The sequence below is a fragment of the Melospiza melodia genome, chromosome 2 (assembly GCF_035770615.1).
Source record: "Melospiza melodia melodia isolate bMelMel2 chromosome 2, bMelMel2.pri, whole genome shotgun sequence".
NCBI classification, from domain to species: Eukaryota; Metazoa; Chordata; class Aves; order Passeriformes; family Passerellidae; genus Melospiza; species Melospiza melodia.
The window spans coordinates 59,030,640-59,102,275 of NC_086195.1; the positions used below are offsets into that span (position 1 = coordinate 59,030,640).

The following is a 71,636-nucleotide window of genomic DNA, read 5'->3' on the forward strand; positions in this document are numbered from 1 at the left end:
CCTCCGTGTGTGAACACGCACAGCTGCCTCGCAACGGTTCACAGCAATTTGCAGGCAGAGATCAATAGGTGTAGAAATTACTTCGGCATGGAAATTAATTGAGATCTATACGGAAGGAAGAGGGATGATTTCTGTGGGTTTGGAAGCTATTCTGTTTGGGGGGAAAAAAAATGTATTGGAGGAGTATCGTTTTCTGTGCCTGTGGAAGGTCTGTGGGATGGAGCAAGGGAACAAGGGAGAAAATTGTCCCGTTCAGTGGTGCAGGACATCACTGTTCAGGGTTTATGCCTGCACACAGGGAGAAGGCAGCACGTGCATATATGTTTGCGGGTGTGCTGGGGAGAGGGATTTTTAACAGCCATTTTCACATATTTACCAGTTCCCGTTCAGCTCGCAGCTCCCACCTACGGTACGGTACATCACCTGTGCACGGCATATACTGCCTGCTGTGGCAGTACCTCCATTCCCTCTTTTCCCTTCCGTGCCCATCCCACGCCACCCCACCCAAGCAAAGATTTATGCTTTCTTCACTCATAAATCCCCCTCCTGGCCGTGGCCAGGGGGCTTCGGCTGCTGCGGCGGGAGTAGGGCTGGGGGCTCCCCAGCCGCCCGGTGCCTCCCAGACACACCCCAGCCCACCCCACCCCTGCGCAGCCCGCAGTGTCCCCTCTCCCCTGTCGCCTCTGTACAGTGGGAAAGTCGTTGGGTAATTGGGTCCAGATTGAAGATTTTAATTATTCATGAGGCTGGCGAGGGACTTGGAGGGGTGGGGGTGGCTGCCGGGGTGGGGGTGGGGTGGGGAGGTGACGAGTCAGGGAGAGCTGGCGAACAATTCTGGGAAGGGTAGGGAGGGAGGCAGGGAGAGGCAGCGTGTGCATGTGTGATGAGCAGTAGCTGTGGACCTTCCAGTTGCTGCTAACTGCCCTGGTGTGTGTGTGCGCGCGTGTGCTCGTGTGTGTATGTGTGTGTGAGCGAGAGAGAGAGGGAGAGAGAGAGGGAGGGAGGGAGGGAGGGAGTGGAGAGGGTGGGGGGAGAGATAAGAGAGAGAAGAGGAAAAGGAGAGAGGAGAAGGAAGGAAGAAGAAGGAAGGAAGGGGACAATACGATCATGCTGTGCTGTATGAGAAGAACAAAACAGGTAGAGCTTAAGATTTTTATATTTCTTTCTGTTAAGAAGCCTCCCAGGCTGCTGGATGTCCGTATGTCCGTGGGGTGCGTGTCTGCCTGAGTGCGTGAGGGGCTGGGGTAGAGGTTGGGGTGAGGGGGGAGGAAATTTCAGCTGCTTTCAGCAGACGTCTATTTTGCAATTCTTTAGCATCTTGCGACTGAAGGTTCTTTTCACACCCTGCAACGTGACTGTTTTGCCTTTCCGGGGCTGGTGATGTGGGGAAGGGGGGTGGCCTACATCCACATTTGGGGGAGCTACCAGAATCCCCCCTCTATTCTTTTTTTTTTTTTTTTTTTTTTTTTTTTTTTTTTTTTTTTAATAGGGGCAGTTATATTGCCTAGGTTTTCTGTCTGTGGTTCTGAGGGTGTGGATAGGGCGGGGGGGGGGGGGGAAGTGGAGGGGTGTGTTGCGGCTGGCAGGAAACGTGATGAGCTCTGGCTCTACCTTGGAGATAAAGGAAGCAATTCTTCATCTTATGCCAAAAAGGAACGGATGCCCAGTGAGCCTTGATCCCTGGTCAGAATGCTCTCAATTGCTCCTGCTTCTGATGAATGGGAGATGCTTTATGTGCCCGTGCTGTGAGGTGGCGCGGAGGACAGGTGTATTCATTTTATTTTTGTGTTGCAACAATCTGAGCAAGAATTAACCTAAAGGAATTTTTTTTTAAACCTACGCTACAGTGAGAAATCCAATTAAATAATAACAAAAGCATTAGCCTTAGGATGGGGAGAGTCCCCCTCTTTGCAATACCCTTCATAGTACAACCAGTTAGACAACTGTGCACCAGCTGGGAAAGACACAGAGGACCACGCCTCTGTTAGCTCCGAACTCGGGTGGGATAAGAGAAGCTCACGGTGTGAACCTGTTGGAAACCCACTCATTTTCTATGCTGGTACCGCCTGGCTTTTGCTGTAAGAGAATTGAGATGATGGAAGGTTTGGGTGGGGGCTCGTTTCAGTGTCAAAATTGTTGTGTCCAAAATGATAATGAAATTAGGAAAAAAAAAGCTACTTAGATCATTTACCCCTCACCCTTCCCCCTTTTATTTTGTGTGAAAGCCCAAACCTACTCCTGATTAAGAAAGCCTTTTTGGCTGAACCTCTTGGACTTCCTCGGGAGGATGCTGGATTTATGCAGTTGGAACTTTGAGGCAGGAACTGACCCTAGATACCTTTGCAAAGCATTTTAGAAACTTCCAAGAATTACGGATTTGTAGGTAGCGACAAGGAGCTTTGGTCCTTGTTCTGAGCACAAAACTCAACTCAGGCACAGCACCATACTGGTTACTTTCTTTATATATGCATAAATTGCAGTGTCTTTTACAGCACAGCACTGCAGTATTCTGTTCACACGCTGATGTGAGTAACTACGGTTCCTGTGAACAGCACAGTGTTGCAAGAAGATTCAGGTTAAAGTGTGTTTCTGAATGGAGATGTGTGTTAGCAAATGAAGGAGAAATTTGTAGAATAATGGGGAGGGGCAAGTGATTGGGATAGAAAGAGACCCTGCGTCATCCTGGGTTTTTTATGCAGGTTTTTCAATGCTCCGAAATTAATTATATGCTCACCAAAATCTGGGAGGAGGGGGTGAAGGCTGGGGAGGGGGGGTACACGTTGCAGTCAGCCAGCAGAGCACGTTCTGATGGCAAATACGGGATGAAAAGAGCAGAGGAGGAGAAGGAAGGCAGACAGGGAGGCAAAGTGACAGAACAGTGGGCGGAGGTGCACGGCAAATTTTAAAATAAAGTAGGAGCTCTGGGGTTCTTTGGAGTCAGAAGAGAGCTACGGGGGAATAGGGATCATTCTGCCCGTACCATCGCAGGTTGGGCATTGAAGCTCCCGAATGATGTTCCGATGTATCTGTTCTTTACACCCTTCCGGGCTTACTCGTGTCTTTTTGTGTTCCGTGGCGCTCAGGAACGCGCGGCATGCAGGTGCCCCGCTGGCACACACCCCCCGTGCCCGTGCCCGTGCCCGTGCCCGCTCCCGCCCGGACGCACGCGGGCACACACCCCTGTCTGTGCGCGTGCCCGCGGCGCTCGGCCCCGCTCGGCGGGCGCTCCCCTCGCTCCGGGCACACGCGCGGGCTCGCCGTGCGCTCGCTCCGCACGCCCCGTGCCCGAGCCTCCCTCCGCAGCCGCGCCGTGAGCAGGGCGGGATCCCAGCGCGGCTGCTGCTGCTCTACCTGAACGCACACCGCTATTGCCAAACTGGCAATACCGCTGCTCGCTCGGGAAAGCTGAAGATACACGAGAGAAAGCTCTGACTGGGAGGAGAAAAAGATCTCGGTGTTCAGCATGTGCTCTGTCCCCACCCAGACCTTTCACTGAGAGAAAAAGATGGAATGGGTTCTTCAGCACTGGCAGGAGTTTCCTTCCCAAAATAAAAGCAGCTCTCCTCAAATTATTTTTCAGGGGAAGTCCCTGGTGTCCCGCCTTTTTGGCAGCTAAGGAGCAAAATGTTGAAATTACAGGCTTGGGCGTGGAAGAAATCTCTTCACATTTGTGTCTAGGTGTGCCTGTGTGTGTCTGTCCTCCCACCCCTCAGAGACAAATTTATTCACACGCTCATACCTTGCAGATTATTCTTTCTTGTGGGTGTGATGCCAGTGTGAAGAGTGAAGTATTTGACTGACTGACTGACTGTGCCCGCCCATGAGAGATGTAGATATCTAAGTGTTGTCATTTCTGCCTACAGCTGACTGCACCTCTGAATCTGAGCCCACAAAATTATCAGCTGAGAGGTAGCATAACATGTCTGAAAACCTGAACTGAGCCTTTCCTGCCAGCGAGAGATGCAGTCAGTAACACGCAGGGCTGGGCAGTGAGATAAGTGGCTAGAAATGCAAGTGTTGCATGCACTGCATACTAGAACAGATGGACATTATGGGGGTATGTGCTCACTATTGGATTGCATGAGTGATTAAACAATAACCTGCAAGCAGGTTTCTCACTTGTGGGTGAGATGAGTCCCATTCATCACCAGCCACAGACGACACTTCCCTCGTGTTCCATCCTCTCCTCCTCACCCCAGCGCTGGAGAGCCAGCGGCTGCAAAGGTTTAAACCTGCCACACCCATCAAATCAAAGGAGGGAGAGGGGAGAAGAGGCAGTCTGCATTTCTTCCCCCTTCCACACGAGCAGCATGAATAAACAGGGCTGTACCTCTAAAGATGCAGTTTAATGCAATTGGAGAAGGGAAAAGCATTAGGGAACAGTTCCAGCAATTACAGCCAGCCGGTGAGGTGGCTTGTCATTCCAGGAACTGCAGAGATGTACAAGAAGGAAGAAATGGAGAAAAAGAGAGAGAGGAAGATGCCTGCAGAGTGAAGGTTTTCTTGCTTCAGGGTATTAAAATGTCTCAGGCTTCATTTAGGGTAATTATACTGCACAATCCAGATGCTTCAATACTTGCAAGGCGTGGTCCTACCTTTAAACACCACTGTGGACAGTGGAAAAGGGGTATTTTAAAGGAAAGGTGTCTATCCACACCCCTTCTCCCACCACTTGCCTTTCACCATTTGTGGTGTAAATCACCACAAATTGCTGACTACAGGGCAGAGGCACTTCATTGCACCTAGGAAGAGTCTAGCCACTGCCTCTGCCTTTCTGAGAGACACTGAGCAGCTTCTATGCTTCTTCCAGTAAACAATTGCTCCATGGAAGTTTAATTACTGTCCTCACTATTTCTTTTCCTGGGCCAATACCCCTGGGATTTCTACTGAGAAGGGTGTCTCCAGAGAAACAGCCCTCCCATCACCCTCTCCTCCACTGCCTTTGCTGACTATTAGAGACATTGATTTCTCCTAGATCATATAATGTAACTGTTCTTAATGGCACAGACAAGCCCCCTCCTAGGGAACTAATTGCAGGCAGAGATTCCAGAGGGAGAAGGACAGCAATAGTGCTTAGTGGGAAAGAAATCAGTCTGTGGATCCAAAGTGTCTTTGGCCACTTGCTCCTGAATCGAAGGCCCAGCAAAAGCCAGTCAGGCAGTACCTGCTGGTATGCACAGGCATCCTTGCCTAGAGAGCTGCACTGAATCTCCAGTGTGACCATGCCAGTCTGGGAACATGTGTGCAGCCCAAGGAACCAACAAGTACTGTCTGAGAACTTGTCCTGGCCTAATGCTGAGGCTGCCTGAATGATCTCAGAGCTGCTCCTGCCATTGGATAAGGAAATGAGCTGTAGTTCCAGGCTCTGTCCATGCTATGCTGAAAGGGTGGGCATTCCTTGGGGATGGAGATGAGAGGGACTTCTGCTTTGGTCATGTGGCTTTGACTGACTAGAAGGAGAATGTGCAAAGAGTTTTCACGTCAAATCGACTCTCCTTGCAGGCCAGCTGTATTGGACCCTGAGATTACCTCAGCTGGTTAGAGCATGGTGCTATTAACACCAAGGTTGGGATCAATACCTGAGTGGGACATTCACTTAAGTGCTGGACTTGATGATCCTTGTGGATCCCTTTGAACTCAGAACATTATCTGATTTGGATTTTGTGATGCCATCCCAGGATCCTCTCGCACAGACATTATATTTCCCTCTCCCCATTTCCCAGAGAGCAGGAATTTCTCACTGCTAGGAGCTGCCAAGTTGCAATGTCTTCTGTGCTGGTGGGAAGGAGAATGAGGCCCATTGGCCCTTGAAAGATGAAAGCAGGCTGATAGTCTTGCATGATGCAAATGAAGGATGTGTATTCCTGCTTGGATTTGCTGTGCCTGTGCTGTGAGACGTGCTCCTCATAGTGACTCGTGTGCTTCATGTGCTGTCCATGGCAGAGGACATGGGGCAGAATTGGGTTCTGCCTAATCTTTACCCAGCAGACAGGTATCTGCTGAGGGATTGGTGTATTACCAGGTAAAACAGCAGCCATAGCCTGAAGGTTGCTTCAGGCTTGGCTTTTGGCTGAGATAATCTGAAGCAAAAGCACCAGAATCACAGAATATTCTTAGTTGGAAGAGACTCACAAAGATCACTGAGTCCAGCTTTTAAATGAAGGGTGCATATGGGATGAAACCCATAGCTGTGGTGTTTTTAGCACCATGCTCTATAAGCTGAGACCTCTGCATGGTTGTGGAAGGCTGGTGGTGCATTGGTGACTGCCATTTGCTCAGTGCATGCACTGCTGGCCCATGTATCCTTCCTTCTGTACAACCCTCCTGTTGTCCTCTTCCTGAACATAAACAACTTGTGATTCCTTTGTTGCTTTGGGCTTCCTCCTTACACTGGGAAGGCTCTTTTTGGATTTGAGCATGAACAAAAGCTCTGATGACAGTGCTCTAAAGACACCTGAGGATGAGAAACCTTTTGATGGCAGCTCTCTGTTTTGATACTCTTTGTAAGTCACTGTGTGATGCCCCTGTTTGCTGTGAGTCTGACAGGTCTCGGGGTAGATTTTGCAGCAGTCCTTACCTGTCTGCATCTAAGTTTTGAAATCCCAGTGTTCAGTGTTGTAAAGAAACAACTGTGGCCCAGTAGCTCTACACAGAGGAATATTGGACTGGTAAGAGGAGTTTGGTCATCCAGAAAGGCATAGTGGAGGGTGCAAATGTTTGCTGGTAGAATATCTTGCTGTGAGAGTACCAGAGCAGGTACCCTGATGAAACACCTTTCAACATCTGAAGTCCAAAATCAAAGTCAGGAATCCATGCACACTCATTTAATCTATAATTCCAAGATCCTCCTGAGCACACCAGGAGGTGACATGTAACCTCGGAGCTCTGATGGCCTCAAGTGGAGAAGGTGTTTATATTTCCTTTGGGCTCTTTCTGTCACCTGCTGAGTGCATGTGTAAAACTCGATGGCTTTTCATGGTTGTGAGCACCACAGGGCAGTAGAGAGGAATTGGTTTAGGGAGAGCTGGTTTCCCTTTCTGGCAGTGCTATTAACCTGCTTTCTGACTGATCTAAGCATACATTCTCTGACTGTTATGGCCAGCTCTGCAAGGTGCTTCTTTAATTGGGAAACTAAACAATTAGAGTGGAAAAAAAAAAAAAAAAAGGGAAGCCCTGAACTGAGAGATGCTTTAGATCGGCAAATCTCTGCTTTATCCATCCTCAGTCACTCCTGCAGTGCTAGGATGTTTATTAGCCCCTTGAGCTCCTTCAACACAAACCATTGATTTTCTTCTCAGACCAAGGCTTTATTACAATTGACCGGAGCCTGAGAGCAGGGCTAAAAACTTCGTTTTCTCCTTGCTATTCACCAGAGCAGTAGCTCCTCCCCAACCACCACAGTGATCCAGCCCACAATATGTGTATGGGGTGAAGGAATAGTGTAATGAAAATAGTGATTTGTTTTTAATACAGCAAAAGGAATTTGTGCTTTTGGAGTTACACTGCTCCTGCTGTCTCCGCCTGTTACTCATTCTGTCTCCTTTCCCCATCTGTTCTGCTCCTTGCCTTCCCCCTGCTCCCTTGACCATGCAGTATTCCTGCTGGCAGCATCAGCCATTACCACCAGGGTCTGGCTCCCTTCACCTTTCCTGGCACTGGTATTTGAAGGGTTCCTTCTTTGTGCTCCAGTTGCTTTTGTATCTGCTCCAGTTCTCCACTTGGGCAGAGTTGCAGCTGACACAAATGAGCATTCTTAGAGACAGCAAGTGGTGCATCTTCACTTCTCACCTTGCTGTTGGCTTAGGTAAAAGGTTCCCCAGACACAGCAGCAGCTGGGAAGGGTGTGGCTGCAACAGGAGCAATGCATGCAGTACAAACTGGTGTCAGCATTCCTGCTTTCCTGATGGTTCATGCTCCTTCCAGGCTTGTCCCTTGGCCTCTAATGCTGCTGTTGGGTGGCAGGCTGTGCTACAGCTGTCTTGTTGGCCCGAGACAGGATGTCCTGAACCTGGCAACCAGGGATGGTTGGCATTTATGTCTCAAAAGGGGAGCCAGGATGTACTTACAGTCTCTTAAATTATGGCAAATAAATGTCAGTCCCATTCATTACTCATCTTGCAGCTGAAGTTTCTTGAATTAATTCCAGCCATAATCACAGTATATCCCTATTTATAGAAGCTGGGACATCTCACAATATTTAGGCATTCTCTCTGGAGGATACACCTTTCTGTAAGAGCTGGTAATTAGTAAAGCTAAAGGACTCCCAAAGAATCTCATTTACTTGGTTTTAATGCCCCTAAAATTCAGGAGTGCAGGGGAGTGTGTTTTGATCTGAACCCCACTCTGAAGCTAGTTTTATTCCACCCTTCTCATAATTGCCTAGAAGTGCTACTGTGTTTTCAGGAACTTTAGGTTATTTATGAATTGGGATGATTGCTAATAACTGGTAATGTACAGAATAATTTACAGTTCCAATTATTCTTATAACTGTTAAGACTTATCAATTAGCATTCAGTTCATCAGAATATTGAGTGGAGTCTAATCCATTTATTTTATTAACAGCATCCAATGACCTTATAAATCTGCAATGTTAAGTACTCCAGGGTGTGCACGTTGGGCACCATGGTACTATGCTATGCTCTTTTGCAGAAGAGGCCAGTCATTTATATTAATTCAGATTGAAACCAGCAAGATGTAAACCACAATGGTTTTGGGCTGACCATTGTTCGCCTTCTGTCATTTCACCTTCTGCCTGCCCACAGCTTTAGGAGTAAAGCATTCAGTGGTGGATTTATAAATAATTTAGCAAAAAGTCATCTAGGTTTGGAAGGGTAGGCATAAAGAAACAGGTGTCAGTTGCTGATTTGCTGACAGTAAAATTGCAGCCCTTTGGTTTCATGTAAGAGTGAAATCCAGTGCTGGAAATCACCCACTGAGCAAATGCAAGGAGGGCATCACCTGCTCAGCTGTGCCTGAGAGGAGTGGTGAAGCTGGGAGGCAGTACTGGAATGATAGGGAACTGAGGCAGAGCAGCTTTTAGAAGCTGGACCAAAAGTTTACCCCCTGCAGGGACACTTCACTGTGTTCCTTAGAACTGTGAACTTTCACTTTACCTAGTCTAAACATTTTAATTCTTTGCAAAAACCTGGATTGCACAGGCTGAGATGATTCTGTCAGAATGGAGATTTTGCCTGATAAAAGATGTAATGCTGTGGTTTTAGCCCTTCCTATTTACATTTCCTGTGGAAAACGCAAAAGAATTTCAAGTCCTACATAGAATTCTGAGGACTGACAACTGCAGCAGAAAATTGATGCTTAATGTTGACTGTTAAAATTGATAGATATGCAACCAGTCCTGCCTAAAGCACAGCACTGGCAAATGGCCTTTCCCTTGTATCCTAAATTCCACTCATAATACCAGCTAGAAGAGATGAAACCCTAAGGAAAGGACAAATGGAGCAAGGAAAGAAAATATCTCCTTCCAAAATAACAGAAGAACTGAAGCCAGCTGAAATCTCCATGAAGTAAACAGAAGTTGGATAAGTTCCAGAGAAAAGTTAGCAAAGTTAAGATGTGAGACAATACTTGAAGCTGACTATTATATGGTAAAACTGGATATGCAGCAAAAAGAACCCTCCTCCATTATTATGCCAGTGTACAAGATTTGGTAGAAGATGAAGAAAAAAAAAAAAAAAAAGACAAATTAGTGGAAAATTACCCAAATGGCTCATAGGAACTCTTACAGTTAATTCTTACTTATATTCATTGTCTTCTTGCTTTGAGTAGTATGATTCCACAAATCAGAAAGAGATACCATGAGACAATGCCTTATCTTGTAGAATTTAATTACTTTTTAATCAGGGTGTGACTGCCAAGAGGAGTCTGAAATGCCTCACAGTATTTTACCATTGTTCTGAACTGAGAAATAAGGGATTGTTCTAAACTGAAGTACATTCTTATAGATGTCTGTCACAGGCTGTAGAACTTTAGACCTTCCTTCCTTTCTAAGTGTGGAGGTGTCTAAAGCTCTCACACAATTATACTTAAAACTGTAATGTCCCCATAACATTCATAAGCTCTTTACTGGCATGCCTAGATGATCCTTTATAACCCATAATTTACTCAATACACAGACAAAATTATAATTGAACCATAGCAAGAGAGTAAAATAATATCATCCTGATATCCTCTGTTTATTGTGCTCTTGGAGAGGAGAGGAGAGCTGTGATTGAAGCTCTCCAGCCAGCATTGTCAATAAGGCCAAAGCATTTTATGCTAATTTTGCAGATCTTCAGTAATGTGATCAGCTGCAAGTTGATGGCTAGAAGAGGTAACAGGAACCACAAAGGAGGAAGATCAGATCTAGGAAAAGGGCAGAACAAATCAGGATATACTGATGTAAGATGGCTCTTTCAAGTCATCCTAGCTTATTTACAAAGGTGAGGGAAGCAATCTCTGAACCATAAGCTTTGAATGCTTTGAAGACTCATGAGGCCTGGATGAGGTGTCAGAAGGTTGAAAACAAGAGAAGATAAGAAATTGCAGACTACCCAGTTTAACTTCATTCCTGGGGAAAAAAAATGGTGGAAATAATCAAATAAAGGAGATTATTAGGAACTAGCACAGATCTGTCAAGAACAGATCATGTCAAACTAATTTAGCTTTCTTCTGTAACAAGCCTTGTGGATACAGAGGAAATAGTTGTCATACCTTGTCATTTGTAAGGATTTTGACATTATCTCAAGTCTTTTATCATAAATGAAGCAAAGAAACATGTTCCAAAGGAAGGCATTACAGCAGGGATGCAGGACTGGTGTAGATAATTTTACTCAATGAGCAATTCTCACTGATTTCCTGTTGAAACGGAAGACTATTGAGCAGGTTGCCACAAGCTTGTGCTGTGGCCTGCTAGTGCTTCATATTTTCATTAACCAACATTGTACTTTATAGTGTAATTTTAACCTGGGTAACTGTCTAGAGGAAGTGTTTTATAAAATCTGAAGATGGCATAAACCAGCTGTGGTGAGCTGGGGTAAACCGCTGTAATTCAACAAAAGCTTGTCAGACCAGGGACCTGGTTTGAACATCAGAGTGAATATGAAGTGCTCTCCATGGGAATGATTAATAAACTGCAGCCAGTTCTACATGAGAGACCACAGGGTGTCCTACAGGAAGGCAGAGAGGGTCTCTAGAGTACCACAAGTTCAGTGTTAGGCTAGAACATCGTCCTGTTGCCAGGAAGGGGAACACCGTTTTACCAGGCTGTGCAAGTGGGAGCACAGGCTGTCAGACACATCTCATGAGCCTTCGGCTCTGATGTACACATGTAGGACTCAGCTGAAATGTCCTGCCTTAGTTTTGTTCTGCACTCTGAGGAAGTGTGGTCCAATGAGAGGATGTAGACTGGGATAGTGAGAATTGCTTGAGGTAAAAGGAGAAACGACTGAAATAATTAGGGTTGTTTAACCTAAAAGGAATAAGGCCAAGAGTGGTCCAGATGCTAGCCTGGCAAGTGAAAAAAAAACGGAAGTAATCTGTTCCCACTGCCCATGATGTATAAAAATAGGAGTAATGGTCTTTAATGGTTAGTCCAAAATGATTGTGATGCACTGTGATATATTGTGTAAACTATGGCAGCTTCAATCACTGAAGGGCTGCAGGAAGTACCTCTGGACCAGAGGATGGACTTAATGACCTCTTCTGCTCCTTAAACACTATTTCATATGATTATTAGCAAATATTCACTGAAGCAGAACCTGGACCCAGTCTGTCCTCTTGCAGGACTGTGTTTAACCAGTAGGATATAAAGTGCTATTTACTTTTGTATGCTCTCTGTCTCTGGCCTGATGATTATTTAATTCTTCCATGGAAAAAGCCAAGGAGCTTATGCAGGAAAAGCCAGGAGCAGCTTGCTCTAAGCAGTCTTTTGTAGGAGGGAGACTTGAGGTCTTTTCAGATACAGTAGAGATTGGATCAACATCTTCCATAATTTAGGGAAGCTGTATGTCCACTGAGATACTGAATTAATATTTATTTACTACATGCTTTCGGAGAGGAACTAGAGTTGTTCTTTTAAATACAAGGGTTCAGGGCTTGGATCCAAAGCAGAAGATACCTCCCCTATAACCAGAGCAAGATGCCCAAACCCAGACTGTTTAGATGTCACTCTGTCTTCAGTATTTGTTATAGCCAGGTTCTAAAGGCATTCACTGAGGTGCCCAGTTGTACCCATATTTTCTAGTGGACTTAAGGCTGTGGTTTCAGCAAGACATCTCAACTTCTTCCTAGGCTTAGCTCCAACATCCGTCTCCTGAACACAAACATCTGCTGGAACTCCACACCGAGGTGCCCTGTTCATCATCTTCATGGGAGAATTATTACAAGGGATTTATCAACTGGTGGCTTCTTCTGCCTGCCTGACATGAATTGTCTCAAAGCATTTGTATGGCAGTCACTCAGAAATTCCCAACCAGAGTGCTGTACTCCTGCTAGAAGTCACCTTCAGTGCTTAATCCCCTCTGCTGCCATTAGAGCTATTGTTGCATGGAAATATAGAGGAGCTAAAGCTGATCTGTGGTATCTTCCAGTATCTCATGCTAAATCTGTATAACCCTTAGGAAGATATCCTTTCTTTATTCCCAAGTCTTTTCACAACACAAGAGGGGGAACAAGACGCCCTGTGTATAGTCAGGATTACCCAGCTTTGGGGAGATGAGAAAAATTGCAATAGTCAAAGACAATCTTTTCATCTACATCAAACTTTGCTGGGCTTTTCCTGTTTGGACAAGAATTTTCTTGGTAGGGATCTTCTTCAGATAGACACTGTGGCTTTTTAATTTATTTGTCTGATGAGATTAGAGGAATAAAGCTTTGAAAGTGCAAAGAATTTTGCAACCATTTAATAGGTAACAGTTGCACCTTTGTAATACAAAGGAGGAGAATGTTATGATTTCAAATTATGAAATTTCCTATTTTCTCCCTTTTTAGTTTACATTTAAAAGAAAAGATTAAACACCTTTATTAAGCATATATTTAGTTTTCAAAGTCAAACACTTAGTATACAGAAAATTAATTAAAAGGGTTGCCTATCCATCTTTAATTTGTCTTCTCTCATGAATAGACATAAAAATGTGGTTCTTAATTATAAAATCAAACACTAGTACCTTTTTTTTCAATAGGACCCCTGTCTCATTCAGTGCACAGAATGGAATACACTTAGGTACTGAATGAGTTTTGCCATAAACAAAGCTGATTTCTATAGGTCTCCTGCTTCATTTACTGCCAGTGATGAAGGTTATATATTGAATTGGGCAGGAGGCTGTTCAAAAACAGAAGAATGGTCTCGTATTTTGGCACTTGAATACTGCCCTGAAGAATTAGGCTTTTTCCTGCCTCTTGTCACAATTTCCTATGTGATATGAAAAGGCCACGAAAATGAGGTTTTCCATGGATGGCCATTAATTGGTGTGTTCTTGTTTTCTGGATTCTCAGTTTGAGACACCTGGGGTCTGACTTGCAGAAGCACAGAGCTGGTATTCTATGGAGGTTTGCTGTCAACACACACAGAGCTGGGGAATACTAATCTGAGGCATCACCAATTGGGGACCTAAAATTTGTCATTGTTCTGGCCATTTTGACCTTAGCCTCTTTTTGTTTGATTTTAGTGTCTGTAAAATAGAGATAACAACCCCACCTATCTTCCTGGCAGAATATCCATTAAGGCCCGTGAAGCAATGAGATATTATGGCAAAATAGCAACACAGAAAAAGACCATGAAGAAATCAGTATTCTGAATTCAGTGATGGGTTTGAATGGTGTGTGGCAAATAAGGCACTTTGCTGTGCTTGAAATTAGGATAACAGGAAAATACCGAATTGCTCACTATGTGAGCTCTTTCCTTTGTAGTAGCTGAGGTGAGGGACAATTTCAAGGAAAAAAAAAAAAAGATACAATAAGGACTATTAAAAGGCATCTGCAGGAGGAGGTCAAAGTGAGGTTTCAGAGGTAGTCTCCATTTTACATTTTTTGCTTCTGCCTTTAACATGTGCCCAGAAAGATGCTGGTCAGATGCTTACCTATTTTTATGTAATAGGTAAGTCCCATTGCTTTTGACTTACGCCTGTGAATGGTAGGTTGCAAAATAATTGGGAAAAAATGGGCCAAAGCTGTTATCACTGAAACTAGTACTACACTTTTCATTGATATTTGAGGCAAGATCCTTAAAAAGTCAGTCCTGGAACACTCTTGTTATTACTCCATTTGCATGTGAGGAAGCCGAGGCACAGAAGAAAGTGGAATAATCTACGGCAGTGATTCTGCCTGTTTTCTCTTTATAGAACCAATAGCTTTTAAACTACCATTCACACCCCTTCTGAATGAATTAATCTAGAAAGCACAGAAAAAGGATAGATTTGTTCCTCTCTTCTTCCGCTCCCTTCTTCTCACCTGGAATAAACTGAGTAATAAAAATAATTTGTTTGCTTTATTTGCCAGTCTGTTTTGTTTGTTTGTTTGGTTGGGTTTTTTTTGTTGTGTCTGTGGGTGGAACATGTATTTGCCTATGAGACACTCTGGGAGGGTCTCATAAGGAAGAGCTGACCCTGCAGTAGTGGAAGCAAGCAGGTCCATGCTGCCATAGGTCCTGTATTTTGAGCTTGCGCTGTGCTTATGAAGTTGTGGGTTGTTGCCCTGGAGGATATCCAGGTGGGGAGGTTGTGCTCACAACAGGGTCTGGATCATAAGCTCCACACCAGGATGCACCCAAGAAAGAGATCAGAGCCTTCAACCTGCACTTAACAGGGAGCCTGAGAAGAGGCAACAACCTTGGTGATACACTATCATACACTTTTATTGATGAGAGCCTTCTCCAAATCTGAATATGGTGTTTCTGTTGTGGAGACCATGAATACTTGTATTGCCTTTCTCAGATATCTGGTTTGTAAGATGAGACACAATTTTCTGGTCAGGCATAGGTGGAGATTTTTTCCTACCATGCCCATATATGCTAGCTGCTGCTGAGCTGTTGTGTTGCCTCCTAAGCCTCTGTGTCCATGAATTATCTCCAGAAGAAAGTTACTTCTCCAAGGGGTGCACAGAGCACTGGTGCAGAGCTGTCAATCAAGGCAGAGTGATCAGAAGAGATATTTCATGGAGGCAGTGTAGGTGGCCAAAAGAGAAGGTCTTGCTTGCAGGTCTGAAGGCTGCTGTTCCCTACCACTTAAGAATGGAAGTGGAGAGGCTGTCGGTGTAGGGAAGAAATAGACCATGATGCCAAGTGTAAATGTGGTTGTCTCTCTGGGCCAAACCTTACCCATATTTGCCGGGAAGGCAATGAAAATGTACACCTTGTGTTAGCTTTTGTGAGATGGTGGGGATTTTATAGTCCCTACTATTCCCAAAGCAGATGGGATTTAGGCTAACCTTGCTGTAACACTTGTGGAAATGTGCACTGCTACTGCTACAGCACACAAATGGAGGGGGTGGCAGAAAAGGCATTGGACTACATCAGGAGATAGATTTGTTGGAAGTGTCTGTGATTGTGGAACTTCGCTGGCTTCTTATCCCTCTAGAAGGAGAAGCACTGAGCACAGCAGATAACATGTAACTTGTAAGTACCTGCCCTGGAACTGAAGGGGCCTCACCAAGCTAAGGTCAGCCTTCCCATCTCACCAAAGTGCAGTAAGTGGCCCCACTGGCAAGGCTTGCTTGCTTCTCTTCCATGGTTCTGAACTGTCCCTGCAGAGGGCAAAATGTGCTTCTTGTTACTCTGCCTTATTATATTCACCCAGTTCCATCTTTCACATATGATTCATTTTCTCTAGCTTCATGCAGTATGATATCATCGATGCTGATATCCCCAACCTGTAATTTTTCAACTTCTCTTGGATACTTGCCTCCAAACTCTTGCTGTCAGGTGCAGCAGACATCAGAGGATGCTGAGTACCTCTGAGGGGTACCATACCAAGCAGTTCTGCTGTTTGGAAATCCATTTGTGAAAGCTGAGCAGCACAGAAATGCCTGGAGAAGTTAATCAGAATTGGAGATAGGCACAGTTTTTTTAAAAAACACAAGCTTCAAGTACTGTGGTGTAAACAGAAGGTCATTTTACTGCCAGTGGCAGTGAAATAGTGCTCAGTTATACAGAGCATGGAAAGTGCTAAACAGGATTTCTGCCTTTCCTTTGCTCCACTTCTATCAACACCCTGTGCTTCTGCCCTGCAGCAGCCCTGCTGTTCCAGCTCTGATGTTCCAGGGTAGCTACAGAGCTGACAAAAACTAGGCAAGGATATAGCTGATCCTTTGAACAAAGTAATTCTCTGTTCAGTAGCTTTTTTGTACATATTAAATGATTAAATCTTTAGGGGGCTTTTCCCTGATGCAGTAATTGTGCATTCATTAAATTGCCAGATAAGATGTGCTTTCTATTAATTCATTTTTTGCTAAGTAAAAACCTTCATTTTTCACTGATTCACTGATTTCACCTAATTCAAGGATGGACAACTTGTGGCTTTGGACCCAGAGGCAGATACTGAGTGATTGACATATAACTCCCACAATGGAATCACAGAATCATTTAAGTTGGAAAGGACCTTTAAGATTGTGGAGTCCAACCTTTGTCTGATCAGCACCTTGTCAACTAAACCATGTCACTGAGTGCCACATTCAGTCACTTCTTGATCACCTCCAGGGTTGGTGACTCCACCACATCTCTGGACAGCTCATTCCAATGCATGGCATCCCTTTCTGTGAAGAAATTCCTCCTCCTGTCAAACCTGAACCTCCCCTTGTGCAGTTTGAGGTTATGAAGATATGTTGTATTCCTGCCAGCACACTACAGATGTTACAAGTGCTTTTTCATCCATATCTCCATGTGGGAGGAAACCCTAGGTGGCTTCTGAGGCCACCAGCTTCCTACCAGCTCTGGGACTCAGCTGGGCACCCTGCCTCATCCCATCCCACGTTGGATGCTGGCACCCTGGGGGGCCACTGCTTGTTTCTGCCTTCTGTTTATGGTCTTCTCTTGTGAATGCATTTCAGTACACTTCTAATGACAGGAACACATTTTTCTTTTCAGGGATTCTCACCACATTCAGGTCACAGAATGGACAGTGCTCACTTAGTTAGCAGTTATTCAATATTTTGAATTCTCAAATAAGTCAGTGTGTGACCCCCACAACTTTGCTTAATAGTATTCAAACCTTGCTCTGAAATCAGAAATACTAATTTTCTCCTGAGCTGTCTTGTGATTCTGAGCACATCCCTGATATCACTTAGTAAATCTTTGCCACACCCACGTGAGATAACTGAGTATTTTTACTACATTTTTGCAGGTGGATAGCTGAGGATGAAGAGTTTGGTCAGCAGGATGCCCTAGTTTTATGTCCAGAATTTCAGAAACAGAGGGCCTGACCTTTATTCATAGTTTTTGTTTTCAGTTGCACATATCAGAAAACATCTCCCATTACTGTCAGCTGCAGCTCTGAGTGCTCGGCACTGCTCCAAATCAGACTCAAGGTGTCTGAAGTCAGCTACTCAGAGATGCAAAACTTGTCACTTGGAATGACCGCACGAAAAGCACAGGCCAGGATAACAGAGGAATCAGGAGCAAAGGTGGGGCAGAGTGTAGGACAGCCATCTGTTAGCTGCCCTAGCCCTGGGATCCCCTGTTTTGCTTTGCCAAACTTTTCCCTCCTGCGTTTTAACTTTCAACTTCCAACTGCAAAAACTAGGACCAGGATTTCAGTGTAATCCCTTTATATCCCCGAGTTTCCTAAGCTCCAAAGATCCAGATTTCCTACTAAGGCTTTAAGTCTTCTTAAAGCTACTTTGTTTTACTTTTCAGTCTCACAGCAGATATTTACAAGCCTTTTTCCAAACAGTGGAAGGGTGGTATTAGGTAATTTACAGAACTGCCCTAACAAATAAGATTTATATAGGCAGGAGCCTAGCAGGATTTTCAGAGAGCCTTGGTGCCTAATTTGCACTGGTTTCAAAAGGATTAAGGCAATGAGGCATTTGTTAAGATCTCACCGTTCCTTCCTAAAAACCTGGCCCTTTAATTCTTCTTTGAATCAAATTTATAGGGAACCACTAGAGCTAAAGCATAGGAATGTATACTAAAATGTTAATTATTTGTGGTAAAGTTCTGTGAGAGTACAATCTGTAAAGCAGGCATCTTGGGGGAATGTGTTATATTTTCTTCAGGCTTCAAAATAATTGCTTCTTCTACCAAAGGAAATTACTTATAGAAACTTTTTTCTCTGCTTTGCACTGAAATCAAAGTGTTAGTCACCTGAAAGCCCCAGCAGGTGCAATCCTACATGAGTTTCCTCAGATATTCTAAGGATCAGGCAGATTCCGAAAACTTAATGGCTGGTTTAAGAGAGTACAGCAAGTGTTGTACATTCATAACTCATTCTTTCTGGAAAGGATCAAATGAGTCTTTTAAAATTTAATCTGTTTGAAAGTATTCTCTATTTAGGATTAATTTCTGATTTAATTTCAGTAGGATTTAATGAATGCATTATGCAGACTGACTTCAGGCAGTATATTCGTTGCAATTTGCTCACTTACTCCACTATGTTTATACATATGTGTATGTTTAGACATGCAGTTGGTGATAGTTGTACCATATAATTTCCTCCCCTTAAATGGGAAAGAAGGAAAAGAAAGAGTTAGCAAAAAAGAAAAGTAAGAAATAAAAAAAAAAAAAAAAAAAAAAGAAAAAAAAAAAAAAAGAAAAGAAACCACTACACTCTTGGGCTAAAATTTTAGATAGATAATCATTCACTGTAATGGAATTTGCATGATTTTTGCATTGTTTCTATTTTCCTGACAGAGGGACTGGTTAGTATGAAAAGTATAGTACAAGAAGTGACATGACCTGGCCATGTAATATAGACATTTGCATGCCATAATCTGGGCTGTTTAAGCAGATCTATGAGTTGTTTGACTCCAAAGATGTGTCTTATGAACAATTTGGTATTTTTATTGTGAAAGGGTCAATAAATTGATCTGGCAAGAACCAGCCTTATTCTGTGGCTTCCAGAAGAAGCAGAATAATGACTTTCTACCAAAAAATAACACTATATTTAGGTGGTGTTAGGGGAATATAAGCTGGCTGTTGTAGTATCTGAATTGGTTTTCCTCTGTAAATCAGTGTGCTCCCATTGCCCTTTCAACACACTCCCATTGTCTTGTCTCCCATTGCTTGTTTCATTGCTTCCTTTCCAGCACCACAAGGGATATCCATCCCAAGGATGTGGAAATAATAATGGTTATGAGTGTTATAAATCCTTATACATTTGGTTTTTCTTAGTGTGAGCACCTCTTCCTTTATCCGCAAGGAAGAATGATAGGAGCTCTGCTGGAAACTCTTGGACAACCACTGATGAGGGTTTGACATTCTTCTATTTCCTCTTACTTTTCTTGGCTGCTCCAGCTTCTTCACATCCTTAGAAAACTCCTAAATGTGCTGAATGGTATTTGAAGGGAACTGACAGGAAATGGAGCTGTCAGATTCAGGACAGTGTTAGCAATCCCAACCTGTGTGGATTGCTAATTATCTATAGGACACGGCCATTCATAAGTTCCTTTAAGCTTTTTTTCCATTTCTTTTTCCCCAAGTGCTTAGCTATTTTCAGCTCCACCTATTTTAATGGCTGCAGCTTTTCCTTCTGCCTTTGGGAGTCTGATCCACACATTGATTTATTTTGAGCTATATTGCTAATTACTATTTTTGTAAGTATAGTGTTTCATTATTCATTAAAGCTGGGGAGACATTTTAGTAATTTCTAAGTAGAACAAATGTAAATTCAGTAATCAAGTAAGATCTCTGGTTAGGGTTTAAGAGGGCTAGGAGGAGTGATCTGACAAAGGAGCTGGTATGACAGCTGAGAGCTATTGACACATGAAGGAGTGTTACTAAGAAAGCAGAAACAAACTAATGTTGGCATGGACAAGATGCAGGGGCTGGCTGAAATGCTGGGAGGAATTATTTAGTTCACTGAAGGAATAAACTGCCACAGGAACCCAGAGTGTCATTTTCTGGGGCAAATGTCCAAAGACTGGTAAAAACCACACCCTCCTGCAGAGTGGATGAACAAAATCAGTCATGCTGCCCTGTACAGGGAGGGTCTTCAGGACCCTGGAGATTTTCAGTTGTTTCTTCTTTAGTGTGTGACAAAGCCACTCAGTGTGAACTGGCTCTTACTGAGAGAAGAGGAAACACTCCATTTTCTGGTGTTAGATCAATTGTTCAAGCTTCCCAGTGCTTTCTATCTGGCTTTGCATGGGTTCCTGAGGGAAGAAGGTTCCTATCATAAGTCCTTCCTAGGATAAAAACCCTCATTCCATATCCCACCTGCATCAGAGCAGAAAGACGTGGAAGTAGCTCTGTGCACTCTGCCTGCCCAGCCATCCTGGGAGTCCTTACCAGGATCCCCTTTCCCTCAGCTTCTGTGCCCGGGGGCCTCTGAGTAAAGCCCCCCACAGGCTGAGCTCCAGGGGTTTCTGGATGTAGAGTACAGTTCTGCTACAGATGCACCAGTTGCAGAGTCATCTGAACTGTGTGCCTGGGGAAGAGACATCATGATATGCAGTTCTTTGAGGCTACTGACATGCTTTCTGACTGAAGGATAAAAAAAAAACAAACTAGGAAACTTTACCACCAGATACTAAATACTCATTGAAGCCCTTTTTTAAAAACAACTTTAAAATGGGAAGCCCAGGCAGTGAAAAAATTGAAATAAATAACAGTTGTCTTGCAGCAGGAAGACTAGAAGATCTGGATGACTATTTAAATGTGCCTGTGATATACTAGCCCTTATAAGTGGTGGATCCAAAGACTTTTTCCAAGGGCTTTTTCCCTAGCACATCTATTCAACATGTTCTCTTTGGCCGGGGGTCTTTATAGCACTAAAATAGCAGGGTCCACAAAGGGGTTTTTGGAGCAGGCACTGCAGGCTTGCCTCCCCCTCCCTCCTTTTCAATAGGGTTGAATACAGTAAAGGAGCAAAGGAGGAAACAAAATGGCTCAAAGCCACATGGGCATTTCCCATAGCTCAGTGCCAGGGTCTAGAAGAAGTGACTAAGCCCCGGGGTTGCTGAGTCTTGTGTTCAGGATCTTCCCAGTCAAAACCATGCCTGTACTCTGGTGACAACCCACCTGAAGAGGGGAGAGAGGAGAGGGGTGTGGCACGATATTATGCCCTTGGGACTGTGGCACTCAGGAGTGACAGCTGCAATCAGAGAGCTGCTTGATCAGTTTTACAGACCTTGGGAAGCACTGGAGTTACACAAACTGGGCATGGTCTCAGGCAGTCAAGCCCAGATGCTTGTGTGAAAGAAGCTGTGTCATACACATCCCCTCTGGAGACCTTTTCAGGTTCTGGCAGACCTGAAAAGCCCTCCTTAAGAATGTTCTCATCCTGCACTGACAGGAGGAAGTAGATAAGAGCATGGCTTAAATATTGTACAATGCTTTACTGAGCTACACATCATCCATTTAAGGTTCTTGCAGCACTAAAAATACTAATTTAATTATGTTCAGAGTCCTTCTGGACTTAACAATGTCTCCATTTGTAATTTGTTTGGAGCAGTGGACCACAGAGATCTTGTAAAAATTATCCCTAGCAAAATGTCTCTGGAATCAATGAAATGAAACTCCACTTTCATCATCTGACTTTGCTTTTGGTACTGGACTGGACAATAAGATTACTGTACAATGGTTAATCAGTTAATAAGTTGGAATAGAAGAATAGAAAAAGTAGATCTGGGTCTTCTCACACTTTTCTGCAAGTCAGCAGTATATAAGAGCTCATAGTGGGACCAGTGACCTGTCTCCTCTATTTGGCATCTTAAAAGTAGATCTAACTCTTCCTTTTCTCACCTGCAGTAGTGCCTAAGCAGGGAGGAGATATGGATATCTCTCCTTCTCTGCTTCTACTTTAAACATGTATGAGAAATGAACAGTAAATGTATGCCAAAGATAATTTCACATCAGGTTTTCTGTAAGGTCCCTGGCATCCAAGACCTAGAGTGGCTGTGAAGAATTCAGATACATGAGACAGGTCCAAGTCTTACTCACTGCTTGTGGTGAATTCATACACAGGCTGTCACAACAGTCTTATCAGAAACCTTGTGGAAGATCTGTGGGGCAAATATCAACACCAGTGCCACAGAAGTAAAAGTCGGTGGAGACAAAGGCCAGGGCAAGGCAGGGGGTGCATAAGGGCAATCTCTGGGTCAGTCAAGTTCCAATGGGCATGAAGATCCACAACACCAGTCAATAAACTGAGCTTCCATGAAGATCAGCTCCAGACTCAGCACTCTCATTCTCTGCCTTCCAGCAGTTAGGCTGATATCCTGTCCTAGTGAAACTGAGGCTGGTGTTAACAGGGTCAGGAAATCCCATGGAGGAAGAAGTAGAGCCAGTAGGGCTACTCCTGGCTGGTTAAGGAGAGGCCATGCCAGTGAGATCTGTTGAATGCATCACAACCAGTAGCTGACAGCTGCCAGTGAGGAGGTAGAGTCTATACTGATAGGTAGAAACCTTCACAATGGATTGCTGCACCTTGGGGATACAATGTCATGGTACATGTGGAGCTCAGCTCTGCAGCAGGGTTGTGGGATTGCTCTATTTGGAACTAAAGCTGAAGAGGCTATGGGAGAGGATATCTTAGGCAGAGATATTTTAAAGCCAGTTTATCAAATTGTGTAGATCTGCAACTCTGGTTTTTTGGGTTTTGCTAAGAGCAACTCTGATTATTCGAAAGGTTGTATGGTGCTCCTCAGGGAATGGGGAAGCTGTTGGCTAAAGGTGATGCTTGGGGCTAGGCTCTCTTTCAAGACTGGAAAAACAAAAGGCAAAGTTCTGACCAGCAGGTTAATGGAACAGTTAGAAAAGCAGTACTTACTTTACTGGCCTTGCTAGATCCCAATCAAAAATTCTGGTTTTGCTTTCTTCATCTCACTCTGTAATTTCATCTGGGATACACACCTTTGTCCCTCCTAAAGTTTAATTGCTGTGTGTGACTGAAGGCACAGGTGGCAGCCACATGGTTTCACTCCAGCTATAGCTGCAGTTCAGGAGAAGAAACATCTTTTCTTCTTCATGCAGGTGCTCAGTATAAAGCAGTGGTGGTGCCACAAAGGGCAAGTCCCACCTGACTAACCTAGTGGTTTTCTGTGATGGAGTGACTACTCCAGTGAGACAGATGTCACCATTTGGACTTCTGCAAGGCCTTTAACATGGTCCCCAATGACATCCTTCTCTCTAAACTGGAGAGATTGATTTGATGGTGGGTGAGGAATTGGTTGGACAGTTACCTCCAGAGGGTAGCGTCAACAGCTTGAAGCCCCTGCAGACACTGATGACAAGTGGTGACCTTTAGGGGTCTATATGGGGACCAGTGCTATTCAATGTCTTCCTCAGTGACAGAGACAGTGGGATCAAGTGCACCATCAGCATATTTGCAGACAACACAAAGCTGAGTGCTGTCGACACGCCTGAAGGATGGGATGCCCTGTGTTGCCATGGAGGGAATGAGGTAGCAGCAGGACATAAGCTTCTGCTTCCTCTGGAGGTCATTCTGGAGACCTTGTGTAAGCCTGGACTCTGGGGAATCTCAGCAACTGTCTGCCCAAGATCTCAGGGGAGCAAGTCTGAGCAGGAGATTAGCCTCTGTGCCCTGTGTGCAGCTAGATCAGAAGCAAATGTGTCCAGCTCTCATAGGGGCAGGCACTCTGAGCCACCGGAGGCTATATAACAATTCCCTAAAAAAATTTGTGGCGTCCAAATCTAAAACAAAGGGGAAAAAAGAGACTGGGAGACAAAAGGTAGGGAGGCAGAGACATTGATAATTCTGGGTTTCATTACCCGCTCATGGTCAGCAGATATGGATTCAGAATCTGAAGGTGCTACTTCAAAATAGTCCACATAGCTGCAACCATCCTTGCCCAAACTGCCCAAACCCAACCAAACAAACCACATAGTCTGAGCTTAAAAAGGTAAAATTTCTCTTTAGTCCAATGACATGCAAACTTGCATTTCTATCTGAGCACATCTGCATCAAAAATAATCTGTTCTTTGAATGGACTTTTCTAATCAAATCATAGTTCAAGGGAAATTTACTACCTGGTCCTTCTGCTGAATTTCTTCAATCTACTATTTTGGTAGTAGAGTTACACTGTCAGCTTGGATACCTTCCTGCTTCCTTTCTAGGCTTTGATCCCTTGATTTGAATGCCTGCTGACTGGTTCCTTCTGCAGTGACACAAGTATTTCCCTCCAAAAAGGAGACTAGACACAACTGACAGTACAGTATTCACCAGGATCTAACCTCAAACAAGAGCACAGATGTTGATTGTGCCGATCACTCAAGACCTTTGACACAGTCCCCACAGACCTTGTGCCCTGGAGTGGCACACCCCAGGGTATACACACACCCTTGGCATGAACTATAAAAGCATCACCTTCTCAAGTTCCAGCCCAGTCCTGTCTCTGACATTCTGGGTCCTTTAAATTGAAAGATGACTGAGTGCAGCCTGTGCCCCACAACCACCAAAGTGCTCCATAGAGCCTAGACCAGATCCAAGGCAAATGTTTTCCCCTGTGAGCTTCTCTGCTCCAGAGCCATGAACATCATCCTGAACATCATCCACTTTGTTTCCCCTTCAGGGGCAAGGATCTGCTTTCTTTCACCCAGCCTGCAAAGGCAACATAAGCAGTGGTGAGTGCCTTTTTCCATTTATCTGCTGGAGCTTTTGGAGCTTCAGGGTGGTAGAGGACACTGTGGTTGACCACCAGTAAGAGAAATAGGGTGACAAACAGAAGGGAGAGTCATGAAACAGGTGAGGAGAGTATGGATTTATTGAGAAGGCTCACTAGAAATATCTGAATAGGTCTAGCTTTGGTTGTCTTCTACTTCTCTTTGCAGTCACTGTACATGAGTGAATAACATCCATCCATCTGGCCTGCTTGTCATCTTATTTTAATACAGGCACCATAAAATAGAGGGTAATTTTCCTACATATGGGAGGATCTTGTAGAGGAAAGGGTGGAAACTCCATTGTTAGAGGATTTGAAACTGGAGAGCTGAAACCCTGCCAGTTATATCCTGGGGAACAATCCTGCATAGGCCTTCCGAGGGATGAATTAACCTTTTCTTTCTCGAGGGTGTTTTACCCACCATCACCATAGTCATCCTGGGAGAATAAAGGAACTCTGTTTGTTTCCTCGCCTTGAAGACAGGTTGTGCTGACAGGTGCCATCCTCTAGCCAGGTGTCTTCACACCATTTAACTGGGTTTAAAAAAGCTGTTCTGTGTGCTAAATTGCTCCCTCACTTCCCAAAGCGTGAAAGCCTTTTCTCCCTTTCACGTGTCCACGCTATGCTCCTTCTGGGGAGACAGCTGGTCGGTTTTTTTAATACATTCTGCTCCTTAAATGCTGTCTCTGAGACAAATCAGGTCATGGGGAGCCAGGCCCATGAAAAACACTGAGGTGACTCATCCTGGGAAATCACTGGGAGTTGGATGCCTAAATTTCTTTGTGAGTCTAGGCCCAAGTGGCCTTGAGTAACATCAGTAAGAACATACATTGTGTTCTAGTCAAGAACAGAGCATGGGCTGAGATGCATCTTAACCCCACAAATAGCTCAGGTGCTTGGGTGATTCAGCACTAGTTCACCTAAATAACTGAAAGAAAGGTTTCCACATGTACTTTAGCACAGGTGTCATGAGAAAAGAATGACTTTGGGCCCTTATTCCTTTGCGTTAAGAACACAATTGTTTGTTTTGTTTTGTTTTGTTTTGTTTTGTTTTTTTTTCCCAATAATAATCAGATACTGTATTTCCCTTGGGTAAAATGGGTAAAGTGTGCTATTGGTAAGTTTCAAAGGTCCTACGGATGTCCAGTATTGATGGCCTTGACTGGTGAAAGGTGTGTAAATCCTAAATCTGGGCTCCCAGCACACCGTTTTCAAAATACTGGGAGATGGCCACATGTATCAAAGGGCTCTGGGATTTGGTGTCATGTTGAAGAGGAGCTCCTAACTAAGGAAAGAAAGAAGCAGGATACCAGGCTGAACATGTAGCATAGCTATAGCATAAAGCAACCTGATGCTAGGATGCAGGTTAAGGAGATTGATACATGCTATATATTGGAGGGCAGAGAAAACACCGGGAAAAGGAGAGCTAGAGAGAGAAGCAGAGGAAGCTGTGTAGCATTCAAACACCTTTCAGTGAAACAGTAAGTTCTTTCTTGGTCTCTTCATCCCAGCATTCAGAACACAAAACAATGTGATTATTTTTTCCAAGGAAAGGCAATGAGGTACACCATGAGAGACAAGTGGACTAACAGCAAGCAAGGACCAAAGCATTCAGTCCTCTCATTTCTTTGCCTATATGTGGCTGCAAACATGTGGAACATCTAGAAAACACCTAGGTTCTCCATGTCTCCTTTCCTGAAACACCAGCACAGGAGACATTTAAAAGGGTCTGGAGGTTATGGTAATACTTCCTTAATTTTTTGCCATAATTTGACACCGCCCCCACTTCCCCCCCAATAAGCTGTGAGGTTAGAGATGGAAGGTGTAAAAGCGATCAGAGATTAGAAATCTTCTTGTCATGCTCCAGGAAATTTCTACATTCCTGGTACCTGAGAACTAACCTCTGCCCTATCTGTGATTTAACATTTTCTTATCTCCTACTCTCTCACGTACGTGATAACAAGGAAATTCTCACTTACAGGAACAGTCTGCATGGCAAGGGATGTCCTAGAAACCTGGAGGTGTGGCAGACAAGCAGATGGGGATGGTGAGAGGATCATCCCTCTAGGACTGGAAAGATGCTGTGGGCTGTGTAGATGGAGACATATATGTGTGCTTCATAAAGGCAGAGCTTTGCACAGTGGCTTCATTGGGCATGCGAGGATGGTCTAAATGAAAAAAATGGACATGTTTGACTATGTCCTTTTATAGATCCATTTAGCTCTTCATCGACCTGCCTCAGTGATACCATTTTGCCTTTACAGGATCTATGATTTATTTAAAACTAAATGAAACCGAGGACAGTTGCTCTGTTTAAAATGGTAATACATTGCATGTACCCTAACAGTATCATGAATATATCAGTATTAAGCATTAGTATGAGTTTACTCTACAAATAGATGTGTAAATGAAGGGGAGGGAGGTGATGGAATACTAATATCTGAAAGCTATCCCTACCAGACCTGGTTCCTGGCTGAGAACTCTAGATTCCATGCAAACACTAGTAATAAGAGTCACTTTATTCTAACCACAATACTACAGACAAGATGTCATGAATGCTTGGGAGATAGATAAGACAGACAGATTTCTTGTTTTCCACTGAGATAGTTTTGAATGCATCCTGGCAGGGCTGACTCACCCTTTTAGCTTTCCAAGGAAGACAAATTGCTTTCCAGGAGCTTCTGCTGTATACAGGTTATTTTTGAGCACTTCCTTAATTAAGGTTTATCTGCTGTGCACATAATCCACAGATGAAACACCCTTGGGGCTTTTTTTTTGTGTGAACAGAAGTGTCCCCCTGAACAACCTGTTTCTCACCCAACCCATTGTTACACAACATGACACACATACTTTATGGATACCGTGTCCTACCCTAGTAGTAGCTGCAGGGCAGTAGCCTGAAAAAAAGTAATTTCAAATGCCTGGGATGCTTTACTGGGGAAGGACTGAATTGAAACAGGATTCCTGAGGGCCACAATTGGCAAAGACAAACCATTAGTACATTTCTTTCATCCAGGATCTTGAACTCCACCTCTTCCCCAGTCTCATGTTTCTTATCTTTTGTATCTGAAATTATGCTGAAAGCACCCTACTGGAAATACATTTTGCAGTTGCACAACTTGGGATCTGGCAAGGACTCAGTTGGATGTCATCCCAACTGGGAGAAGAGGACAATGATGTCACTGGAATAGCAAAGGAGCCTTTTAACTCTGCTCAAAGGTGCAGGTGGGAGGTTTGGTCTGATATCCCTGGAGAGAAGTGCTCTCCCATCCCCTGCCAGGTCAGGGGCTGACAGGGATACAGGGCCACCCCTGTGCCTCACTGTGCCCTGGGCTCTGGCTAGCAGGGGAAGGAGATAAACTTTTACAGGGCTGCATAGCCTGGGTAACAGAGCATCTCCTCTGGAGTCAGAAAGTCAGGCATGCAGCAGTCCACGACCTGTAATAGCTGTCTGGGTTGGTGTAGGAAGTATGTGGGATGTAAGAGCAACAAGGCCAGGGGCAAGAGAGATCTCCCTTCAGTCCAGAGATTAACAATTCTGCCACATTCACTAACAGTTTCACAGGAATCAGGTGTGGGGACTGGACCCTTAAGGCCTCATAGCTGTGTCTAAACTGTCTTTCCAGTATCCCAGTCTTGCTGCTGTTTGAGACTAGCCTCAGTCCTTGGGGAGAAGGAGTCAAAGCTACAGCATTTAAGTGTCCTACAGTTCTCTGAAGGAGTATCAGTCTATTTTTATGTTGCTGTGGCTACGGTGTAATGCTGGCATATCCAAGATCTCCTTAAACCAGCTAGTTCAGGTATTAGGAGTTAGGTTGCCACAGCAACACAGGATTTACTGCAAGATGCAAAACTTGTCTAAAGAACAGGATGGATGAGCCTGTGTGGAGCTCTGCACTATCTGGCTGGTTTAAGCATGCTTCCAATTTGGTTCCACCTCCTTGTGCTGAAGTAGGCTGAAAAGCTTACCCAGATGCTGAATGACAGTGTTGAGCTAGCTTTGCACAACACACAAATGCTTGCAGTATGCTGGTGCCTGTATTGTCTTTGCATGTAACCATCACCTGCTCTCTGACAAGCTGAGACAAACACGAAAAGCCCACTTTCCATTCTGTGTCATTTAATACACTTGGGGAACTGTAGACATAATGCTCACCCTTGTGATTGGTGCAACAGCCATTTTGTCCCTGGACATGGTCAGGAGCGGAAAAACTCCTTGATCAGAATTCTGTGTATTAATCCATTTACATATTCATTCCCAGCCTACATAAGCATCCTGTGCCTCTCCCATCTCACTTCCTGCTGTGTACAGGCCCATCCACATCCCTGCACAGCTGTGTAGGGAGGCTCTTTTCCTTGATGATTTGGGGATGCTCACTCCTTGGCCACCATACCCACTTAAGGACTGTTGGGCACCAATGCTAGGGTGAGGAATTTGTGCTCACTGGGGACCCAGGGGGACATAAGGAGTACCACCTCTGGCATGGCAGTGGACACCAGATTTGTTCCCTGGCTGAGCATCACTCCCATGTGTGCTTGGCCCTGTCTTGTGCTGTGGAAATGATCACTTCCAGTCTGTTTCCCAGGAATTGCTGCTGCTGTGGCCACTCTTCTTTCCCCCTCTCTACAGTCATGATGTTTTCAGTGGCACACTTCCACATTGCAGTGGCTTCTTCTCCCTTCTTCCTGCCACTCTTTTCCTGAATGTGTTTATAGGTTGTTCCCTCTCTCTTCTGGTCTGGAGCCTTTCCCCAGATGGCACATCCCAGTTGCAATGGCCAAAGGAGTAATTCCCACTTCCCACACAGGAGTAAATGCTTCTGTCTTTCCCAGTTAGCTTATTTTCTTTGTTTTGTGACCTGAGCCAGTGATGGAAACCAGGTGCAGACAGCAAAGAGGCCAGCGGCTGTGCTTCCAAATAGGTCTTTTGAATGCTTCCCAATGGGACTATTAATAGAACAGTGTCCTTTCATCAATATGCTGCTGAGCTGTTACTTGCCCAAGGCCTGCTAAATTATTGGGGGGAAGCATGGTCTGTCCTGTAGATTCAGTGAAGGTTTATAAGCTGAGCATTATCTCTCTGCAGCAGACCAGCGTGAGGCACAGGCTCTGTTTTGGTCCCATTTAAGACTTTAATGCACAATTTAAGTCTAAAAAAGACAGGGAGTGCCTGTTCTTTGTTGTAAGGCTGAATTCCCCCCAATAGTTGCAGAAATAATAATAGTCAGCTGAAATTGGAAAGAGTGATAATAATCTGCCCATTAATCCTTCAGTGAAACCTCGAGTGGAGAGCAAAGGCAGAGCGCTTGGAGCGCTTGCAGGCAGGGCGTTTGTGAGGAGTACATCCTGTGAATATCCCTGTATGTCTGACAGCATGGAGCTGCAGCGGGGCGAGCAGCAATCCCATTCTCTGCTGGCAATCCCAGCCAAAAAGCTATAACAGACAAAGCACTTGGTGTCATTAGAGTCACACACCTGCAAAACAAGGTGTCATTAAAAAGAAACATCAACTTGAAAGCAGAGGTGGATTTGGAAGGACTGTGAAAATCTGCCTCAGGAGAGTTTTTTGAAAATGAGTAGGGGAAAAAAATTGGTATATTTCAAAATTAATGGGAAAATAAATCATGGAAATAGAGACAAGCCAGCTGGTGAAAGCCTTTCCACACAGCCAAGATGGTCTCAGCACTGCTGACAGAGATGATGAGGTGCTTTAAATTTCTATTACAAACCTCTGGGTGGAAGTTTGGCTGGAGACCTATGTTGGTCCAGCCTGAGGATGAAATTAGGGCCACCTGGCTCCAAACCCATACCAAATGGAAAGGCTGTTTTGAAACTTTTCACTGGTTAGTAGGAGAGGAAAGTGTGAGATTCTCAATAAAATTAGAGCATCTGCTACACCTGTAGAAATCTTAACTTATCTCCCTCTTTTCTCCTCTGCCCTCCTCCCTTGTTCTTCTTCAAAGGTTGAAAAAAATGAGGACGGAGACCAAAAGATCGAGCAAGATGGCATCAAACCAGAAGATAAAGCTCATAAGGCAGCCACCAAAATCCAGGCCAGCTTCCGCGGACACATAACGAGGAAAAAGCTCAAGGGAGAGAAGAAGGGAGATGCCCCAGCATCTGAGACTGATGCCGCCGACAAGAAGGAGGAAGGCCCTGCCGGCGGAGCGGCCGAGAACAAAGAAAGCGAGGCTCCTGCTGCCACAGAGGCAGGCGCCGCTGACAGTGCCCAGAAGGAGGAGGGCAGCAAAGACAGCAGCGCGCCAGCGGAGGAGAAAAAAGGAGACGGAGCCGCCGACACGGGCTCAGAGCAGCCAGCCCCACAGGCTGCCACTCCCGCTGCCTCCTCAGAGGAAAAAACCGCTGCTGCCGCTGCCCCCGAAAGGGAAAGTGCCACTAAAGCTTCCACTGATAACTCGCCGTCCTTGAAGGCTGACGAAGCCCAAGACAAAGAGGAGCCTAAACAAGCCGACGTGCCTGCTGCTGACACCACTGCCACCACCACCCCTGCCGCAGAGGATGCTACTGCCAAGGCAACAGCGCAACCCCAAATGGAGACAGTGGAGAGCAGCCAAACCGAAGAGAAGACAGGTGAGTGGTGCCTGGCTAGGGAATGGGCCTTTCCAGAAGTGGATACCTCCCTCAATCTCCCGGGAGCAAGAGCTGGTGTGGGGACTAGATTAAGAGTTAACGAGGGAATCCCCTTGCTAGTGTTTTGGGGTGAGGGAGATGAATTTCTTGCTTAACACCCTCTTTCTTGCTTCCAGTCAGCTTTTGGAAATACTGCAGCTCCTGCTGAGGTTCCTGTTCCTCTAGATGGAAGTGCCATCAGCCCTTTTTCCCATGGTGGCAGGAGAGTGTCTGCCAGCTGGGAGGCATGGAGGGAGAACTCCCCTAGCTCTGCATTTGCTAGGAATAGTGATGAACCTTTTCAGTCACACTAGCACAGACAGCTCCAGTGGGGCAACTTGACCAGGTCATTGGAATCTTCCAACTTTAGCTGAAAATCTCACAAAAGCTCTCTCATACTGCAGGAGCCCTTGCTGGTGGGATGGTCATGGAGTCAAAAGGGTCTTTCTTCCATCTGCTTCCATCTGTATGGATGAGATTCTTAGTGCAACCACATCAGCAGTGCTCATAGTTTCATTCACACTCGTAGGGTTTCTACTGCATTCCACTTGGAGTGCCCCATGCCATGCAAGCTTGCATCAAGCCTTTAGACGTGTCAGCTAATTCAGACAGGGGTAGCAAGAGAATCAGATAGGGAAAGGAAAGATTAAGGGCCCGACAGCTCAGTAAGTGAGGGGAGAAGAGAGGAAGAAGTCCCCTAGGAGATGAAGTCCTCTAGAGAGGAGAAGTCACTCTAGGAGATGTTTGCAATTCCTGAATGTTGACCAAGTGCAAGTCTGCTTAACCAGTTCCCCTAGGAAGGGTTGAAGAGTTTTGAGAGGCAAAAGTGGACATTTTTTGACAAACCTATAACACTTACAAGCCATAAAGAAGAATTTATTATAAATTGTGATCCTGAGCTGAGTAGAAAATGAATCAAAGATCTGAGGATATTCTTCTCTCTTGTTCTTGATCTTTCTTATTTTATCAAAGAAATAGAACATAAACAAAAAAAGAAAAGATAACATTGGAGGTAGGCTCTGCATGAAACTCAGTTAAGAGGCAGTACCAAGTAAAACTGGCCTCCACATTCATGAACTATTCTGTTGTAGAGGGCAGCCTGCATTCATTAGCTTGTTGGGAAAAAATGTTGCATAGCACCTTGATGGTCATAAACAGCCTGATGTAAATTCTAGAGAGCCTCAGCACCCAGTCTTGTACTTACAGGTGTTTCTCCATAATTTCTTTTGAACTACTACTCTTCCACAAATTGCACCTCCCACTCTCCAATTAGGCTTCCAAGCTTTGTAGCTAACCTGGGGCTTCAGGCAAGTCTATTCCTACTCAGCAAACGTGGACAGATAGGGAAGAACAGATATACAAAAAGACAAATACTGGGAAAGGAACTAATTTGTGATTTGAGAGATAGGCAAGGGGAGCAGCCTTCAAGACCATGAGTCTGAATTGATTGTACACAACTACAAAGGGTTGCTGGTTTTACTTCTCCTTATTTAGAAGCTTCTAGAAATAAGCCTTGAAATTGAATTGTCTAGGTTTGCTTTTTCTTGTCCAAGTCTCCAGTCCTTTGTTCTTACTTTATATGATGAGTTAGGTGGCAACAGAAATGTATTTAGTGATTAGTGAAAAGTAAGTTGCTATGTTGCATGCTGTACTTGTGTTGGTTTTATACTTGGGCAAAGGTATAAACATCAATGGCAAGAATAGGACAGTGTGAATCAGTGTTTTGGGGTCCTCTGTACACAGGATAATGAATGCTAATTCCCTGTTATTTAATACCTGGGATGCCTTTTTCCTAAGCTATAATGATTCTGCTTTGAATTGACATTCCATTTTTATTTAGATTAATCTGCTCTAATGGAGGGAGGTAGGACATTTATAGTAGCAAGCTATTTGATTTTAATTTTCATTTATTTTGACTTTTTTAAAAAATAGTGGAACTCATAGAAAAATAGTTTATTTCCACACAATATTCTGAATCATTTTCAGATATCCTCCCCATGCTCTTGTTGGTCCTAACATGATTTAAACTGGCCAACCATTCATGGACACATCATTTGAAGCGGCCATTTAAAATGCACAATTTAATATGCATTTGCACGTGATACTATCACTTATGTAAACATCTAGCCAACAGAGGAAGCTAGAAAATCTACAATCAAATATATATTTAAAAATGAGTTTTCAGTGATCGAGTGTTCAAGACCATTATGTGCATCCATTTATACTTATTCAGTATGCATGCAGTAACACTCAAGCTTAGCAATGTTTGCAGAAAGCAAACATGGAAGGTGTGTGGCCAGAGTCAAGCTGATAGCCTCTTTAAAATGTTAATGAATATAGATTTTTCTTGAATTCCTATTCCAGTATTATATCAGCCTTCCAGTCACAAACCTGAACAGCTGGCTAAGTGACCCCAGAGTCATCCAAGAAAGAAATGCAAAAAAGATTAAATAGGTCTCCTTGTACATCTCTCTGAGGATTCCAGGCTGTGCTCTGCAACACAGAATATTCCTCTGAAGAGCATCATCACAGGACAAAATTCTCCACAGAGAGGAAATTTTTCCTGAAAGAAAGCCTGTGTTTTCTTTTTACCATCTTCCTCCTATTAGTCTCTCATATCTTTAAAGCTCTCTGTCTCTCTTGTTACTTACTCTTTCCATAGACTTAAACACATTTGCCAGGTCTCAACCTTTCTCCCAGCCTTTCCTGGCCAACACAGCACTGGTGGTTGCTGGTGTGACTGTGATGGTCATTCATGAAAGAGGGGACATCTGCCACTTTGGTGATCCTCCAGCCCAGGGACAGATCGTCTTTCAGCTTCATCTGTCCCCTTGGCCTTCAAAGGTCACCTCTTATCATTTCTGCGATCGAAGACTGGCACAGAAGTGTGCAGTGTCAGGCTGCCAAACATAAATCGAATTGGCTCCTGGCCAGTGTCACCAGTTGGCTGGTTGCCATGGCATGCTTGGCTGCTACTACCCTGAGGCATGCCGACCGTGCTGCCTTGGGGTGGTGATGCTCATCTGCCTTGAATTTTACTACAATGGCTGTATCATGCTATCTGTTGATACCTTCCCTGGTGCAAGCAAAGCAAAAGGCAAGGGCATTTAATTCATACCCAGGAGGGATTTTTGCCTTTATCTAAGGGCAGGGCAGAAAAAGATAGGGTGTGGGGAAAGCAATACCTAACCTGATAAAGAGCACTGCACAATTTTTAATGCTTAATATTTCTGGAGTGGGGAGTTTTTGTACCAGTCAGTAATTCCCCTTACAGTCCTCACCTCTCTCCTTGTTATTCAGTTCTATGTGCTCTATCTGTCTTTTGGTAATGGCCTAGAAAACGACTTCAAACAACTGTCCTGTATCCAATGGTGGTTGTTCTGGGACCCCAGGCATTCCCAGTAGGGCAGTTCCTACTGCCTACATCCTCAGTGTATGTAAAAGTAAGAATGAGATGGATTCCAACGTGGGTAAGGCATGAAATTAGTCAGTGGGCTTTTTTCAGTGGCATTGAAGGATTGATGTAAGAAGGATGATCTCTCAAACCTCTTCATGTCTTTTGGTGGATGGCAGGAATGCCAACAAGTTGTCTTGACATCTGAGCATCCTTGTCAAGAGTTAGATTTATAGGTTTTCTTCTTAAGATCCAGCTTTTAGCTCTTTCGTGTTGGTATGATGCTTAAATAGGCTCCCTCAGATGCCAGCCTACTCAACAGGACCGAATCCAAAAGTGATGGGGGGATCTTATACTTTGCATATGGATGAGGAAGTGAGACTCGTTCTAGTCGTGGTTGCATTGGCTTAAATCCAGAGCGTCTCCATGAAGGTTACTGGAAAGAGTCTGGTAGTGCAGCTGTGAAATGAGATCAGCATCCAGCACAGCAGACCATGGAAGAAGAGGAGCTATGATGTCCTCCCAGGGAGGAGAGGAGGTGAATGTCACACAGTGTTAGATTTGATTTGTACTTTTCACAAGTTTTCAAGTCTCACCTCCAAATTGGGTTGGCTCTCACATCAAAGCACTCCCAGATTGTCAGGTAAGACTACAAAGCCCAGAAACGTGAAAGAGTAAATTGTGCCTAAGGAAACAAACAAATTTTCTTTTGTTGGGAAGTGAAGAATGCTTTCCCTGCTTCATGAAATAGCTTTACAGCAGCTTCACAGCTGAAATGGAGCAGCTTCACAGCTGAAATGAAAAATCAGCCAGGTGACAAGCGCTTTGCATGTAAGTGGGCTAGCAGTTCCCTCAGGGCCCTGTATCCTGCAAGGAAGGAGCACTGGGAGGCACCATCTTCCCTTCACTTCCTCAGAGAGAGCAAGTCCCTGTGGATCCTTTTTCATGGTTCACAGTTGAATCAGTTCTTTGTTTTCAGTTCAATGCCCATATTGATGGAAGGACAATACTTGCTGCACTTTGGGAGCACTGGCTGTATAAAGATTTGGAAAGGGAGTCTGTCTGTTGTCTTGTAGCAGCCAGAATGTGCAACCTGCACTATGCGAGAGGACTGCAGCTGTGTGGCTTGGAATCTCAGCTTTGGCTCACGAGTAGCTGGCATGAGGCAGAACAACCTCCCAGCCATTCCTGTTCAGGGGAGCTTATCTCTGCTGCTACACCTGGTAGCCAAGGAAAGCAATGCAAATACAACAGTCTTTCCATGACTGCCCCAAAGGGAGCAACTCTAAGCAACCATGGCAGTGTTTTTGTTTTTTTTTTTTTTGTGTAGTGCTACTCCAGCAACAAAGTAAAGACTATATAAATGCAGTTTAGATTACCTGACACATGCTGAAGTATGAAGTCTGTGTCTAGTTCCCAGTTGCTCTGAAATTTTATTCTTTGCATTGTGTCTACATGGGTATAAACATTGCCTCTTTCATAGCTGGGTTTGCAGTGGTGCAAACATCCATGTGAGGGGCAGGTTGGAATGTCACAATTTTCTTACACATAACCTGATAAAGGTGCAGAATTTCCTCCTCTATTGCAGTGCAATATTGTCTCTTGTCCCTTGTAAGCCTCAGGTCTGCTGTTCCTAATGAGGTGCAGTTTGCCCTGTAGAGGTGGGAACTGCACTAGTGGGCCAGTGGAAAAGCAGTGCTTGACCTTTTTTAATGAAATCATAGGTGACATTAAGCATATTTACTGTGCCTCCCTGTTGGTGTGAGCCAGCTCTGGAAAAGGCCCCTTAAGGAGAGCAAGGTAACCACTCCTTCATACCTAAGAGGTACCAGTTTTTCTGGAACCTCGGTAAGGACTGCATGGACACTCAAGGCTGGTTACTGGAGTCACTGCTTATTTTGTGAAGGCTGCAAATTACAGGAAAGGTGACAGCAATCTTTCACCCCTTCTGGTTGGCAGCTACAGCTGTTGCTCTTCCAAACCACACGTACAGGTGACAATGTTTAGGGCAGTGCCTGCTAGTGTCACAGTGTGTGCCATGTTGTACAGTAGTCACTCATGCTAACACATGGCTCTCTACAGCCAAGAGCAGTGGTCAAACTCCACCTAGATTTTGCTCTAAATCACTCTCATTATGATGTTTTCCACAGTGTCCCACTGCATCTGCATTCAGATCATCTTCAGAATATGCTCCATGGGAAGAAGGCTTTCTGTCATAAATGAAAAACAAAATTTCTACTGAGAAAGGCTCAAATAGCAGACCTGTGGACAGTCTGGACAGATAGACAGTGAAATTTAACTGATGACTGCTGTAGATGCCAGAAGTGCTCTGCACCACTGCCAGTGTCATCTCTTTACACTAGGATCAAGTAGGCTGGACTTTTCAGATACATATGAACTTGCAGAATGTCAGCTGGGATTTACAGCTCCAGGGAGCTGAAACTCAAAAGTAGAAATACTGACTCTGTGGTACAGATGACTGCCATATGCAGAGGAAAAGGATTTGCAAAGTTCACCGGGTCAGCACAGTCAGATTAGTTGGACATTCCTCAAGAGCTATTTAATAGGTGCATTAATACTGGATTATCAATGTAAGTGCAGTGATCACTTCCAATCTCTGTGGAAATTTCATGGACTCTGGCAAGGTGAAGTTGCATTCACAAGGATCCATGCAAATAACTGGTAGAGGAACACGGAAACTGCCAATCTAGGTCAGAGCTAACATCCATTTATTGCACTGTTGTCTGTGGCCAGCATAAAGCACTGCTATGGGCAGATCCAGGGTAAACTGCTTCTCTGCTGTTGGGACTCATCCCTGTCTTCTACTGTCTAAGACCTGGTTTAACAGGTAAAGCACGATGTATTCTCTCTTTTGATACTAAATATAACTGTGGTGTTGTATGGCATATATGTGTGTCTGTGTATGCACACAAAATATCTGATTAAGTATCGAGAGCTTTCTCAACTCCAACCAGCTGTACAATGGCCATAAAGTTCAGTGACAAATTGGCCACCATTGCCTTAAATATCTTTCTGTACTTGTGCTATGTCACAGAAACAGCAAAAGCTTGTGATAGTCCTACTTCATGCCTTTGATTATGGTAAATAGCATCATACAGTATGCATTTATGCACAGAGGGCATAGTCTCATAGCCCTTGCTGTTCATCTCCTTCCTGAAGAAAACACAAGCAGTGCTTTTGACATTACATTATTCCCATGCTTTTTAGGAGCTCTGTTGCTTTTCTATGCACTCCCTTCAAATCTGCAAATCTATTTTATGAGATGGAATGACAGATAGTCTTCACATTAGTCCAAAAAAAGCTGTAACTTTTTACACATTTCCAAAGGGCATTATTTCTTCTGTTTTGTTCCTCATCCCAGTCCTTGCATACACCAGTCTCTTTCCTTTTTTGCAGACAGCTACTGTATGAGCACAGTTGACTGCAATGACTCTTTTTGTAAAGACGCTACTGAAATATTTTATTTAGCCATATGATGTTCTGTGAGCCTGGGCAGTGGCCAAGAGAACCAAGGAAAATGTAAGCAGTGACAGAAGGCTTACAAGTCAAGCCACTGGCATCAGCTCTGTGGGATAGTTTCAACCTCCAGTGCTGGACCTCCAATAGACCTGTGAAAGATCATATTACACAAGCTCAATTTGAACAGGTTTCAAGACACAGTATTTCTCAAGACTACACTCATGCTGCAAGCTTGATTTAAAGAAGGGCTTCCTCATTTCCTACCTTTCCTCTCTGGATATCTTTCAGGCAGAAAATAGACGAGATATTAAAAATAATGTATGTTGGAAACCCAAATGCTGGAGAGTACTGCTATTGTGTGCTTTGCTGTTCTTTGAAGAAGAGTCCAGTTTGGTTTCGCAGGTTACTAGAACTGTGACTTCTTTCCTACTTCTGTATTCCCTGCCAAAGGCTCCCTTTACATTTCCTTTAGCTCTAATGGCCTGTACCATTTAAGAGCCTAGGTTATATAATCACCAAATGTGAATTGGTGAAATGTTTATTTTTTCTTGCTGTGTCCTTAACTACATCAGTGTCAGCATGGGACATTGGAACAGAGTGGAAAATCTCAGCTGAAGTCCTGGCAGTCAGGAATCCACCTTGGACACCTGCCCTTCGCCAGGCTGTAGTGTAGTCAGGAAAAGAGCTATGGAAAGCTGGACAGGGTCCAGGGATGTAAAGGAAAATGCTGTTCCCCTAATGACCAGAAAAGTGAGACTCAGTGCTTCATGCAAATAAGTCTTAGATAAAGGTCATAAGGTCCCAATTAGCCAGTGTTCAAAGAATGACAGACTTCCCAGCTGTACCTTGAGGCAATAGCAAATGAGTCCTCCTTTCATTATGAAAGAAAGCAGAAGGTGGAAGACACTATTCAGCCTCTCCATCTTCCTTCAGCAAAACACAGTAATTGGTAATGCTAGTAATGATAACTGGACATTACCTGTAACCTCCAGGGCTTAATGAAGAAGAAAATCTCTCTGACATTTGGAAGAGCATCCAAATCCCAGTGCTGAAGTGGGTGCAGTTGTACAGAACCATATCTGATAATGCATTGCAGGTACAGGGAAGGGGATAGGAGAGCAGGAACAAGAGCGGTCACCATTATACAGGAGCATTCCTCAGTGCTACTGACTTTGACAAAACTGTCTTTGCTGCTGTGAAAAATGTTTCAAAGACTGCTTGATAACCACTTGAAGAGACAGAAGATAAAATAAAGTAAAATTAATTTAAAGTTGGGGTGGTGGCAAGTACTTGTAAAAACCTCTTTGATGTTCTTAAAAGCTTGGGGCACACATTGATTTGTAAATGACACAAGCCTCTAACAAGGAGGTGTGAATGCAAGCTTGTGTGGACTAAGTCCATAATGGTCTAGTTTTCACATTGATATGGGACTCCATTCCCCCACTGAGTGTGGGTTTAGAAAAAAAAAGAGTATATATTCCAGTTTAGACATCCTGTGTTACCTATTCTGCTTATGCAAGGCTGGAATTTCACCTGTGATTTCAGCCTCAGTGTCACAGACAGTTCAGAATAACCTCTGATCACTGGTGCTGAAACAAGGAATATGTCAGAGGAGACCAAACCCTGGGATTGGGTTTGACCCCCTTCAGAAATATTTGTGAGTTGAAGGAATGTGTCTTAATCTTAAATCTGCTCACAAATGATCTCTGTGTTTGTCCCCCTGGAAGGCACTCAGGGCAATCTTGCAGCATTGGTCCTCTGCTTTCCCTTGCTGCCAGAAGAGGTAGAAATTCCCCACATTCCCCCCTACATGGGATCTGATCAGAGCGCTGCTACAGTTCATAGGAGCAGCAGTTCTGTCTGGCCCTTTGTCTGCATTCACAGTCCATTACTCAACAGGTACACCAGGGATCCAGGTGGTGAAAGGAGGTAACTTCTTTATTGCCAAACAGCGAGGAGGCATGAGTGTCATCTTGATCTTGCAACTCTGTTCAAACACTGCAAAGAGGTTTGGCACCTGCCTTTAAGCCTATCTCTGAGGTTGCAGATGTGTTTCCACAAAGCCATCCCAGCACTGTTGCCAAGCCTTTGTTGGGAGACGTAGCAGTGTGGCCAGGCCTGGTGCCTGTTTGGACTAAGCTTGACCTCTTGTCCATGGGACATCCTCTCCCAAACACAGCTGAGGCCCACCAAGAAGGCACAGGGAGGAAATGCTCAGCACTGCTGCTGAGCAGCAGACTTTGGTCTCCAGAGACACTAACCCAGCACTGTTCACTGCACTCAATAAAGAGACAGAAAATGAGAAAGAAAATGGTTTTTTGTGCCTCAAGATAGAAACCTTTTACATTGCTGAAGCCAAATGACTACCAGAAAGATGGATGGAGTCACTGATTTTTACATCAGGGAAGAAGAAGAAAATTCCAGATGCTCCTAACTGATGTAGCATGCAACTACTTCTTGGCCTCATTTCTAGCAAAACACATTGACATGGTTCTGCCAAACAGAAGAGATAAGCCTGATCACAGTTCAAACCACAACTGTGCAGGGTTTCTGAGTCCTGATAGATTGGATTTTTTCTGTGATAATCTTTTTTTTCATTAAAGCACCCTTTAATTATTCAAACCCAAACATATTATATACCATTACTAGGAATTATGGGATTTTTAGAATGAAGTGGTAAGAAAATCTTTGCCTGCTCTTAGAGTAGCTAGCAAGTGAGGGTCAGGTCCTCCCTGAATGGGGCAGGAGCCTTATGCTAGAAAGCTGAAATCCACTGAGCTTTGCAAGCGAGCCATTGGGCTGCTGGACACATTTTCCCCTGATCCCTCCTGCTGGAGCTTTTCCACTTTGTATAAATTATTTATTGGTTGCTGGAGCCAGGATGTGGCATTTGGTCTCCCCTATTCCAGATGAGTGCCCTCACCACTGGTCTACAGAGTCAATGTTTTCCTCTGGCCCAATAAATATTTAATGGTTTATGGAAGTGGAACAGCTCCAGCAGGAGAGGAAGAGTAAGAGAGACGTGTTCATTCACATGGATACCTCACAACATTGCTCTGTGACCAGCAGGCAAGACCCGAGCCAAGGACCTTTATAGCAAATAAAATCAGCAGGAGTAGACAATAAGAGCACAAAATGGTGGGGTGCCACTTCCTATGCCTCAGTGCAATTTCAGAGCAATGTCAGAGCAGCTCAGGCCTGATGAGTTCATGCCTCATATCAGGCCCTCTCCTTGTGACCACTGTTGTCCAAATTATGGTCCTTAGCCAAGATTATGTGCTGCTCCACCCTGGCCAAAAACGTGCAAACTCTGCACGTGGAAGCTGTGGTAAGTGGCAGCTTCCATGGACCTGTGCAGATCCAGGCGTCATGGCAGACTTTGGCTGCACACGGGATGGTGGAGGAGCAGCTACTGCTTGGTCCCACAGCTGAGTCAGGGCCAAGGAAAATGTCCTTTGATGAGGAAAAGAAGCCTTGTCACTGCAGACTAGCTCAGCAAAGGGCTGTCTTAGCCCCCTGTAAGGGTGTTTTTCCACCATAGTGGACAGTACTGGGGAGCTGTACAACCCAGACATTCCTGCTGCTCCAGAGAGGTGGTGCATCCTGGCTATGGCGCAGCTGGCTGTGCACAGGGCATGGGGATGCCTGGCTGTGCCCCTAGGTGGTTTCCCCAGCACTTGCAGCTGTCCCACCAAGTGCCCTCATGTCATGGCTGAATTCATTATCTGCCTGATGGAATTGTGATTGTGAAAAGCCAATTAAACCGAGATGGCTACTGTGGGACAGCTGCACCGGTTCGCTTGGCTCAGCACTCAGAGAGTTCAGAGACTCAACAGCCCCTCTCCAACTGGGAGAAACAGCTCTCAAAACTGGTCAAAAATAAAACAGAGCTTGCCAAATTTGAATTAAAATCAGAATTACTGATGCAAACTGCTGCCACCTTCACAGAGAAGACTGGTGCTGGCAATAAGAGCACTCACGAGATTTTTTCCAGGCAATTCCTCCCTTCCTTCCAGCTATACAGCTAGGCTCTTTGAAAATGGCCAGTGCCAGGCTCAGGGCTGCCCTACACCACCTTTTCTGTGGAGCTGACCACTTACTGGGCAAGCATTACACACCTGTGTTCACAGATTTCTTGGGGCAGAAGGAGTGACTACACAGCCCAACCCCTTGCCTTAAGTCAAACCAGGAGGAGCTGGCCTTTATATAATCTGGGGAAAGTGCCAGCTGCCTACCCAGTTTTGCAGGACAGGCACTGTGACTTCTGATCTTTCCATCATCAGGAAAGCAGCTGTTAAGCAGTCCCAGACAAGGGATTTCAAGAAGAGGGGAGAATTGCTCTGCACCACAAATGCCGCTCTGATGTCTCAAAATGGGGTTTTTCCCACAAGTGTTTGCAGTTCAAAATGCCTCTTCCTATGTCTGGGCTCTCAAGCCTCCTCGTGATGAAATGAAAAGCAAAGGCTCCCAGGAGTTTCCCTGGGTACAGCATGAAGCCTAAACTGCCTTTTGGAGAGCAGTGCCTGTGTATTATCCTGCACAAAACACATTGGGATTCTATGGGTGTGCACCAGCCGTGAGTTTGAGAAATACTAGTAATTTCTTTGATGCAAAGAACTGGTGGTGTTGATGTTGCAGCTGCTGGGGACAGTTATCAAGAAGATGGCTGTGGAAAGCCTGACAACAGGCATTTAATAATTTTAGCATCCAATTTGCAGAGCCTTGGTGTATGATGATGGACAGAAACAAACTAATGATCTCTAAATGAAATTTCTCCTTCATTTAAACTCGAAATGGGAGGATGGCAAAGGGAAGAAAAAGAGACATTTTATATCCTCCCCTTGATTGTAATTCCCTGCCTTCAGCTAGATCAATATCATTTCTGCTGGAGATGGAGGCTGCCTCTGGTTTCCATGGCAATGTGGTTGTTGGAGGCTTGCAGGCTCCATGAATCCCCAATTTATCAGTCTTCTAGGCTTTAATAATGGAGACCAGCAGTCAGGCAGCTTATGAATGGCACATGTCTTTTGGGCTGGGGGAAGGGAGGCGGGAGCATGGTTTGTAGTAAGGGCTGCAGCAATTTGTTTTCCTGCCACCGACAGCTGAAGGGGGAGGAGTATGAGGGGAGGAGCAGCACATTAATTCTGGATGCACTGAAGGAATTTCTAGACCATTTTGCCGCAATTACAGAAGATTTCCTCCTTTAGTTTCTTTTCCCTAGCCAGTTTTGCTGGGGAAGGGGAGGAGAAGAGCTTCACAGTCAGTCCTGTGTGAGGAGGTGGGAGCTGTAGATGGAGAACCCAAAGGCTCTAATGCTCCACACGTTTCCTTCCTCTTCTTAACCCTCTTTATTTCAAGATCAGCAGTGCAAGAATGCCAGCAGTCTGCCACAGTTTCAGGTTCATTTTTATCCCCTTACTCATCCTGCCACCATTGCCAGGCTTCTCAGCAGAGCTGTGAGATGGGCTGAGATGGGACCTCTGAGGACCTGATCTGTCTGTCAAACTTCTGTCACTTGCTGTGCTATTCTCTGTGCATCTGCTTGGCCTCTCCAAATTCAAACCTCCATCCCCAAAGGGCTGTAAGCTTCATTCCCTGAATTAATTACTTTGCTAGGAATATCCTGGCTGTAGAAAAATCTATCTGTCACTTCAATAAAGTTCAATTGGCCTATATCTATTCAGGGTATTTCCATTTCTTCTTATCTTTCTTCTGATTTCTCCCCTATAATCTCATAGGGCAGTTGTTCTAAAGAAGCTAAAGAATAAATGGATGTGTCTCAGAAAGACCTTATTCCTCTGTCCCCTCACATGCACTCTCTTTCTAAACCATCCTCCAGAACTTAAACCAGCAAAGGAGAAAAGATGGGTGACACAAAAAAATGCTGTTGCATGAGATAGGTACATCCTGTTTTTCCAATACATATGCCAAGAGCAGCTGTCAACTGTTACATTCCACAGCTGGAAGGAAGTTAAAACCTCTATATTCAAGCTCTTTGAATCATAAGGTATTTAAAGAGTACCCTTTCTGGTCTGCAGGATCTATGTGAGATCAACAGCGGCAGGGGAGAAGAGGAGTAAAGAACAATTTATGGGTAATTTTTTCTAAGGTTTTCCTCAGGTGAAGTAATGAATGCAGGAGATAGAGGGGCTGGTACCTCAGAACCACTCCTGGAGGGAGCCCTTCTGGTTCATCAGGACAGCTGAGCACCTGATTGTTCATCAGATCAACTCTGATCCCAGCTGATGGCTGGGGACACCCTGCACAAGTCACTTCCCATTTCTCCCCTTCAAGCTCCCTGGCTGTGAAGACCATGGAACCTTGGTGGAGGTCTGTTGAGGTCACAACACCTCTGAGATCACAGCACCTTTGATGCAGTTTGGTAGGAGGCCACTCAATGCCAATATAAAGTATCTGCCTCTAAGGCATCTCATCCTGAAAGAGCTCTTTTACCTTGCCTTTGGCCACTGTTCTACACAGCCTCCCACCTGCCCACCACTTTCTGGTGTGACAGAGCATCCCCACAGAAGCACTGTGACAGATGACACTGCTGCCAGGTGGAGCACTTTGTCCTCTCTGCATCTGCCTTTGCTTGAAGTGTGACAGTGGCCAAGGCACTGGCCTTGCTAAAGGAGATCTTGCTGTCTGAAAACCTAACTACTCTGGTAGGGCTTCTTCCAGTTGTAGCTGATCAAAATTGCCCAGTTTTGGGTACAGTAGGAAGGGAGTTCGGGACAAAAGTGCTGGTGATAGGCAGTGATAAATGAACAGTCAGCAGTAGGCATGTATTTTTTCTCAGCTTCCATGTCTGGCTGCATCCATGGATGTGGGAAAGAAACAGCAGTGGAAAAAAGAGAGAAGCTTCTTTCCCGTTCTCCAAGATGGAAGAATATTTGCAAATGTAGTTCTAACAGGGTTAACACCTCACATCCTCCTTTTTCTCTCCCCACCCTCTTCCTCCATCACTCCCATTTCTCTGGAGACCTCAATGCTCCCTTCCCTCAGCCGAAGTTGGGGAGTTTCCTCGGCAACCCAGCAGCTGGTGTCTAGACACTGTGAAAGATGCTTTGCAATGGAGCTGTGAGCCTGACTCCCCTCAACACCCCCTCCCCACTGCTGCAAACCCTGAGCAGCTCTCCCACCATTCCCTCCCTTTCCCTCTACTGCACACATGGATGCCAGTGCAGGCTTGGATTTCCATGGTGGTGCTGGAGGGGGGAAGGCATGGGGTGGGATGAGAAGGAAATCCCTAAGCCACTGGCTCTTCACCCTGACAAAGTGCAAGGGCAGCTGGGGTGACAGAACTGTGTCTGGCTGTCCTCTGAGGATTTAGCAGGATCAGAAAAAGAGGCAGATATCCAAGCTTGGACCAAAGTTACCAGCTTATGGGACTTGCAGAAGTTGTAGTTTTTTGGGTTTTTTCCTCACTGCTAGGGCAACTGAACAATTCTTATATGGTTCTGGAAAAAGATGGGGTGGTGCAGGAATAGGAGGCCCAAGCTACCATGTATTGGGGCCATATCAGCATTATTGTTTCAGCCTTAACAGGCTGATTTGCTTGCTCCTTTCCAGTAATTATTAGGTGACTTCCCTGGACCTCCTGCCTGCTACTTGCACTGGGGTCATTCTTCCCCACCAGCTTGTTGCAGGGTGTGCCAAGGGTTTGCAGATCTCCCAGGTGCCATGTGCTCACCAGTCCCGCCAGGGCTGCAAGAGTCGGTACCGTGGGTCTGTCTCTACTGAGTGAGGGATTCACCAGGGATTTGGGAGAAGTCATACAAGTCACTACCCTGGACCGGACACAGCTACTTCTGTGAAATACCCGATTCCTTCATTTCTTGGTGTTCAGCTGGGACAGCATAAGTCTACCAGTTTTCAGAAGCAGTAAGTCTGGAGGGTGAAGGATTTTAGCTCTGCATGATGCATAATAGGGCTGACTGCAATGGGCTAACATGGATCAGAAAGAGAACTGTGTAACCAACAGCTCTGAACCTGAAGTGTGTCTTGTTTCAGCAGTCTCAGACCTACCATCGTCTGCCTGGAATAGACTTCTGGCTGGCTAGAAGGACAGATGGATTGGGACAGATGAATCAAGCTGTGAAGCCTGGATCCAAATCTGGATCCAAATGTCATTAAAACTAGGAGATGCTCAGGGCAGGGATTTTAAATGAGGCTTTCCAGTGCTCCTTATCCTTAAAAAAAAAAAAATAAAAATTAAGTAGAGTCATCTCTAGGTCATGTGAGATCTGCATATAACAGGACAGGAAAGCCCAGACTAATATTCGGAAGCAGAGTGACGACCGGATGAGGAACAGGTTTTCAGTTCCATTGCTGCCCAAGCTGTAGCTGGCAAAGAACAGAGAAAGGAGGAAGCACGACAAATGCTAGAGAGAGCAGCGTCTGAGTAGATTTGGGCAGTTCTTCAGCGTGAATGCACAGGAGAGCTCTAGCTGCACAATCAATATCAGCAATAATTATGCAAACACTGAGAAAGCAGCAAAAGCAAAATCTCTGCATCTATATTAGAATCCCAGAGTGTTGTGCAATTTCTCATCTCTTGGCATTGGCTGTGGTAATTGAAAGATCTGCAGTGGAATAGAGACAAAAAGAAAAACAAAACCCAAGCCACCAGTCACAAAAGAAAAGATCATCAGAGAGGTTGCTGCTGCTGTGGTCATAAGCTGATGTCTGCTCTGATTTAATTAATCTTGGCAAGTCAGACGGGAGCTGGGCAGGTCCCAAGAGACAGTGTTTTACCCGGAAATCCACTCAACCTAATTTCACTAATGTAGGGCAGTGGAGAGACTTGGAGGGGAGCCTGCACGCTCAGCCATTAGAGCACAGCGTCGGCAGAGGCAGCTGGAGGCACCACCATCCAGCCGGGCTGCTGCCTTCGTGCCTGCCTCAGCTCCACAGCAGCCAGGGCTGCGCATGTTCCAGGCGTTTGCTCCCCCAGCAGGGCTCGCAGACACGACTCTCACCCTTTCCAGGAAATAAGTGGAGTGCTGAGGAGCAGGAGCTCTTTAAGACCCTATTGCAGCGAGGCTCCATATCTCACTGCCATGTTGTTACTCTTCCATGGTGTTTCCCAGCAGGTGCCAGTTGGAGGTGTAGGTATAAAGCCTCCCTTTGACACAGGCCCTTCAGCTGGGAAACACACATCAGCCTCTCCCACCGTGCAGCTCTACCCTTAAACAATTCTGGAGTGATGGCTTAAGGTTTGTCCAAGGCTGCCCAAAGGGTTTCTCAACTTGACTGCACTGTCCAGAGAGCTAAATGGAAGTGAGAACAGTGGCAGCTCAGTTCACAGATGCCTGTCTCTTTGGCAAAATTATCTTATGCTATAAGATGATCTGGACTGCAGAAAAGATTGAAATAAAAAGGCAAACTAAAATCTTAGAGCTAGAAGAGTGGGACCACAGGACTGGAGTAACCACAAACAGTGCAAGTGGTGACTGGTGTGCGTTAAAAGAACCATAAGGGTGGTCATTGCAAGCACAAACTAGGTTGGTCTTGTTGTTAGTTTGAGGTGATTTTTTTTTTAGCTTTCTGACCTAGCCATTCTTGCTTTTCCCTTCAGGACTGAATTTGGTTTTGCCCCCCCCCCCCCCCCCCCCCCCCCCCAAGTTGGGGGTTTTTTTGCTTTATATTACGTTTCCCTCTCCCCTCCTCATTTACTCTATCGTTTTCTGAGTTTGGATCTTTCTTTTTGCTTTGTAGCTGGAGTGCTGTAGAACAAATGTGAATGTCTCCACCTTGGCTTGCTGCAGGTGTAGATATTCCCAGGCTGCAATTTGTCCTACAGTAGGCCTCCAAATAAGACAGGTTAAGAGACTCTTAGACATGTCCTATTTATTTCCACTAATTAGGAAGGAAGGAGAGGATGAGAAGATCAGCTGCAGATATCTCTCTGTAGGTATCTGAAGTTAGGTAAGATGTCCATCCACTCTGACTTCAGCTTTCTCATTTCATGATGTCACCACGTGCACACTGATGCTGCCCCAGTCCAGGCCCACCTGAAGAAAGAGCTCATTGCTTCCTGCTTATTCTGTCCCTTGCAAGTGGACACAGGGGGCTCTGATTGTGCAGGCAGGAGGAGATCCCACAGTGCTGGCATGTTCAGAAGGGAGGCAGCTTTAGACAGGTAGAAGTTTGGCTACCCAGGATGAAATGCTTTTGTTCCTCAAGCAGGGAATGGCCTGAATTCTCAACCACTTTTTTGTCACCTTTGCAACAAAGTACAAAGTGAATGAAAAACGCCCAAACTCTGCAGTTCTGGCTGTATAATGGTATTTGTCCTCTGCAAACCCAAAGGTATGATATCCCAGAGTTAAAAAAATGGAAAATCAAGACTAGTACTGGGTAAAAAGCAGTGTAAGAGATAGTCTCTCTGATGTATGGAATTCCCAGGACAGTTTTCTGCTAATCTCCCTGGGGATACCCTGCCCTCCTTTGCTGGGACACTGAAAACAAGGCTGGAGAAAGCCCAGAAAACATGCTGCAGAAATAGCCTGCATCAGACAAACTGGTGAGTCAGATAAAATGCCTCACCTTTTCTCATGAATCAGAAGCTGCTCTTTACTGGCCCTGATGTCACTGGGGTTGTGGTGCATTGCCCCCACTGCGCAGAGTGGATCCTCTTCTTTTTACTGCTGTGGTTTAGCAGTGCCACTGCTTGACTTTTTTTCTTTCTTTTTTTTTTTTTTTTTTTTTTTTGAGCTGAATTCTTTTTTCCTTCATGATACTGCTTCTTGGTACAGTTCATTACTACATAATAACACCAGGTTGCTTCTTTTCCCTCATCCCAAAGATCAATGAAGTGCTGGTAAAGCTGCTAGGAAATAAGACATAGCTTAGCAGAGTGTAGCAGTACACAGAGTCTTTCCCCTTAAAGCTTTTCAAGAGAAAAGACGGAGAGTGATTCACTGAATTTTATGTGAGAATTCTTATTCAAAAAGCTAGCGTTCTTGTTTATACTTGGAATATGCACAGTCCAGCATTTGAGTTGTATGATCCCTCTCTGTTGACTTGAATATGTGATGAAGTGACCTTAAATTGTTCCTGCTGCTCCATAATCCTTGTTAGTCCAGTCTATTTCATCCATGGCAGAAATCAGTGCAGTCTCTGGCCTTCTTCAGCAGAGAGTCATCAGCCTGCCACTATCTGCTCCCCAGAGAACATTAATGGGGACAGTGAGGCACCTCTGTGCAGTTCCTCTGCCAGTCAGGGATCTCCAGGCGCCATGGGTACTCCTTGGAAATTAGATTTGCCACTGTGGTGAGTTAACAGGGAATAGAACATGGCAGAAAATTGTGTTTGAACTTGCCTGCTTATCCTAAGAGCAAGGGCAGCATGGGAACACTGGGAGCTAACCAACATCACTGCCAGCTCCTCCACATTAGGTGTGAGCAGATTTGCTGTCCATCCTTCCTGGAGTGCTGTCAAGAGCTCATCACTGTAGGAGCTGGACACCACTTTCAGCTGCTGATTAACCAGGGCGTGTGTGACTTGGTAGTGCAGCAGATGAGCAGGACTCCCAGTGTCTGTCTGTCCATCCCTGTGCTTGCTGTGTTATGTGCCTGTCTGTTGTGCTGTCCTGAGGGGGCTGTGAGACTGCTGGCTAAAATCTGTGCATATTTTTTGTTAGGAAGACCAAAAAGTTTTAAACACAATGAAAAACAGTGTCAGACTTGGGCTCCTGAAGCCACGTTATGTCTCTTTGTTGCTTTTTCACTCATTTCCATTTATGTGAGAAAACCCCAGAAATTCTGCCTTACTAGAATCTGTCAGAGCCATGTAAGAAATCAGACTTTGCTGCTGGCTAACAATAATCTTTTCACTCAAATTTAGGGGTAGATGGTTGCACACTGGGATTCTACTCTCAGCTTCGTAATTCAGTGTGTCTCCTGCTATGAGTGCCTTGAAGAGCAGCCTTAAAGGGACTCTCCTCCCTCCCAGTGATCAAGTCATTCAGGAAAATTAAAAAAGTAGGCCAAGCTTTGCCTCCCAATGATACTTGTTATGATCGTATTTTAATCAGTAGCCTATTTTGTCTCTGGTCTGTGGTGGTAGCTGTACCAGATATAGATGGAGTCCTTGAATAGCATCGTGCTTAGCTGTTCTGTATCAAGGGAAGGAAAGTCCACAGATGTTTTTGCTGACAGGGGGTTTGCAGATGCAGAGGCTGAGGCCGTGGGGGTGTTCCCACAGAAATTTTTCCTTCCAGAAAATCAGCAGTCAGAATTTACTAAGATTAAAAGGATTTGAAGGTCCAGAAGCAAAGCCTTTAATGAAGATGATTCAGAATGGTAAGTTGCACACAACTTAAAGGTGATTCATAAGGAAGTGGTGCTTAGGAACATGTTTAAAACCTAGGCTAAAAGAGCTGAGGGGAGGAGGGAAATAGGAATGTAGCACCTACTGCCAGAAGCAAATACAAGTCTGCCATCTGATGGCATCAAATGAACCAGGCCAAAATGCATGAATGGTGTCAGTAAGGAAATTTTCACATCCCAGTTAGCATTCTCCTGAAACATGGGTATGAGGATGCTACTCCTCACAAACTAAACACTGGCTACTGAACATCCTCATTGTTAGGCTGACAGGACAGGCCCTGGTGTGATTTTTTGTGTACACCAAGCAGCTTTGCATCAGACAGGCCCCAGACACAGCTACCCTGTTCGGGAGAAGAAGAGAGTTTAGCCATATGGACATAAGCTGGTGGTGCCAGTCAGCCTTAGGGCCAGGCAGCAGCCCCTGGCTCATTTTATTTGCTGGTACAATGTAGTTTGATAGCCCATCAGAGATGCCAGGAACTGTGCAGGGAACCCACAGGCTCTGAATGAGATGGGTACAGTATGTATGATCTGTCCCACATCACTCCCTCCTCCTTCAGTGCTTGTTTCTTTTCCCTGTTCCCTGTATCCCAAGTGTTTCTTTCCCCTGTTCTTCATCCCAAGTCTGGATTGCTGCTTGCTTGATCTCTCCATGGGCTCTGTATGTGTGGGACTGGGACCCAGTGAGGTAAAGGGAGAGATGGCAATGGAGCAGACCAGTTACTACAGTGCACTAAGGCCCTTGTGCATTATTGTCTTACAGCTCTGCAGACCTGGGTCCACCACCTTGTCCTGTAAAAAGCAATCCACACAGTACATGCACTGTTTCTGAAAGAGGCTGGGGACATGTTAGTGTACCCTGGTCAGAGCTGGGCAGGAGAAACTCCAAGACAATTAAATCTGTCCTGCTGCAATGAAGGAGGCATGGGCTAGATGAACCCAGGAGTGAGATCACTCCAGCTTGAGGGGCATTAATTTCATTTGCCTTGTTCCTACTGGCTGCCTCTGCCTTCTCCTGGGTTCTGATCCTCTGTCTAGTTCATTGGGGGACAGCTCCTAGCAGTAGTTTTAACTTCTCATGTGAATGGTTTGCCAGAACAAGGTGTCTCACTGACAGGCAGAGCTAGCTCCCAGTTATACTCAGTGATTCCCCCCAGGGCAACTTTGCTTTTGAAAGGAGAGACTAGAAAACTGGAGAGATGTGGTAGCCTCTGGATGAAGGCTCCCATTCTTGAAGGCTACAGACATTTCCCTAGATCTCTGTTCAGTGTGAGAGAAGTCTGAGTTACAGGGTATAAAATTTTTCCCTCTGGGTCTTGCAGGCTTCAGGTGTGCATAGTTTGTTCTTTGTGACTCTCTTTAAGTCTCTGGGAGTATCCATGTTGTAACTGGGGGACAGTGTTTGGTACAGTCAGTGGGTTCTGTAAAAGGGTGTGTGATCTAGCTGACAAGCCAGGAGTCTAGTCAGTGCCTCTAATGAAATGAACAGGAGTTGTCCGGGGCATCAGCAGTGAGCGAGGCAGCTCCTTCCAGTGGCACATGCTTTCTGGCTGAAGGGGTTTTGTGAGAGCTACATGTTTTCCTGCTGGGCTGAACCTCGGCATGTTCTTTTCATGCGGCAGAAATTCCAGGGACTCTGAGACCTGGGTGACTTTGGAGAGAGGGAAGCCTGAAGCCATGCAGTCCATCAGGCTGTGTGCACATGCAGGATGCTCTAGATCATGGCTGACTAACGCTGGACCATCTCTTTCCCCACTAGATGCTGTAGAAGAAACCAAACCTACTGAAAGTGCCCAGCAGGAAGAGGTGAAAGAAGAAGAGAGCAAGGCGGACCAAGAAAATGCCTGAACATTAAGAAATGACTCCCCACTGCCCCTCCCTCCCTCCCCCTATCCTCTATCCTTCCTTCCCACCCCAATCTCGATTTTCCCCCTTCCTGCTCGCATCTGTGAGCCTGTGTCTGTCCCTCTCCTATTACCACTTAAACCCTTTTTCTCTCTGTGTGGCAAACATTTAAAGAAAAAAAAAAAAGCAGGAAAAATCCCAGTCAAACAGTGTGGCTTAAACATTTCTTTGTTTCTTGGTGTTGTTATGGCAAGTTTTTGGTAATGATGATCCAATCATTTTGGGAAAATTCTTGCACTGTATCAGAGTTCTTTGACCTGGCGCGTGCGTGTGTCTGTCTGCCCACTGCGAGCGCTCGCTCTCTCTCTCTCTCTCTCCTCTCTCTCTTCTCCAAGTGTGTGTGTGTGCAATGTTACGTTCATCTGAGGAGTCCAGACTTACCCAGTGAGTTAAAAGAAAAGAAGGGGGAAAAAAAGGTTCTTTTCTTCCTTTTTCTATGTGATGGAATGAACGAAAGAAAAAGCAAACAAAAGACCAAACACAACAAACAAATGAACAAAAAAGAATACTAAACCCCAGTTTGTTTTAAGAACTAAAATAACAACTAGAAAATGTGCCAATTAGCGTAATGCTTGGCTCCAGGCTCCTTTTTCAAACTGAACAATAATTATAATAAATGAGAATAATTATCATTAATACTACCGTGTCGCATTTCTATGCTGCCGTACATCCTGCTAAACTGTGGTCTTTGGTGGGCCACTTCTTGCGTGGCCCAGCTGTGCTCCTTGGCCACAAGTCTCAGTGACTGACTGCTCTCCTTGGCACTGCTGAGGGGATTTTAAGGGGAGCAGGCTTGGATTTTGAGCGAGATGTTAGCACTTACTAACATAAATAATGAAAGCAGCAAGATCAGTTTTAGGAAAGATCATTGAAAGCATCCCTCTGGGAGACCTCCAGGCCCTGATTTGGGGAACTATGCTGACCTTGGAGGTATGAGCCTGTAGAGGGACGAGCTTTGATGTATGCCCAAGGTCGAACCCCTGCCAAGGGCTGTGAGGAGACAGGGTCCTAGGACCTCATCTTCTCACCACAGTAGGATGATGCTCATCCCATTGGGCTGGAGTTGAAGTCCTTGAGTAGCATAGTGTGACCCCCCAAAAGTGTTCTGTTTGACAAAATGAATCGGGCCAATTATTATTCAATATTTATTGAATAAATAGGCACATGGGCAGGACAAGGCCTGGTGGCCTAGGAGCCCGTTGGTGGCACTTTGAGAAATACCTCATTCCTGCTCCTGCTGAACCCAGGGTGTTTTCACCCAGCTCTAAGGAGGGCCAAGGCTTTCAGCTGTCATTTATGGCTATGGGCAGAGCCCCATCTCCTAAATCTCCGCCACTGCTTCCCACAGGTTGTGGGGCTGTCCCCTGGTGCCACCCGGCCTGTCCCAGTGGAACACTGACAGACACCAAATCCTGAGCTTGTGCAGCCTTCTGGGTCTGCTGCTGTCTTTATGAGCTGTGAGAGAAAACAGTTAAAATACATTTAGTAATATCTGGGCTTTCATAAAAGCTAATTACTGCTCTTTCACTGCCCTGATTTTTTAATGTGCTTTCCCAGCAGCTCCTGTATGGTTTCCTGGCCTCATTGGCAATGACAGCCAGAGTACCCTGCAGCATAGCTGTGTGATGCTGCAGGACCAGGATTAAATTGTCCTCACAGCAGGAAGACCAAAAGATGAGAATGCTGACAGCTCCAACGTCCTTTGGTGGCTGATGTTTCTTGGAGTGGCAGCCCCATGGCCTTCAGAGGGCTGGCTGGCACTCCTTGTCCTACTCCTTTGTTCTCCTCCATCTCTTTGTTGGAAATAGGGAGAAAAGATGAACAGTGTCTCCTCAGAAATGATCACTTTGAACGTAGACTGCTCGCTGGAAGTGCCATCAAAACACATCAGGATTCATTTTCATGTGCTTCCTGGTATTCTGTAGAAATAAGAGAGAGAGAGATAGGGAGGGTTTTTTTCTAAAGAGAGGGAAAGAGAGAGTGGGAGATAGATTGGACAAAGATTTTTAAAAACAGGGATTAGAGAGATGAGGGGAGAAAAGATTTTTGAGTGGATAGATGGATGATAGGGAGAGAGAGGGGAGTATAGCTAGAGAAAGAAAGATTAGAGTGCAAAAGATGAGAGAGAGACAGGAAGAAATTAGATAATATGGAGCAATAGATGATTGATAGAGATAGTGAAACGTAGATAGCTAAAGTAGATTAGACAGACTAAATAAGTAGAAAGATGGGCTGACTGACAGATAGGTATTGTGTCATACTTCATAAATGATATATATGCTAATATTCCCATGTCATGATGGGTGGTAAACCCTGAGACACCTTCCAGCCTGACCTCAATTCAGCAAATGTAGCGCAGACATCAGGCATTGCTTGGACCGTATGTCAGGTCTCACCAGCCGGCGCGTGCCTGCCACGGCAGCAGCAGGGTGTGGATGGTGTTGGGAGGGAGAGCTCTGAGGGACACGGGGCCGAGGCCCAGGGAGGAGAGGTGTACACTGTGTTTGCTGTTCGTAGCACACAAGGGGCCCAGCCCAGCACAGACACTGTAGACACCCTGTGTCTCTAGCACCAAGTTGAGAGAACTGAGGTTCAGCTCTCAGGATTTGTGGGAGAGGTGTTTGGGAGGAGGCAGGAAGGAGGGGCCATGTTTTTTGTTTGGCCTTATCTCCTGTCATGACCATTTTAAAAAGTTTTCTGTCTTGCCTGTTTCTGCAAAGACCATGTGGCTTCCCCACTCTTCTGATTTCAGACCCCAAAGTTTTCATCTTGCCTCCACTTTGCTATTACTACTTTTAACTTTATAAGGAAAAGAAAACCACTTCTCATGTCTTCCTGGACACAGGCCTTCCTCCCTCCTCAAAAAATGAAACAGCTTTCTCTCCCCAGGGACGTTTTACCTTTGTATGTCGCATGTTGCCTCCCCTTTGGCTGATGGTTGAGGCATCGAGCGTGTTTTGTCACCGTTTGTAAGAACACACTTTGCCATGTTGCTTAGAGAACAAAGGGTTGGGTTTTGTGTTTTGGTTTTTCCCCCCGCAAAGAGAACAGGATATGTGGTTACCAACTGCAAACCTAAATAATTTAAATACTAATTCCTCTCCCTTGGTTCCAGTTTAAAATTATTGGCTGTACCCAAGCACTCCCTATCTTTATTATTGTACCGTGTCCTGATCCTGCCAGAGAATCAGGGCAAAGAGAGCGTGAGAGAGAGCACAGAGACAAACTCTGCCTTGAGCAGGCAGTGGTTTAATGTGTAATACACAAGAGTTGTATAGGAAGCTGGGCTGTCTTCAGGGTACAGGAAGAGAGCAGAGAAAAGCATTTGGATTTCCTTGAGTTGCCTCTTCAGCTAGATTTTCAAAGGCTAAAAGGAAACACTATAAAGGATGCAGCATGGGACGGAAACTGGAAAGAGAACAAGGGTATTTGAGGAATGATTTTTCTAGCAAGACATCAAGTAAGCTGAAAGCAGAAGAAGCAGGAGGTCCCAGAAGTAAAGAGTGGGGCAGAGTCATCAGCAGAGTAGTTGAAGCTTTTCTACTACTCCTGCCATAACAACCTACAGGAATTCCCCAGGGAGTATATGTCTAATTCTCTCTCCCTGAAGAGGATATACGTTTGCCTGGAGGTGCCTGTGGTTGTTATTTTGTGTAAGAAAAGGGCAGGGCATGTCAGAGTGACTCACACTGGGAATATGGTGCCTGACCTCACCATGCAGTGCTGTGGAAGTTCAGAGTCCTAGAGGGGCTTTTTCCATGTCCCTGTCGTAAGATACACTAGTGACCCACAGCTATCCTGAATGCTCCTACCAGCTGTAGCTCTTGACATTTCACTACTATATTTCACTAGACTAAGCTTTGAAGAAGTGAAAAAAATTCCAACATAAACTCCCCACCAATGCAGTAGATTGTAAGCATGAACTTGGTCTGCTTTGCAATGCTTGTGCCATTCTGACTGTCTGTACTAATAGCAGATGAAACCCCACAACCCTTGCAATAGTTGCATCAGCCAGGGAGCTTTTCTGTGAATCACATTCCAAAGGGAGGGGAAGGGCATCCTGCTGAGATCCCTTCAGACCCAGTGTTTTCCAATCCTAAACCCTCATGCAGCCCCATGAGAGGCTTTAGCCAGAAGGAACTCACTTGTGGTGACCACATAAACAGCATTGCTTGAGAAACATGTTACTCTAGATGAAAGAAATAGCCATGACTGATGGAGAGGAATTTAGAAAAAAAGGAAAGAAGAAAAAAAGGAAGAGGGAATTCATACCAAACTCCCCACAGGAGTTATTTCTTTTTTTTCTGTGGTCTCCAAACAGCAAACTAGCACTTGTGAGTTTTCATACTGAAGGTCTGCTGTTTGTCATAGGTGTCTTAGGAGGCTGTGGTTGGCAGAGGTGGAAGGAAGGGTTTGAATGAATGTTTTTGTGGTTCTTCTTGGCTAAGAAGTCTGCTTGGTGGTCACCTGCAGCTCAGCGGCACCACAGGTGACGTTGGGGGTCCTCTTCCAGGCCTGTGCTCAGATTCCCTGCTTTTCTGCATTGCCACATTAGCACTTTCACTGGATATTTAGAGCACCTCAGGACTGGTTCTCCTCTCGCTCACACTGGGGTAACTCAGGTGTCGCTCCACTGGAAGCAGTGGTGTTAATCTAGTGTGAAAATAATGCGAGAGGAGGATTCAACTCCTCGGGGGGGGATTTTCCAGGTCCCCGAGGGGGAAAAAAAATCAATGGGAGTTACATGTTTAACTGCCACTTGTGCCTGTGAAAGTCTGCCCCTTATCTACCTATATGTATATAGGGTACAGTTTTCAGAATAACCTAAGTGACATGGGCACTTGAGAGCACACATTTCACTGGCTTTCAAAGAGATGCAAGTTCCTAAGGCCCAGATGCTGAAGGATGTCCAAACTCCTCTCTGCTGCGCATTTGGGGGTCTCAGGCCTGAAATTCTCCAGTAATTTCCCAAAATGGAACTGAAGATCATGAGTCATTTAGGTGGTCCTGAAAGCGCTACCCTCTATCCATTTTTCAGGGTGTTGATCTCAGGTCATGTGCGAGCCTGCATTCTTACCTACAATGCTTTATTACTACATTCTTCTGTTGAGCAATACTTGGAAGAAGAGGTGAAGGTCGAGATTTGCAGAACAGGCTAGTAACCCCAGTGGCTCACATCTGGAGTGCCCAACTTGAGAGACACCTCACTGGGGTCCAAGCCACAGGTCCCCTGTATGCTCTGAACATCAAGATTCATGTATTACACACCCAGAACCACTGGTCACTTCTAAAAAATCAGAAATCCCAGCCTGAGACCTAGACTACTCTCACGAAAGAAAATCCCAGGTGAACTGTTCACCCGATAGCTTGGTTTTTCTGCTCATGCCTGTTCCCAATAAATAAAACAAATCCCTGTGCATCACCTAAGCCCTATTTTGAGGAGTTCCACTGGCATACAGCTGAAGTAACACAGTAATAAATCGGGGCCTGAAGAAGGTGGCTACAGCCTAGAGAGTATCAAGAACTGTGACGTGTCTGGAAGCTAAAAAGAGCAGAACTTGACAATTAGAGCGGCCCATTTCCGATGCTCTTGTGTGAGGATCTGGAAAGAGTCTCTCACTCATTGTACTTGTGCATTATGAATGTGTCCATCTGCAGAGATCTAATGTACACATATGTCCTGAATATTGTCCTAAGGTTGCAAGCTTCAAAAATGAGCAGAAAACATTCCCGAGAAGTGAGAATAATACAGATGTCTGTATTTGAAAAATTGGTTCAAATAAAGTCTCTCACTTATAAATTCGTGTAGTTGTGTGCAATTATTTGCTCCTGGAACAGAAATTTCTCCCTTGTGTAGGACTTTGTTTTTTTTACAAAAAAATCTCATTTCATTCTCCCTTGACCTTCTCAGTCAAGTTTGACTACTGTGGAAAAATGCTTTCTACTTATTCTGTCTGGGTAAAAAGCTATGTTACATTGAAATGGTGAAGTAAAAGGCCATACAGGCCAGTATGCTTTTGAGACAGAATATCTAACTGGCCTAATGGATGATGTGGTCACCAAAGTCCTGGGTTTTTATATAACGTGACACAGACATCCCCACGCATGCTCTGACCCAAGAAAGGCCTGTGGCTGTCAGGGCATTGCTTGGAAACTGCCTGGAAAATGCTGAACTGAGAAACTCTGTGATTGGGCACCACAGAGCTGTAAAATGTCCATGGCAATATCTGGGCCTGGGGTGTTCTGAGTCGGGGAATCTGCTTGGATGTAGAAATGGGAATGGGGGTTACCAACCAGTAATGGCTGGACCTCTGGGGATCATCCAGTCCAACCCCTCTACCAAGCCAGGGTCACCTAGAGCAGGTGGCACAGAAGCCAGAATACCCTCAGAGAGGGAGAGCCACGACCTCCCTGGGCAGCTGCTCCAGTGCCCTGCCACCCTCAGTGGAAAGAAGTTAGGCAACTTTGTGCAAGCTTATCTAAAGATATCAGATTCCTCATTGGATTTAAATCTTCAGTAGCTCACTGGGAAACACCAGAAGTTTTTTGAGACAGAAATATGTATTTCAGCAGCCAAGAAGCCCCACCAATTATTTCTCTCAGTATCAAGTTTGTGCCAAATGCAATGATAGAAGAACAGAGTAGGAATTGCTGCCTGGGCTGTGCTAGGCTTCTGACTTAATCCTGAGCTGTATCTGACAGCAGCTCAAGAGAAGAGCTGAAATCAAGCATTTTTGTCACATCTATTCATCCCAGGAAGCTTTACAACCACTGTTTAGAAATCACTTGCAACTCATCTATGAAATACAGCAGCTGGCTTAGCAAGGGCCCAGAAATTCCTGATGAGGCTCCAAGGAGCTGCCTGGGAAACAGAGCAGACCTCAGCACCTCACATGGGTTCTGGACAAAGTGCCAATTTACAAATGACACAATTAGATGTCTGTATTCTTGTATATAATCATCAGTTGCCTCATGGCTTCTCCAAAAAAGGCGTGGACTACATCTTGTGTGCAAACAAATATTAAGCATTCAAAATCAAGTGGTTTCAATTAGTCACATCACTAGATTGCAGGGATCAGCCCTGGCAGATTGGCTTTGCTTCTGTGGGGCAGAACACCTCTGAAAGGACACTCAAGGACCTCTCTCCAAGTAAATGGTTGTCTTGAGGTAGCAAGGCTGCCTTGCACTCTTTTATCTGCTGCACAGCAGAGGGGGAGGGAAGGAGCTGAATAGTTGGCCCAGGGCATGTGTGTCAGCTGAATGTAAAATTCAGCCTAATGCAAATCTCCACCTGAGATTTTCTAACAAGGCACACAAAGTTTGCCCTGCAAGATTTCCAGAGTCATATTCATGCCACTGTGAGAAGAAATAAACTTTCTGCCTGAATTGTAGAAAATGGATCCATGACTCGCCTTGGGTGTTCAACCTCCTCCAGTTGCCCAGGTGAACTCCCTTTGGATATCTTGCCACATCCATGGACTACAACAGCAAACTTCCCCCAGTTTCTGAGCGAGCAAGGTGTTTCCCATTTCTTTGGTGTTCCCCTGGCTTGTCCCACTGTGGGCTGGGGAAGACTTCCTTTCCTTGGGGATATTGCAACAGGAACTTCAGGTTTTCCTGCTTTTTGACAATGCCAACAGCTTCACAGCACACTTGCCACCTTTATTGCTCTAGTGAGGTCACAGTGAAAAGACCATTTTTTCTCATAGAATCACTCAGATTTCTAAGTCTGCTTTCCTTTACTCAGCAGGGTATATGAAGCCCTCTGTAATGGACATTTACAGTCTCCCAATCTGCAACACTTTGTCCCTTTTAACCAGTACACAGAGCTGGCATCAAGTCTGAACAGGGCTACTCCCTTGTTGAAGATGAGCAGAAAAAGTGAAAGGAAATTATGCATTTCTGTACCTAAGATCACTTTTGTTTATTAAAAATGAAATTACTTTTCTCCATGAAAGGCCACTTTTATATATTAAAGAGGAAATACTTTTCCTCTACTTTGGCATGAAACTGCAAACATTAATAATAAGAGAAGCAAGGAAGTGAAAGCCCATTTGTCTCAGAGGAACAGCACTGTGGCTGAGAGGCAGGGTTTGCAGAGAGGTGGTAGCTTGTACCAGACAGACTGGGGCACTTGGGTCTCTGCAAATGCATCAGGCCACAGCCCAAAATACAAACTGTATGTAGCTAGAAAGGCACTGCTTAATTTAATTATGGTAGTTGATTAAGCAAGTTATGAGTAAAATGTAATTAGCATTTCAGGAGCAATGGGTGGAGGCTAAACCAAGAGAGAGAGAAGCTTCATTATCTGTGGTGAGAGAGAGGAAGGGTGGTACAGGTCATCAGTGGCTGCATAACAAGGAAGAGTTAATTGGGGTGAACTGAAAACTGCTGGTGAGGCCTCTCTCTGCTGAGCCCATAATTATGGTTGTCTTACCTTGAGACAGTCATCTTCTGAAGGGTTTTGTGGCCATTCTTAGGACCCTGGGCCAGAGAGGGAAAACAATTTCTGTCACTGGAGGTGAGGTCTAATGGAGTGGGTTCCATTTCCCCCTCTACACTGGATGTCCCCATCCTTGGCTATTTATCCATGTACAGTCTGTGGCTTAAATTTCAATGAATCCTCACTCAACACCTGTCTGTGCAGCAGCTCATTGTTTAAGTGAGGAGATGAATTTCACTGTGGATGCTGTGGTGCAGAGACTCCTTCCTTCTGTTTGCCCAGGTCCTGAATCTCTCCTTCTTGGGTCTCTTTCCTTCTGAGGCAGACCTGAGTGATTTAGGAAAAACAGAGTGAAAGCTAAGAAACTGCCACGAGTCCTGGTGGCCTAAGGGGATGCTGGTGTCTAACAGCACAGACACCTTGAGCTTTTGGATGGGAAGACCAATGTTCCTGGAGAAGATATATATCTCTGAAGGGCAGCTCTCAGAGTGAGGACAGGTCACTTTCTTTAGCAGGCACCTAAAGTCCAGAAGACAATTCCTGTTTGACTGGCAGCACCCAGCAAAAGGATGAGCAGTTCCTGCATGCTGTCACTTTGGCTTCCTTGACTCCACTGCTTCCCAGCAGCAAAGGGAGAGAAGACCTACAGCTGTGGGTTGTGTTCCCCAGGCTCTTCTCCCTGCATGGCAGCCAAGCCTGGTGCCAGACCCTCCACGGGGCACGCTTGGCAGTCAGGGATGGGAGAACAGGGTGCAATGCAGGCTGCATGGTCTGGGAAGGCCTCACATGCTGTCTGGTCTCTAGAAAAGAGCCAAAGGGCAATCCCCAGCCCAGGGAAGGGTTCTGCTTGCCCCAGGGCACGGGCTGTGGCAGGGGAGGGCTGGCTGTGCCTGGCCGTGCCCTCTGGGCTGCTGGCACGCGCTGCCTGCGGCCCTGGCTGCCGCACAGGCCATTAATAAGGCTTTCCAGCCTGTCACTTCCACGCTGAATCCTTTGAAAGCAGCACTCCTCTGGGCCCATTAGAGGGAGGAACTGTCTCTGTTGAAACATATGGGGCTGTCAGGCTCTGTCTGTTGCTCTGAAAGCCGCCGCCGCTCTCGCTGTTTGCTGCTGGGGGGGCAGCAGCTGTCTGGAGGAGGCTGTGATGAGGATGGGGACTTGGGAAGGGGCTGGGGGAAGACAGCAGGTGAGGTGGGAAGGATGCTGGAAATGCTGGGAAGGTAAACAGTGTGCTGATAGCTGGTGGGCTGCTGTAGGACATTGGGATGCTGGGCAGCTCAAGGGGTGCCTCATGCTATGAGTGTGATGGGGGAAGAGGTACATCTGAGGATAACTGGGTGGTAAATATTGGGGTGGGGTATGTAGGGGCAGGCTGAGGCAGCAGGAGACACAGCTGACAGCAGAGATGTTTGACTTGTCTGGCCAAGGAGAGGATGGCAGCAGTGTTGGTGACTCTATGGGGACGCTGCAAAAGGGAGGCTTTGGGAAGCATCATGCGGTCACACAGCGCTGGAGTTTCTCATTAAGCAGCACACTCACCCCCCAACTCCATTTGCAGAAACTGAACAGGATTTAATGGAGTCCCTTGACTTTTTCCTCTGAAATATTCATAGGTTTTAGCAGTCCATTTTATGCTCACCTCCTTCTCCATTAACGAGCATCGAAGAGGGACTGGGTGGAAAGTAGGCTGCTCTGGAGCCAGGGAGACAGAAAAAGGGACCTGTGCCTCTGCCCAGGGACTGCTGAGAAGCAATCCACTCCTGGGCTGCTCCACGGCCTCTCAATAGGCCTGCAAAATGACTGGAAATGAGCGCTGGGCAGCATGCACAGGGAGGTGATTAATACAGCGGGAAAGGAAGGAAACCAATTAAGCAGAGCGCTGTCTGGAGCTGCTGCCCCCACCCTGTCACACAGATACACCCACGTCTGCCTCCCTGCCTGTCTTCATAATGTGCAAGGCCAAGAGCTCTGTAGGAATGGCACAGGCTGACAAAAATGCCTGGAGGCAATTAGTTCCCTCCTCACCTCAGCACTAATGCTGTGCTAGGATACAGGGAAAGTCCAGAGCTTCCATGAGACAGCAGAGAAGCACAGAGGCTGGATTATGCATGCCCCATGCAGTCTGCAGTACTTGGCACAGCAAGGATCCTGCTGGGAAGTTTGGAGAAAGGTTGTGATAAATAGTGCAATTGCACTCTTTATGGAATATGAAATGTCCCAAATGGTCGGGGCAGGTGGGATCTCAAAGCCTTTTCCAGACCTGTTAGGTACTAAACCAGGGCTCTAACAGGCTGATATACCCCCACCAAAGTCTACAGCCAAGTATCTCTAGGATTCTAGAGAAAGCTGTCCCTGCTCATGGCAGGAAGATAGGAATAGATGATCTTTAAGGTGCCTTCCATCCCAAAACATTCTGTGATTCTATGATTTTGGGGGTGGGGACAGGTGTAACTCTCACAACTTTTCTCCAGAGTCAAACTTTTTTTTGCAGCAGTCACAGTCCTAAACCATGCAGTTTAAAGTCCTAAGAAAATTTTTATCAAGGACTCCCCATGGATGACAGTAGAACCTGGATAGTGCTCTAGGAAAACAGAGTGGTCCTCCACCAGTGCTATCCCTGCAAAAAGTACACGAGATGCTCAACGATGGTCTTCCAAGTTCACTTGGCTTCTCTCTGCATTATTGCTTTGATGAACAAAAAGAGCAAAATCTTCATCCTAATGAGTTGTTCACTCTGGCTGACAGAGACAGAAGGCAAGATTATAAATGTGCCATTTCCTGTGGTTCCTCCCCGCTGGATTAAAAACCAAAACAATGTCACAGATGCAACAGCACCTATTTATTCTTGCTCTCAAATACACTCACTAGTCAGGCTGCTTCCCCTTCCCTCCCATACACCCATACAGACCCTGCTCGCGTGCGTCCTGGGAATCAGATGTTTATGCAATTATTTGCAGGATGTTCCACATCTCCCTGAAATTATAATCAGCATGCCCAGAATCAGCTTAATTACGAAGCATTCAGCAAACGCCCACAGGCTCTTCCAGGGCAGCTCCACACAGCATCCCCATGAATGAGCTGCACGTTTTTCCTCCACTGCCACACACAGCTCCTGACCAAGAGCTCAGGCCCTCACATCTGAGCTGCTGGGTTGTCTGGTTACTTATTTGTTTGCAAGAGAGAAGAGAGATATTTGTAAAGCAGCAGCAGGGCATAAGCAGACGCTGAAAGTGTCTCAGGGTGAGACTTGGCTACCTCTGATTTTTTGCAGCAGTCCCTCCACGCAGGATAGAGGTGTGAACGATCCCAGTTGTAACCAGGCCAGATCAGAGATTTAAACAAGCCAGGTCCATAGTCTATTAACTTTTTCTATAGAAAAGACAAAAATCAAGGATCAAGTACCAAAAACTGTGGAACTATGAGGTTTTGCCATCCTGAGTTGCAGCCTGGCGTATCTGGATGCTCGGTAGATAGGCACTTCCTAAAGAAATGAAGGACTGCTTGGCTCAGCTGAGACAGTCAGAAAACACACTGCTGAGGTAAGAAAAGAAAGAACTTTCTGAGGCAAAGTGCACTTCCTGTAAGAAAGAGCACAATTCATGGCTCTTCTAAACTTTTCTGAAGAATCTCCTGGACTGAGGCTGTGGGCATCTACAAAGATCACGGCCACGTCTTCACTTTTAGTCAGTGCACTTTCTATCAGCCCACAGCAAGGAATACCTCATGTATACCTCTCAGGTGATTTCACAGAGGTGCTAAGCACAGACAGAAGAAAGATTCAGGCTTCCCCTCATCACTCTGTAGTTACCATCTGTGAGTCTGACAAGGTTTGGACTCTTCAGACACCTGTAGCTGACTTCATTTCCTTCCCTGTGGCACTGCACTAGCAAAACCCACATGATGATCCTATCACGTCGTTATACACACTGGAAGCATTTAGGGCTATTAAGGTCACACTTCAATGTGACTGTAATAATTTACTGCCTATTTGTGGAGCTTGGGAACCACAGAGCCCAGAACTAGGGAACCCTTTTCTGTCTCTGCTGTGATTGTCATCACATGGCAAGAAATTTCCATTTAAAATACAAATCCTGGTGTCACAGAGGCATCATCAAATCAGCTTTTTGATCTGCAGCAAGGGGGAGTTCACAAACACAGGTTCAATTCTCCACCCAGGCATGTTTACACAAGGAGATGTGGGTTTTCTTCTCTGTTCATAAAGGGAAATTTTAACAGTTTTGGCCAATCTTTCACATCCCAATTCATTAGCTATTCAACACCCTGTGTATGTTAGGCCTTTGCTCACACAGGCACTTGGCTGTTGGTGGCCATCACAAGTAAATAAGATGCTCCAGCATCATTTGGGTGCCCACTGGCCAGCTCTAGCTGTTCAGGTTTGGTGTTAGTAGTGCCAGGACCTAAGGACTGTCTCAGGTCGCTGGTGATGTCCCCAGAGCTCAGAAGTCTGCCAGCCTGGGCATCACAGCATTCCTATCACCCAGGACCTGTCAGTGCCTTATCAGTGTTATCTGCACAACCCCTGGAGCACCGTAGGAAGGGTAATTATGACAACAGAGGGCTGTGAAGGCTTAGACCTTCCAGATATTTCGTGGCACCTTCCTCCTGGTTGGGCAGCAGGGCTCTGTGAAGAGGCTGTGCCAGAACACACAACTGAGCAAATCTCTCAGGATTTCGGGCAGATCAGATCAGTAAGTGCTCTGCCCCGAAGTATTTATTCTGCAGGGAAGGGGATGGGAATAGCTCATACCTTTAAGCCTTGTTAAAAATACATGCCATGAAGGCAGCTCTCCTGTCAGGCTAAAACTGTCTCCAGGGACGATCTCTGGGGAATGCCTGTGTAAGCAAACACCCACCAGGGCAGAGGATTCTCGGGAGGCGTGTCTGTAGGTGAGCGCTCCGCTGAGCGGAATGCCTGGGGATAGCACGTTCCCGCATGGTGTGCTGCCTGCCTCTGCCTTTCCCTAAATAGCGCATCCTGTCCCTGCGGCTCAGAATACACTTGTCACAGAAAACTCTGCACATGTAGGGTAGGACTTTCTTCACGTTCATCCCCAGACAGCTCGTAAGATCAAATTTTAAACTTTGGAAACACCTTTTGAGCGCACTCAGCTGCTCGTCAGTAGCTGCTCTGGGCAGCTGAGCTGTGCCCAGAGCCTTGGCAATGCCCACAGGCGCAGCCAGTCACTCCTTAGGCTTCTGTTAATATCCAGGTTTAAATGCCACTGCCATTCCACCGGCACTACAGTGACACAGCCACCTGCCCTGGGCAGCCTTTGCCACCTGGTGACACACTAGCTGGTCTAATAGGAAAGGAAAATGAGGATTTGGGGTGGCCTTGACAGAGGGAAGGCAAAGCACTGCTGGATCAGCGCTGGGGGTGCACGCCTTTCTCCCTGCTGGGAGCAGGGAGTCAGGAGCAGCAGCAGGTTTTGGGCATGGGGCGGCCAGAGAGCCCTGCAGGCTGCCTGGCAGCCACAGCAAAGCATCCCTGCGCTGCTCAGATCAGCTCAGCCCTGCTTTCTGCTGCCACTAAGACTGCTGGAGGGGAAAATTCGATTTGCCTTTTGTTGAGGCAGCCTCACGGAAAGCCTCGCTCGGCGGCGGGGGGAGAAGCAGAACCCGCTCGTGGTGCCCGCACTCGGGTATGGGCTCGGCTGGGACGGACCCAAGAGCTGAGCCTGCCCTCTCACAGCTGGCTCTGGGAGCTCACTGCGTCCCTGCCACAGAGACATCAGCCTCCCTCAACAGCTGCGCTGCCCTGCTTGTGGTGGGGAGAGCCACGAAGGATGGCAGGGATCCCTGGGACCTGCGCTTGGCTGAATGAGGCTCGGGACCCATGGCGCCTGTGTGCACTCACTTGGCTGGCTGCGGACGCCTCCCAGATTTGCCCTGCCCTTGTCCCATTTTCATCCCACCAGAGAATATCCTGGCACATCCTGACCACAGGCAGCTAAAGAAGGGGGCAGGGTGTCCTCCTCCTTTCCTCACATTACCCGTACTGTGCCCTGGCTGGTCACCTCAAAGGCAGCTCCTGTAACATGCTCTCTCTGAAAGGCACTGATGCTGGAGCAGCATTTAAATTTATGTTCCCATAAAATATTTTTTCCATACAACATTTTTTTCATAAGCCATGGGACAGATTGGAATCTGACATGCTCAGCTGTTGCTGGATGAAGGGAAGAGCAGAAGTGACAGGAAATTTTTAGGAGAACTATATTAAACTCTGTGCAGGATTTTGATTTAGTAGTAACAGTAAAATGAAATTTCAGCTGATATTCCATTATCCTGTTTGCAGTGCACTCTAATAGCAGCTCCATTCATAAAACAGTTCAGCTTCTGTCCTTTGGTGTTGATCTATTTGTTTTGCTCTAGAGCAGTTTCCAACACACAATGAATTTGCCTTCCTGCATACTTATGCATACAGGAAAGGGACAACACCTTTCCAGGCTGCCAGGCTTGTATTTGTATATTGGATTCTGATAATGGATCTTTCCAACAGTACATTTCATATGGGTGACCCTCTGCAAATGTCTTTGTGAACATTTGGCCAGAGGTAATTCTTCCCCACCTTCCTGACTAAGAAGATGGGGAGTGCACTGTGAGCAGATAGGCAACGAGAAGAGAGAAAACACAAAAATCTGGGCTAGGAAAGGGGGGGAGCTGAGGAGGCAAGCACATTTTCTGTTTCCACCTGACCACATGCCAGTGACCCATTACGAGTGCGTGACTTGCCTGGTTTTGCAGAAATCACGGTACGCGCTCTCACCAGAGGGTTGCAACACCTCTCCCACTAAGCCTGGCTTGAACTGGAAATCTTTTGTTCTTCTTGGCTCTGCCCTCACTCAGGAGAAATCAGAAATCAGGCTGTACAGCTGGCACCCAGGCAACAGTAAGGCATCTGGAGGTACAAAAGCAGAGGTGCCATGTTCTCTTCACACTCATTCCTGAAAGTTTCATCCCTTCCTTTTGGAATTTATAATAATGGGCCTCATTTTTTACTGATATTTTCTTAGGAACTCTGCAAGGTGAACGCAAAGCGCTACCAAATCCCAAAGGTGTCATTTTACCCCTACTTTCTGGTGGCATTATAGACAAATCACCCTCCAGAGTGGGTTCAGCCCTATTTGTCTCCCTTATCCACGCCCTTCCTCTCAGATGCTGAAATGCCTCAGCCTCCTTGCCTGTCTCCCAGCTCCTGCAAGGCGTGCAGCTGCTGGCAGGCAGCCTCTCTCTACACCAGCATTAAGTTACTAAGCAGCCGAGATAAAAGGTTCCCACCTTCATAAATAATCAATGTGGGCCAAATGGCTTGTGCTTGCTCGACAAACTCATGCATGGGAAACAGAAAGGGAAGAGACAAACACTAACCCAGCAAGGAAAATAACCACACCTCATGCCAATAAAGGTGGAAAGGAGATTTGGAAAACAGAGAAGCAAGAGGACAAGAGCAGAGAAGAAGGGATCTGAGCACTCTGTCAAACACTTCTTTAGTCTTTATTTGCGAAGTGTCCAGAGGCTGGTTGATTTGAGTAATTTACTCATTAAGAGGAAGTTACTAGAGCAGCCTGGTACCTGCAAGTCAGTGGGTGAGACTCAGCCACTGCCCACACCTCTGATGGGTTTGCCCATGGTGTTTGCTGGCATTGCAGGGATGTGGATGTGCAACCAGCATCAGAGGGACCAGTGAGCCCAGCACCAGGGTCCCACTGCAAACACAGGGTGTGAACAGGTCAGTGACAGCCCAGACAGCCTTTCTCAAAGGCTGCCGTACAAAGGGCAGCTCAGCTATTTAGGGCTGCCCTGAAAATTTAATTTCTGAGGTGAGATTGCCGTTTTAGAACAGAGGCACTTCAAGTTTCCTGCATAGATGTCACTCCTGTCCTTTGCCTCTGTGTCACGTATCAAACACAGAGGCCTATCATTATGTGACAGAGATGAATCCCTTCTGTTTGGTGGGTTCTGTGTCTGAGAACTCTGCCATGGGAGAGGAGCTCACCTGCCAGCCCAGCAGGCTCACTGGTGTTGGTGCATCAGTGCTGATTTTCACCACATGGATGCATGGTCCTAAAGAAGGTGTCTGTGCTGAGAATCAAAATTGCACAGTAATGACAGAGACCTTTTCACATGACAGAGATGATGGTGAGCACAAATAGTGCTCTTCCTGTGCTCTTCCTCTTAGGGTGATCCACAGACATTGGTAATGTGCATATAAAGCAATAAAACCCCAAACATTTGTGCCTGATGCCCCACTGAGTAACCTTTCACTCCAAGCTGGTGCCAAACTTTCAAAGTGAGGCTTAATCCAGGGCAATGGGTCAAGTCTGGCACAGTCAGCTCAGAAGGTGTCAATAAGGACTTCAGGCAGATATGAGTCTGCCTCTGGAATGAATCCCTACTGTTTGTAAGCCCTGGACAGAAACTGCTGCCAGCCACAGTGAGAGTCCCAGGCTGTAGACTTCCCACTCCCCAAATTACTGCATTGCTTTGACTGAAGACAAGACCCTGGCCTGGCTGGCAAGCCTTGCTCCTTGTTCACAGGTGACCCTGGAGTCGGATGCAGAAGGAGGCACAGGGCAGTGCATGGGCTCCCTGCTCATGACATGCTCCTCTTCCCATCCTTGACAAGGATCCAAGACCACCAAACAACCACATGTCACAGACACAAAGCAAACGAATGCAATGGCATTGCCAGTGCTTTGGAGATGAACAGAGTTCAGCAATTAGTTTATTTAAATTGCTCAACCGACTGAGGAAGGGGCCTGTTCCCTCTGGTATACAAGCCAAATCCACCTCACACAGCGATTATCCTTGTGTCCCCAGCCAAACCTCCCTGACCTTAGCTGTGATCAGACCATTCCAGTTTCTCAGGCTGCTGTGCAAAGCTGAACACAACAGATTTTGGCTACCAGGGTAGTGATGAGCTCCTGCTCGTGTTCAACTTCGATACAGTAAAAAACTGCTGCAGACACAAATTTAAAAAGGGGGGAGGGAGGATAGCATCAAAGCAAATTCACACTCCTGTTCTGAATAACTGTTTTTGCAGCTCTAGTATTTATATAAGAGCAAGGGGGACCACTAAAAGGGCATGAAGAGAGAGCTCCCAGAGAACAGACAGTGAGCAAGGGAGTGGGTGAGAACACGGGACTCCTTGGGAGATAAAGTTTCATTGCTGTGGAATCAATCTTCTGAGCTTCTCTTTGCAATTTTGTCTCATTTGATGCCTCTTGAAATGAGTTGCCATTTGTCTGTCTGTGCTAATTTTCCCTCATTTGCCACATCAAAGTCATCATTAGAGGCACAAAGTGCCTCCAGTGCCTTTTCCCCCCCTTTTCTTCAGTCATTCTCCTTAATAGCTCTTGGTTTGTTAACTCAGCTATCACTCAGTGGCAATCAGATGCTGTTAGTCTGGTCTAGCTTCCTCTGGATGCCCCATCCCTCCTGTTCCCAAGGACACGGGGTAGTTGCCTGGGGCAGGGGCTAGGGAGGTGCTTTAGGGAACTTGCAACCTTTTATCTGCAAGCGTTACAGCCCCTTGCAAAAGATGTTTGATATCATCCTGTATTTCCATTTCAATTAGTAATGGGGGTTACAAGTACAAGAGGAAGGGTTTGGACAGCATTGAAAATGTCCTCTGAGCTTCCTGAGGTCTCTGCCCTCACGCTGATTGAGGTTTGCTTGGAGTCAGGATCTGGCTCACCTCAGCCCGCCCTGGGGATCCGCCTCTGCAGCCAGCAGCACAAATCCTCGCATCTTTTGCACAGCTCCTGGTCCTCGAGCACTCCAAGATGTGCATCTCCCTGGGGAGATGCCCCACTCTATCATCCTCAGGCAGACAGCAGCCCCAGACCACGCTTGCAGAGCCCGTTCAGTGCCAGATCACTTGGCTGGGCTCTGGCGCCCAATCTGCCCCTCAGAGGGCTCACACTGTGCCTTGTGCTGGGCACCGGGGCTCTGGCAGCTGCAGCCCCATCCTGCAGCGTGGGAGGCTTGCCCTGATGCCTGTCAGCAGCTCTGCTGTGCCAACAGCTGCCCCAGGAAAGCCTTGCAGAAGAGCCCAGCACCACCAGCAGTAAGAGCAGACTGTTCCAGAGCTCTGTGCTCATTCCCGCTCCGTGCTGTGGGTAGGAACGGCAGCAGCGCTCCTGCTCTGCCACACAGTGAGAGGGACAGCAGGGGCTGGCACCAGCACCTGCCTCCAGCAATGAACCTCTGCACATCTTCATGCTGTGCCACGGGGAAGGGCTTTGATCAGAGGCAGGAGGCTGTGCGGAAGGTGTGCGAGGCTCTGCGGTGGGAGCAATTTCAAGCTGAGGAAAGAAAAGTATCGTCCATGGAAAGATGTGGAGAGCCCATTCCTCCCTTCACTAGACAGATGACCAACACACAAGCACAGGGTATGGGAAAGGGCTTGTCTTGGCTCTGTTATGCAAACTGGTCAAGTGACCAGTTGCATAACCAGCAGCCAGTGAGAAATCTCAGAGAGTTTTACACAGCTGGAAGCTCTCAGGCCGCTCTGCAATGGGGGACAGACCCACACGAAGCCACGGCAGCCTTCATTTGAGCAGGCTTCCCAAACCACATTGCAAGGAGGATGCACAGTCTTAGTCAAGCTTGCCAGAGGCTCACGTGTGCTCTGGATGACTGCTCAGTGCCTGTTTCC

The 71,636-nt window shown here is 45.8% G+C and overlaps 1 protein-coding gene across 1 annotated transcript; it reads left to right on the forward strand.

Annotated features, from left to right (window-relative positions):
* The first annotated feature begins 1,008 nt into the window (after positions 1-1,008).
* On the forward strand, positions 1,009-58,312 carry GAP43 (growth associated protein 43). Its single transcript, XM_063148355.1, has 3 exons — positions 1,009-1,137; positions 30,732-31,359; positions 52,367-58,312. The coding sequence occupies exons 1-3, from the start codon at positions 1,108-1,110 to the stop codon at positions 52,453-52,455; spliced, it is 747 nt and encodes a 248-aa protein (XP_063004425.1). The 5' UTR covers positions 1,009-1,107; the 3' UTR covers positions 52,456-58,312.
* Positions 58,313-71,636: the final 13,324 nt, after the last annotated feature.

Excerpts from the sequence above, each read along its gene's own strand:
- GAP43 (XM_063148355.1), top strand. The coding sequence starts at position 1,108 with ATGCTGTGCTGTATGAGAAGAACAAAACAG. Across the intron at positions 1,138-30,731 it reads GTATGAGAAGAACAAAACAG|GTTGAAAAAAATGAGGACGG; the intron begins GTAGAGCTTAAG and ends TCTTCTTCAAAG. Across the intron at positions 31,360-52,366 it reads CCAAACCGAAGAGAAGACAG|ATGCTGTAGAAGAAACCAAA; the intron begins GTGAGTGGTGCC and ends TTTCCCCACTAG.